The sequence below is a fragment of the Arachis hypogaea genome, chromosome 6, assembly GCF_003086295.3.
Source record: "Arachis hypogaea cultivar Tifrunner chromosome 6, arahy.Tifrunner.gnm2.J5K5, whole genome shotgun sequence".
Taxonomy (NCBI): Eukaryota; Viridiplantae; Streptophyta; class Magnoliopsida; order Fabales; family Fabaceae; genus Arachis; species Arachis hypogaea.
Window position 1 is genome coordinate 23,200,258 of NC_092041.1, and position 71,588 is coordinate 23,271,845.

A 71,588-nucleotide genomic window follows, 5' to 3' on the forward strand; every position below is an offset into this window, starting at 1 on the left:
GCTAGAAGAGATTAGATGTTACATTATGCACATCTTGGCTAGGAACAAGAAGGCACTGGTAGGGTATATGGGCAGGATTACTCCGGTTCAACAGAGTCGATTGGAAGTTGAAAGGAGGTATAGCAATCATTGGAGGCCGTTCCAGCGGGTGATTTAGCTGGTAACATATTTGAGGTTCAATGCTTGCCGATTAAGGTCAGCGTAGACTTGTGCAAGAAAACTTATAGTTGCAGATTTTGGAAATTAAATGGTCTCCCATGTCGACATGCTTGTGCTGCTCTAGCATATCAGAATAGAAGACCCAAGGAATATGTGAACAATTGGCTCACTGTTGGAGCATACAACAAAACATATGAGTTCCTAGTTCAACCTGTTCCTAGCAAGGAGTTTTGGGAAATGCATGGGTATGCAAACATTTTTCCTCCAGCATACAAGAGGCCGAGAGGAAGACCAACAGTGAAGAGAAACAAAAGGAATGATGCACCAGAGCCACAACCAAATCCTCACAGAGTCAAGCGAAAATATGGACCAATAGTTTGCCAATATTGTCTTATTGTATGATTGTTTACAATTAGTGTCATTTTGATACCATGTTATATTTGTATCCTCACTTGTTTCTGGCTTCTTTAGGCCGGACATAATAGTAGAACATGTCAAAAAAAGGACAACATGGCTGCACCCGAAAAAGCAGGACCAGCAGCAGTCCCAGATGCAGCACCGACAGCAGTCCTAGATGCAGCACAAGCAGCACCAGCTGCACCTGTAACAGTGCCATCTATGGTGATTCTGACAATAAAATAGTTATATCTGTTAATGCATAGTTTGTAATAGCGTCATAGTTTTTAATTGTTAATGCAATTATTTCCTCTCTAAGCAGATGATACCAAACCCTGATTCACTTATTCCTCCTCAAGCCAACCAACCTCCAATTCAACTGGCACCTATAAGACCACCACCAATCAGACCTTCAATGAGGAATATTTTCTCCGATAGCAAGAGGCCAACCAAAAGGAAGAATACCAAGAGGCCTCCTCCAACTCTATTCAACAACATGAGACCTCCTTCAATAAGCAACCCCTCAAGTAGGCCTATTGTTAGCCAAGAAACCATGCATGGTGCTAGTGCTCGAACATCTACTAGATTCATGCAATATATTTGGCGTATGTTCTCATCCGAAAAAAGCAATCCTCTAACAATTATGAAATTTGATTTTGTGTTTTATATATAGGTAATTGTTTCAATATCTTTTCAAATTTAGAGAATAAACTATTCTTTCTTATGTATTATTGCATAATAAACCTTTTCACACTAACTATATATTTAATAAAATCAATAAATAATTAAATTCTGACAGATTTTAAAGTAAACTAATAAATTAATCATTAGACTAATTTAATTTGGTTATTTATTTTATTTTATTTTTTTAATAAAAAAGGTCTTTTCTTAAAAACAAAAATGGTGACTCATTCCGAAATGGATGTGGGTAGTTGAAACTTGAAAATCTTGGAGCATGACCCAAGTTCCAATATTCTACCTGTTCAAAAATCAAAATCCATTATTCTAAGAGAAAAAGATAATTAGGTTCCTAATTTTTTGTCCCGCAGACATTTAAGTCTTTAAAGATTGAAAAATACATATACGTCCCTGACCTAATCAAAACCAGGACATTTAGATCCCCCTGTTACATTGAGCTTTTGAGACCTAACAGAGATGTCTGACGTGGAGTCCCATTACGGTGTGCCATGTGGAGGTGCGAAATAGTTAATGGACAAAATAGTCCCCACGCCAAAAATGACACCATTCAAGTCCCCCTCCTACACTCTTCTTTTTGCTTCTCTACATTTCTTTTAAAACCCATGAGACCACAATACAATTACAGAACCCCATAACAAAGATCAAAACTAAAAAGTCACAAAAATATTTTGTTTTTCCCTCCAAAAAGAAAGTCTCAGTTTCTTCCTTGTTGCGTGGTGGTGGAGTCGTCGAAGGAGAAGGTGAAGGGATTGCATTGTTTGGTTGTCATCTACAAAGGTAAACTTCGTTCACCTCGTTAAATCCTTTTCTATAAAAGGATTTTAGTTGGTACAGGGGTTCGGGAATAGATGCATGATGCATATTGTAATGTGAGTTTATTTTGTTGTTGGTGAGGGTTTGATTCACAAACTGCAACCTATCACATGAATGACACTGAAATCTGTGTTAGGACAAAGTTGTTTTGTGTAATTGTTATCTCTGATCATGAGTAAAATTGCATGTGAATAGAACTAATTTCTAAGTTTTATAGAGTAGTGAACCACACATTTGAATAAGTCAGAATGATAAAAATGGTTAGTTTATTTTTTTTAGATGGATGATTACTATGTGGTGCCAATTTTTCATCATGGGGATAATTTTATTAGAAGAGATGGTGGTGATCTTGTTTATGTACATGGTAAGGAAGAGAAGTTTTCGAAGATGGACATTAATTTTATCAACTTCGGAGACTTGATAACCTTGTTCAAGGGCCTAGGATATCAATCATACAAGGCTGTCTACTTTTATTTGCAATTTATATGTCATTATAATCTGAATTTTACATTGATTGTTAAAGGGGTATTCTATATTGTTAAAGATGTACTCTATATTATTCTATTTGCAATTTATATATAATTGTAATTTGAATTTTACATTGATAATTAAAGAAGTACTCTATATTATTCTATTTGCAATTTGTATGTAATTGTTATATGAATTTTACATTGATTATTAAAGGGGTACTCTATATTATTAAAGAAAAACTCTATATTATTCTGCTTGTACACTAATTTGTACACTCCATTTAGGTCTCCTGCCAAAGTTCCATCCATGGCCCCAAAAAGAGATCAGTTGAATCCTTCCAAGTCCAGGACAAAGTAAAAAATCTTCAGGCCGCACTTGACTAAGGTCCACTCCCATCCAACTCTCAGGCTCCACCATCAACACCAAGTGCATCAGCATCGAAGGAGACATTAGCAGTAGCTACTCCTGCTACAATAAAACTGTTGAAGTTCATTCTCAATCCATCATCTAACAATGCAAAGTGAAAAATTATGTCTCTCATTTTGTTTAGGTTTAATGTGTTTTCTTGTAATGGTTTATGACAAACTTGAGAATTTCTTTTTATGGTCCTTATTGTGTGTTGTTTCATTTTGGTCAAAGTAAACTTGTCAGATGATACCATGTAATTTAGCAAACTACATTGTTGGCAAATGTGTTTGTTCTTTTGAAGTTATATATTTTATTCTTTAAATTTGACAACTTTAATTTCAATCCCTGAACAATTGAGAGTATATTTTTAACAGTAATTTTATTGCATTTTCTTCACATACACTACAAAATACAGAGACTATGAATATCTTAAATGGCTTTAATCATTACAGCACATATTAGTAAAAAACACTACTCTCTGTGTTGCCATTTTTTTATTTCAGACACCACTCAATTGCTACACTTTATAACAACACACAAAGCAACTATAACAACATAAATGCACCATCCAATTGGTTTTTTTTCATCTCTAAAGCAACAATCCTCTCCTCCAAACTATTGATTCTATTTTTTAGCTCATGTCTCCTGTGATGCTCTTCAACAATTTCTATATCCTTCTCTCCCAAGGTCCTTGTATCAGAGTTCTTGAGTCTCACAATGTGTTCATCAAACCAGAAAAATGAGCAATGCAGTTCTCTTACCTACACGGTGTACCACAGTTCAAAAATCATATAGTATTTCAGGTGAAGAATTGTGCATAACCAACAAATTTCTTTACTTACCTTATAGAATGGACACCCAAAGAAAACTTTGTCAGAGGTTTTTGTTAGTCTTCGACATGAACATGATTGCATAAACTCCATAAAAGCACTTCGAGGAGATGTCCTCATCTTTCTCATCTCTGGCATGCAATGCAAACGTTCCCGAACTTGTTACGGACAGTTTCTGTCTTCTTCCTCCTTCACTTTTCCTTGAACTCGAGGATACACCATCAGCGGCCATGAACAACTTCATAGACCCCATTTTTGTTCACCTTTTTGTAGGATTAGGGCTATCGAACGGCGTTACTTTTGGTGTGAGGGACTATTTTGTCCCTTAACTATTTCGCACCTCCACATGACACACCGTAACGGCCACGTCAGCAGAATGGAGTTCACATTAGACATCTCCGTTAGGTCTTAAAAGCTCAATGTAACGGAGGGATCTAAATGTCCTGATTTTGAGAAGGTCAGGAACGTATATGTATTTTTCAATCTTCAAAGACTTAAATGTCTACAAGACAAAAAGTTAGAGACTTATTTGTCCTTTTCTCCTATTCTAATTTCTACCACCAAAAAACAAAGTTCCATTAAGCTCAACGGATTCTGCATCACTTCACACCTCTCTATTATCTGTTCGCTGCCACCGCCTGAGCCTCTCCACTTCTAGCTGCCAGCTGCCAATTTAGAGTGCTTCTATTGGGTTTTCTCTCTGCCGACATCTCATGTCTCTGTCGATGCCGCCGCTGCCTGATGCTCGTGTTTCTTCAATCTTCAACTGCTGCTCTGGTGCTGTGAGTCTGCGACAACGCCACTCAGCTTTGGTGCCAGCTCTCTTGCTTCCGCTCTTACCAGTCGCCACTGCTGCATTCACCGTTCTGCTTCTGCTGCTTTTTCGGTGCGAATTTGTGAGTATACTCTATTCTTCTGTGTGAATCTGTGGGCTTGATCTGGTGAAGCTTTAAAGGATGTTGGTAGATTTTGGTAGCTTGCAGTGTTTTATTGTTACTATGTTCTTGCATATTCAGTTAGAAGAAGCTTTAATGTTGTTACCTTTGATGGAGCTGATTCTGTTGTTTTTCTTTTGTTTCTGGACCTGTGAGCATCGTTATTGTTCCTTGTTCTTGCTTGCTATGCTCCCTTGGCCTTTGATCATAACTTTATTTCTAAAAGGGGAAAAATGCGGCTTTATAATTTTTGTGCTAATTCATGTGATGTTCAGCTTGATTGGATTGTTAACATTGCTGAGAAATGCAAAAGGAAGAAGTATGGGATTTCTGCAATACTTTGTGACTTGCCACCCTTTTTTTCCTAAAAGAAAAAAGTTATCTTTTAAATTTCTTGGACCACAAAATTGGTTTTAATTTGATTATGATTCAATTTTATATAATCCAATCCATGCATAGCTCTTTATTGATAATTGCATTGTGTTCTTGCTGCCTCTGCTGTAAGTTGAATTTTGCAAATTGCTATTGTGTTTTGCCTGCTAATTTTTGTTGATGCTCAATTCCTATAAACCTCTACTTGCTCTAAACTATTTTTAGTTGAACTGTCGTTGTTCTTCTGCATCACTTTTTATTTGTTTTCTCTTCCTGTTAAATTCTTACTTTCCTTACAGGCTACTATTGTTGAACCTGAAATGAACTGGGGACCTGTGGAAGATTATTTTGAAGAAGATTATTCTATTATTCGTCACTGCAGATTGCTCTCTTCCAATTAAAAATCTTTGCAAACTCACCCACAATTTCTCTATCCCTCGCTCCTTTATTTCCCCAGTACCTTTTAAACAAAAGTTAATATCTTTTACCTTTATAACCGCATTCACTTCAGTTCAGAGAATCGCAAATTTTTGCAGAAATTTGAACTTTGTTGAGCAGCTTAGTTCAATCAGATGCTACTGCCATAATGGTGGTGGGCATAAGGAATGGACTGAGGAAATTGAGTACTTGGATGAATCGGGTAGTATTCTTTACAAGGGTAAGGGTATAAGGTCCGTGGAGTGATAGAAAGAATTTATGCCGGTCTAGAATTTTTCAATAAAGAGATTACTTCATTGCAAGCATAGTCTAAATCAACAATGGATTCTCCATCAAAGTTTAATTTTGGTTGCCACGAATGCAAATCCAATAAAAATAACCGAGAGTATTACTCCCGAGTCGTTCTCACTAGGAATTAGAATCGAGTGCTCAAGTATTGGTTTTGAGGTTCAAGGGGGTTTGCGAATAAGAGGACAAGAATTTAAAAGACAATAAAATAAAGCAAACAACTAAAGATAACAATAACTAAAGAAGCATTCATGGCAAAGATTGAGAATCAAGGTTTTTATCCTAGTCATTAATCATAATACAACAATTACCAAGTACTAATCATATTTCGTTATCTCCAATATCGGGAGAAAGTTAAATAGACCTAATTAATCTCAATCCATAAGTCCTAATCAACTTACTAATTGAATTAGTAAGAAATTAGCGTCAATAAAAATAATATTAACTAACAACTCTAGATTTGTGGAGCTATTTAATCCTGTTTATATATACTTTCTATGACAAATAGCTCCATAAATTTCTTTCTGCAAAAATGAAAATCGAAAAAGAGAAATATCCTTCATTTTTTTCTTCAATTACGAGACATGATCATAACTTTCTAGGTAATATATAATATATCATCTCATGTTGACTAATAAATTCCATTAATTTACACCATGAATTGTCACTTTACTATTCTTTGGCAAAGTACCAAGTTATTACCATAGCACAAATTCGTATCAATTAGATTTTAACAAGTCCTTATTACATTATTAAATGGCATCATTTAATGAGGAATTTTTTTCAATTTGCATGGCCACCACTGGGTCCATAGTTCTGTTGTTGAGGAAGTTAGAGTACCCTACAGAAGAGTGCTTAGGTTGTCTCCTCGGGTCCTTCAAATCAATGTAATAAAGCCTAAAAATTAAAGAAAGATGATATTATTAACATGTTATTTTTTGCGTGCATATTCTTGTAGAAGAGACTTCACGACATATGCGGATGTGTGTTTGAGAGAATTTGGAGACAGACTGACAGAGTCAAACATTAGACAACAGTGAATGAAGGAAATGCTTTTGTAAAAGGTGGCTATGATATGGGATACTTACCACCTCAACATTGTTCTCCTTCTTCTATATTTAATTGCTCTAAGGGAGCTTCTTCAAATGAACCATACTTAGCAACACATAATATGTTGTTAGCTCATGCATCAGTTGCAAGATTGTATAGGAACAACTACCACGTAAATAACGGTTACTATTATTACTCTCTGTCTATTAAAAGTATAATTATTTATGTGTTTTTTTATTAACTTAAATTTAAAAAAAAAAATCATTTTATGACAATTATATTTATAACTATATGTCTATATTAGATATACACCATAATAATTACCCATACATTTAAGTATTATATAATTAAAATTAATTAAAATTGATAGTGTATTACTTGTAATAAGAATTATTAAAGATAGAATAATTTTAGTAAAATTTTAAAATTAAAACCTATTTTAACCCAAAAAGTGCACGAGGTTAAAAATTTTCAACCCAAATTTGGCAAGAATAAAAAATTTTGGGTCGTGTATATTACAAGGTCGAGTTAAACCTTAATTGTGAATCCGTATCATATCTATTTTGATGATGACATTTATAAATGGTAGATACTCTCATGATAATATCTTCACATGAAAATAGCATTGTAAACTATTAGATGATTTGATATATTTGGCAAAATATATTTGATTAATTAAGCATCTAAAAGTTTATAATGACATTTTCATGTGAACGTTGTCCTTTGTAAATTTGAGTAATTTATTGTAAAACAAGATATGATTCATGTAGGACAAGCAACATCGATTAATTGGGTTTAATCTCCTTACTTTTGGTTTTGTTCCTCTAACAAATACAAGTGAAGATATAATTGCTACTCAGAGGACTGAGCCTTCTATCATGGGTGGTAAGTATGATATTAATTATAATATAATAATTTCTCTTTACAATATAATTCAATTGGGTTGTGTGTGTTTTTTATGGTTGTAGGTTTTTGAATCCCTTTATTTTTTGGGATTACCCTAACACCATGAAAAAGAATGTTGGTTCAAGGCTTCCAGTATTCACGAAAAGTGAATCAAATTTGGTGAAAGGCTCAATTGACTTCCTAGGAATAAATTTGCGTAAATGGTCAAATTAGTCTTTAAAAAATTATTCATTCTTTAAATTGATTTTCGAAAGATTTTTTTTAATCAAATTCGTCCTTTAAAAATTTTTAATTAGTCATGTTAATCATTTTGTCACTTTGTTGATAGTGTCAAAATTTGTTAATGTAACACATGAAGTGACATTCCAACATACATCTAAGAGTCTTATTGACTATTAACATGATTATTTTATGAAATTATATCAAATCAAAATTTAATTGAAGAGAAAACTTGAAGCATTGGAATTTCCTAATTTGGAGTTGACTTGATCTAATTTCATAAATTAATCATGTTAATAGTCAATTAAGACTCCTAGGTGTATGTTGGAGTGTCATTTTACACGTTACATTAGTAAATTTTAACACCATCAACAAACAAAATAATGCAAAGACTAACATGACTAATTTAAAATCTTTAAAGGATGAATTTGACTAAAAAAATCTTTCGAAAACCAATTTATAGAATGAATAATTTTTTAGGGACTAATTTGACCATTTACTTTATGTTTCATTTTATGTTAGGGACAATCCTAGAAGTCTATGTATAAAAGATAGAGATTATGTAGCAGATATGGCTGTGGAACTTATAGGAAGGTTTATACCATATTCTATTTACTTAAGTTATCATCTATTTATTTAATTGAGTAAAAAAAATCTAATTATATATGTTATTTTTGGATGTAGCTTATACCAGAAACGAAACATCTGATGAGGTAATAGTAGCGTTGAAACTTAAATAAATTTTATTTTTTAATATTTTAATTTATGCATGGGTGATGTTTACACTAACTTGTTGGTTGGTACGGTTTAGATTCCAATCATTCCATGGACTTTACAAGGGTTGCTTGACTCATTGAAGAGTATTTATGGAAAATTTCCAATTTACATTACATTCAAGAAAATGGTTTGCTTCTGTTTATCTTGTCTCTCCAACACAATATAAATTTGATAACAAAATACATTGACTTCTTTTGAAATTCAACTGTTACTGTATACACAAAAAATTAGCTAACACATCAATTAGCATAAGATATGTATTGAAATACAAAATACACATTCAAAATGAATTACACATGTATGATTATGATTAAATTTCGATTGATTATTGTGTCAAGTAGATGACATCAACATCTAAAAAGCTTCCAATTCTTTTGTCAAACAAACCAATCATAGAATGAAAGGATATGATCATTATTTTTTGGACTTCACAGGTCAACAAACACGTAGAAATTCATCATTGGAAGACTGGCCGAGGATAAAATACTTAAAAGAATACATTGGAAGTATACTTGATATGCTAAGGTAGTACTTCCATTTTCATCTTTAGCACTTTTCTTTTTTTCTCCATAAAAATTTATTGAACCTTTGCTAATTCAATTTATAATTATATTTTTTTGTGATGTTGAAAGGAATGGACATGACATAAGAGGCTATTTTGTATGGCCGTTCATTGATGTGTTCGAATTATTAAGTGGATATGAATTCACTTATGGCCTTTATTACATTAATTTGAAGGACCCCACTTTGAGGAGACAACCTAAGCTCTCTTTTGTATGGTACTCCCTCAACAGCAATATGGATCCAATGGTGGCCATGCAAATTGAAAAGAATTCCTCATTACATGATGCCATTTAATAATGTAATAAGGACTTGTTAAAATCTAATTGATACGAATTTGTGCTATGGTAATAACTTGGCACTTTGCCAAAGAATAGTAAAGTGACATATTAATCGAATTTATTAGTCAACATGAGATGATATATTATATGTTACCTAGAAAGTTATGATCATGTCTCTTAATTGAAGAAAGAATGAAGGATATGTCTCTCATCCGATTTTCATTTTGCAGAAAGAAACTTATGAAGCTATTTGTCATAGAAAGTATATATAAGCATGACTAAATAGCTCCATGAATCTAGAGTGATGCCTAAATATGTTTGAAAAAGCTTAAAAGAAGTCTTTCTATTGTAGCAAAACTATTCCAGCAGTACAAACAAAGCTCTTCATCTACATTGCATGTGAAGCAGCACCATAACAAACAACATGTTCAGCATGTATAGCAGAAGAGCTATTCATAGTTAGTTTAACACTTCCAAAAAATAGCTCCTCCAGTTAACACCAACAAAATCTGTATCCTGTCCATGTAGTAAATTGCATTGAAGTCCTCAACTCTTTGGAGGACAAACATGTTAGGAACTTGGGTATTATGCAGTGTCCAAAGTCCTACATCGGGTAGTATGAAATGTTTGATGTTGTATTAAGAAGAGTGGTTCTTCCTCTTAACAACTAGCTTTTAAGACGTTATTTTCCACTTTCTCTACGTACTTAATACATGCAATCTTTTTTGTCCTGTCCTATGCAGTCATCATTCGCTTTTGTCCATTTAACTTCAAGCACCACTCATACAGTGGAACTAATTGAAAATTTGAAACCAAATAATCTAATATGCATGTCATGGGAAAAATTTTATTCCAAATTCTTTAATATTACCTACCTAACTGTTCATGGCATTGGCTTTCTAAACACACAGAAGCATTTACACTACTCAGTAACCCTTTGACTTACAATTAAAAATGAAGTACCTGTTACTATCCGATGGCTACGAAGATTGCTTATACTCCCTGCCAGAAATGAGAGGTTTAGGTGGGGATAAAGACCTAATTTCAGGTGCTGAACTGGGAAAAAGTATGTTGAGCCTGTGCATCAGGATATCAGCCCTAGATGGAATTTCATTCAGAAGAAACTGCTGAACTATCGGTTTCTTAAACCACTCCATGACTGAATCTCCTGTGGCCCTAAGAACCACCTTACTGACCTCAAATGGAGACTCTACAGAGCTCAACATCTGCGCAATCACGATCTTTAAAGTGGGCCCTGTCACCAGCTTAATCCGTCTTGGTACAATACCGTAATAGAGCATGCGCTTCCTAAACCTGTGAAGAGTGTGCACTACTGCTATAAGAGCTGCTCCAACAGACAAGTTTCTAACATCAAGGGACCAGGCGATATGCTGATCAAAAACTATAGCCTTTGGGAAAAGCTTGTTCTCATATGCAACCTTCCAAACACATCGAGCTCGGTTTATCTGCCCCATTAGAACTAGGTAATTGAGAAGAACATTCACAAAGTACCTTGCTGCGCCTTCCTCCAATTCATAATCAATACTTTGAAAGAATTCCCTGACAAAAGATAACACCGGTTGTCCCCTCTGCTCTGGGCCACAGAAAAGTCCGCACGTGAAAACATGCGCCTTATGCTTCGTAGCGCTAAGGATAGACATCAAGTGTCTCTCATTCTGCTCTTCCTGACACCTAACTAGATAAGCTAGAATGGACGTGTAGAGTATCAAGTCAACTTTTGCAGCTGAGTTTACATACGTTTCAAGAAGAGGCTTGGCTGATTCATATAATCCATTCTTCATGCACGACTCAAACAACTGCCTGATTATAAAATTATTGGTTCTAATCCCGGATGAGCCCATGAAACGCAGCCACCTCAAAGCAAGATCAACTGAGCCTTCCTTGATATAAACCATCAAAACATCACTAGCTGTGACATCCACTAAATATCCCATGGCCTTCATTTCAAGTAGGATTTTGGCAGCCACATCCACCAGCTTCTTATTAGCAAGTAGAGTCAAAAGAACAGTGTATGTGCTCAGAGGAGGCCTCAAACCAGCATTTGTCATTGAATTGTACAGCCTCATTGCATGATCTATTTGTCCAGACGCAGCATGCATTTCCAATAGACAAGTATATGTAGATGGAGTCGGCAGAAAGCCCGCTTTTTCCATGTCTGAAAATGCAGACAGAGCAATGTCAAGCTTCCCTGATTTCGCATGGGATTCAATGATCAAAGTGTATAACCCAAAGTTAGGCCTGTACCCTGTTTTCTTCATCTCATCCCAAAGCTTAAGAGCAGTTTCTAACTTTCCAGACTTCACATAAGATTCAATTAGAGAAACAAATATAGTAGGTGGTGGCTTGTACCCATAACCTCGCATCTCTGTGTAAGCCTTCATTGCACTGTCTAATCTCCCAGCCTTCCCCATTGAATCAACAAGTGACAAAAAGATGCTTAGGCCTGGCCGGAAACCTCTTCCTTTCATTTCTTGGAAGAGTTTGAAAGCAGCATCCAGACGGCCTGACTTTGCCAAGTTTGGGATCATCAATTCGTAAGTTGAACTATTCAATGAACAACTGGCCTTTTCCATGCTCTCGTACTCAAATGCCTTATAAGGCAAACCTTTACCCAAAAACAAAGTAATAAGGGAATTGTATGTTTCGGTATCAATCTCACCACCGGCCTCCTGTATCTTCTTAAAGCAGCAAAATGAGACCTCCAACTTCTCAGCATTGGCCAAATATTGAATCACCCGATTACATGAAACAGACAAGGAAGCTCCAGTACTGGTAGAATCACCAACCATCTCATCAAACAATGATTGTATTCCATCAAAGTCCCTACGCTGGTTAAGAGAATCAAACAAGATAACATAACACTCATCACTAGATGAATACCAAGGTTGCCGCTTCGCCCACCTAAACAAACTCAAACATGCATCACTATCGCTAGTGATCTTCAAGGATTGAACAATGTGAGTCATGTTAGGCACAAACTGGAGCTTGCCCAATTGTGTCTCCAACTCTGGCCCCCATTTCCACCTCTTCCCAACCTCAACTATTTTCGCCACAGCCGCAGCATTTACAAAGGGCTTCTTGACCTCACCCACCATCACATGATCATCAATCCCAGGCTCCACGGACCTTATACCCTTCCCCTTGTAAAGGATACTACCCGATTCATCCAAGTACTCAATTTCCTCAGTCCATTCCTTATGCCCACCACCATTATGGCAGTAGCATCTGATTGAACTAAGCTGCTCAACAAAGTTCAAATCTCTGCAGAAACCTGCGATTCTCCGAACTGAAGTGAATGCGGTTATAGAGGTAAAATATATTAACTTTTGCTTAAAAGGTACCGGGGAAATAAAGGAGCGAGGGACAGAGAAATTGTGGGTGAGTTTGCAAAAATTTGTAGTGGAAGAGAGCAATCTGCGGTGACGAATCATTGAATAATCTTCTTCAAAATAATCTTCCACAGGTTCCCCAGTTCATTTCAGGTCCAACAATAGTAGCCTGTAAGGAAAGTAAGAATTTAACTGGAAGAGAAAACAAATAAAAAGTGATGCAGAAGAACAACGACAGTGCAACTAAAAATAGTTTAGAGCAAGTACAGGTTAATAGGAATTGAGCATCAACAAAAATTAGCAGCCAAAACACTAACAATTTGCAAAATTCAACTTATAGCAGAGGCAGCAAGAACACCAATGCAATGATCAATAAAGGGCTATGCATGGATTGGATTATATAAAATTGAATCATAAGCAAATTAAAACCAATTTTTGTGGTCCAAGAAATTTAAGAGATAACTTTTTTCTTTTAGGAAAAAAAGGGTAGCAAGTCACAAAGTATTGCAAAATCATATTGTTATGAACCCTTTCATTTATAAAATATATACATCAGAATTACTCTACTCAGATTTTGTTTCTGTTTTCGTAACTAGAACATTGGAATAAGCCAACAGAAGAATCTAAATGAAGTTAGAAGCCCCAGTCCATGAAATCACACCAGATTCGCAAACATAATATTGAGTAAAATTAACAATTCATTATCTAAGGAAGTTCCAAAATGATTTTCAGATTCCAAAATCCCACACTTTTTCCTTTTGCATTTCTCAGCAATGTTAACCATCCAATCAAGCTGAACATCACATGAATTAGCACAAAAATCACAAAGCCGCATTTCCCCCCTATAGATATAAAGTTATGATCAAAAGCAAAGCGAGCATAGCAAGCAAGAACAAGAAACAATAACACTGCTCATAGGTCAAGAAACAAAAGAAAAACAACAGAACCAGCTCCATTGAAGGTAACAGCATTAAAGCTTCTTCTAATTGAATATGCAAGAACACAGATTCACACAGAAGAACAGAGTATACTCACAAATTCGCACCAAAAAAGCAGCAGAAGCAGAACGGCAAACGCAGTGGTGGCGACTGGCAAGAGCGGAAGCAGGAGAGCTGAAACCGAAGCCAAGTGGCGTCGTCGCAGACTCAGCACCAGAGCAGCAGTTGAAGATTGAAGAAACACAAGCTTCAGGCGCGGCGGCGGCGGCGACAGCGACGGAGACAATGAAACGCATAAGAAAAAATAGTTTATTCTCTAATTTTAAAAAAATATTGAAACAATTACCTGTATATAAAACACAAAATCAAATTTCATAATTGTTAGAGGAATGCTTTTTCCGGATGAGAACATACGCCAAACATATATTGGAATAAAAACTATAATTAAAAGAGTTAAAATCAACCAAGTATGGATACTATATGGACAAAACATATGACATGACACTATTTTTTCTTGGATATAATTCATATAAAGACATGATATACACGGTCGAATCAGTTGAATCTGTAAACCAATGAACCAATAACTAAAGTAGTTCGATGATCGATTCGGTTTCTAGAATTTTGGTTTAGGGTGCAATATGTTGCTAACAATAAATAATTAGTTGTAGGTTTATGAATAGATCGACACACAATTTGTAACAAAGAAGCTTTTTGCATCATTATGTATCTGTTGTTTTGGATGGATTCCTAGGCAATTTATAACAAGGTTTTTGGCATCACACATTTATCTTAAAGCAGTTCTGCATTTTCTTAGAAGTAGAGTTTAGGTTTTTTGATAATTTTAACGTTGAAGGTTTTGTCAAAAGTATCCACGTACGTTTAGAATTATTAACAAAAATAACCATGACTGTGTCGTGATTAGACAAATGTAGCCTGTAATTTAACTAAGGTTCTGAAAACCGAACCGGTCATCGAACCGCTCTAGTTACTGGTTCACTGGTTCATAGGTTCAACCGTTTCGACCGTGGTTGAACCGAAAAAACTGTTTTATAATAAAATAATAAATAAAATATCAATAAACATATTAAAACATAATTATATTCTAACATAAACTTTAAAATATCATCCAAATTAAAAGTACTACATAAACTATAATGTTATGATCTTATTCAAATACAAACTCAAAAGTCAAATAACAAAAACAACTAACCAAACATAAAATGCCAACATCCAATTGATCCAAGATTGTCATTCAATGTTATTAGTCATTTGGAATTTTCATGAGATCAGCTTGACTTATTCCATTGGACAACTTTTAGTAAGGTATAAATCCAAGTCAATATATGGAAATGCAAACCAAAAACTGAATGTTTGCAAAACATTTCATTGATCAAATGCTGAAATGCGGTGAGATCAAATAACCACCAGCAAGCATCGCAAAGCAAAAGTGCAAAACAATCATATTCATCTTGGAACCACACAACACAACCCTACCCTAATCAATTAATCAATCAATGCTTCAAAAATTAATCATGCTTCAAGCAATCAACAACAAGGTTTAGAACCAACAATTAATCAATGTTTCAACAATTATTATTACAAAAAATCCAAATAGAAAATTCAGCAACCCAATAACAAAAAATAAAGACAATCTCAATCTCAAGAATCACAATAACACCAGTAATTTAGCAAATTAACAATTTGATAAGAACAAAGCAACCCAATAATCTCAATTTCAACTTTCAAGAATCACATCAATTTAACGAACCAACAAGTACAAAATCCAAATAGAAAATCCAGCAACCCAATAACAAAAAACAAAGACAATTTCAATCTCAAGAATGAAGAATCACAATAACAGCAACAATTTAGCAAATTAACAATGTGAGAAGTGCAAAACAACCCAATAATCTCAATTGCAAGAATCACAACAACTATTTAACGAATTAACAAGTACAAAATCACAGGTTCACAAGAACCCACAGCAAATCACTCCAACCCAATAATCTCATTAAGTCAAAATTATTCGATAATAATTCAACCTAGTAACAAGTTACAACAACAAAATTCACAACTTAACTACAACAACAACAAAGCCTTGTCCCACTAAGTGGGGTCGGCTACATGAATCAAACGACGCCATTGTGCTCTGTCATGTATCATGTCTACAGAGAGACCGTTTACATGTAGATCTCGTTTGACCACCTCATGGATGGTCTTCTTAGGTCTTCCTCTGCCTTTCGCCCTTTGTCCATCTTCCAACTCATCCACCCTCCTGACTGGATGTTCTATCGGTCTTCTTCTCACATGTCCAAACCACCTGAGACGCGATTCAACCATCTTTTCCACAATAGGTGCTACTCCAACTCTCTCCCTTATATCTTCATTCCTTATTTTATCCAATCGCGTATGACCACTCATCCATCTCAACATCTTCATCTCTGCCACACTCAGCTTATGTTCGTGCTCCCCTTTAGCCGCCCAACACTCCGTACCATACAGCATAGCCGGTCTTATAGCGGTGCGATAGAATTTACCTTTAAGTTTTAAAGGCACTTTTTTGTCGCATATAAAACCAGATGCACTCCGCCATTTTGACCAACCTGCTTGGATCCTATGATTTACATCATGTTCAATCTCTCCATTATCCTGTATGATGCACCCAAGATACTTAAAACTTTTAACTTTTCGTAGGGTGTTCTCTCCAATTTTCACCTCTATATTGGAGTTTTCCCTTCTCAGACTGAACTTACATTCCATATATTCCGTCTTGCTACGGCTTATGCGCAGACCATACACTTCTAGAGCTTCTCTCCATAACTCCAACTTCTTATTTAGGTCTTCCCTTGACTCTCCCATAAGGACGATATCATCGGCAAAAAGCATGCACCATGGCACAGGCTCTTGGATGTGCTCTGTGAGTACTTCTAAAACTAATGTGAAAAGGTATGGACTTAAGGATGATCCTTGGTGTAATCGTATACCAATAGGGAATTCCTCTGTCACACCACCTTGAGTCTTCACACTAGTTGTGGCCCCATCATACATGTCTTTAATTGCCCGAATATATGCGATCCTTACTCTCCTCTTTTCTAAAACCTTCCATAAGACCTCCCTTGGTACCCTATCATACGCTTTTTCCAAATCAATAAACACCATGTGTAGATCCCTTTTATTACTACGATACCTCTCCATCATCCTTCTTAATAGGTATATCGCTTCAGTTGTAGATCTGCCTGGCATAAATCCAAATTGGTTCTCTGTTACTTGTGTCTCTTTTCTCAACCTCCGTTCTATCACCCTTTCCCATAACTTCATAGTATGACTCATAAGTTTAATCCCTCTATAATTTCCGCAACTTTGTATATCCCCCTTATTCTTGTAGATAGGTACCAAGGTGCTCTTTCTCCACTCATCAGGCATCTTCTTTGACCTTAAAATCTCATTAAAAAGCTTGGTTAACCAGTTGATGCCTTTTCCTCCAAGACCCTTCCAAACCTCAATCGGGATATTATCAGGTCCTACTGCCCTGCCATTTTTCATCTGCTTTAGAGCCTCTTTTACCTCGAAGTCTCGAATCCTTCGATAGTAGTCAAAGTTTTGATCTTCTTCCCTTGTGCATAATCGACCAAGGCTCGGAAGAGTCTTCTGTCCCTCATTAAATAACTCGTAGAAGTAGCTCTTCCACCTTTCATTAATCTTCTCCTTTTGAGCCAACACCTCTCCATCCTTATCCTTTATGCACTTAACCTGATCCAAATCTCTCGTTCTTCTTTCCCGGCTCTTTGCAATTCTATATATACCTTTTTCTCCTTCTTTCGTGCCCAAAGACTGGTAGAGACCCTCATATGCTCTTGTTCTTGCTTCACTTACAGCCACTTTTGTCTCTTTCTTAGCCGCCTTATATTTTTCCCAGTTATCTGCATTGCGGCATAAAGACCACTCTTTAAAGCATTCTCTTTTTATCTTTATCTTTTCTTGTATACTCGCATTCCACCACCAGGACTCCTTGTCTCTTGGTCCTATTCCTTTAGATTCACCAAAACTTTCTTTTGCTGTTCTTCTAATAACTTCTGTCATCTCCCTCCACATCTCTTCCGCGCTTCCATTCCCATCCCACTTTGCCTCTTCTCCTACCCGTCTTAGGAAGCTTCTTTGTTCCTCACCTTTCATCCGCCACCACCTCGTCCTTGGGTTCTTCGTATGATGTCTTTTCCTCAACTTTTGCTCAACGCGAAAATCCATGACGAGCACCCTATGTTGTGTTGTCAAACTCTCTCCCGGGATAATTTTACAGTTAATGCAAAATTTTCGGTCGACTCTCCTCAACAAGAAGAAGTCGATTTGAGAGCTTGTCATGCCACTCTTATAGGTTATAAGATGTTCGTCTCTCTTTTTAAAACATGTATTTGCGATGAGAAGATCAAAAGTTGAGGAAAAGTCCAAAATAGTTTTACCCTCGGCATTGATCACCCCGAAACCATGGCCTCCGTGAATACTTCCATATCCAGTCACTTCTCTCCCAACATGGCCATTTAAATCTCCTCCTAAGAAAATCTTATCTCCCAAAGGTATGCCTTGAACCAAACTCTCTAGATCCTCCCAAAACCTTATCTTGTGTTGTTCGTCCGAACCCACTTGCGGTGCATAGGCGCTAATCACATGGAAAGCACCTCCCTCCACCACAAGTTTGATAGAGATGATCCGATCTCCCACCCTCTTGACATCAACTACGTCCTTCTTCCACTGCTTATCCACAATTATTCCAACTCCATTCCTATTCTTCACCTTTCCTGTATACCAAAGTTTGAAACCAGAAGAATCCAACTCCCTAGCCTTTGCACCAACCCATTTCGTTTCTTGTAGGCACATAATGTTAATCTTCCTCCTTGTCATGGTGTCCACCACCTCCATGGACTTTCCTGTTAGAGTGCCTATGTTCCATGTCCCAAATCTCAACCTTTTGTCGCTTCGACCTTTACCTTTTCCTTTGTGAACTAGCTTATTTACCCTCGTCCGTTCACGAAAACGCGAGAACCCTTGCTCATTTAACACTACATCCGGGCACCGATGCAGCGGCTCTTGCTTTGACACCGTACTCGAGCCATACGGCGCGTTACTTCCGGGTAACGACCTAGCTTTAGCGCAATAATGTCTTTGATTCATGTCATGGGGGGTTCGGCTATATTTTTACGTTGGTTGCCGAAGACCTAACACAACCCTCCTCCTTTATCCGGGCTTGGGACCGGCTATGTACCGCAAGTGTAACATAGGCGGAGTTAAAATTCACAACTTAACTAACAATAATTATTCATAATTATTCAACAATCATTCAACAAAGTTCCCAGTTCAGTTCACAGTTCACAGAAAAATCAAAATTCTAAATCATAGACATAGCTTACAGTTCACGGTTCACAATTCACATAACTTCACAGTAACAACAAATTATTCAATTATAGTTAAAAAAATTACCTAGAAGCTAAAAACCTTGAACAGAGCATGCAAGAGAATGACACCACGACAAGTTTCACCTTCGAATGGGCTTCGAACGGCCTTCGAACAGGCAGTGGCTGCAGTGGAACAGAGCTGGCGCCGACGGACAGTGACTGCGCGACTGAGGCTTCCACGTTCGCCCGATGGCTGCGCGATGGAGAGGAAGGAAGTTTGCGACGGCTGCTGCGCGATGAAGGGGAAGTGAGGAAGCAGGCGGTGGCTCTTCGAAGCTGGACGTTTCGACGGCGGCGATAGCAGGCGGTGGCTGGACGGAAGTAAGGGAGGACCAGGAGCTGTGGACTGAGTGTGAGAGACAGAGAGAGGCTAGCGCGTTCTGGTTCTGGAGGTTAGGGCTGTGGAGACTGGACTAATGGAGTAGACGAGTAGTGGAGGAGTTAGGGTTCATTGATTCAGAATCAATGAAACGGCGTCGTTTGCTTCCCAATTCAAAAAACCGGCCGGATCACGGTTCGGTTTGACCGACCGGTTCCCAGCCGGTTCGACGATTCAATAGTGGTTTTTGAAATTTGCGGTTTTTGCATTTAACCGATTCATTTTTTGTAACGGTTTACGGTTTAATTGATTCGACCAGCCAGTTTTCAGAACCTTGATTTTAACCCACAACAACACACAAGTAGAAACCTCCAAAAAAGTAATACATTGAATAGGACAGTGTTACTCATAGTTATTAAAATCGGATCGGACCGATCAATTCAATCAAAAAACCAATTAACCAAACCTAATTCTAGTCTGATCCAATATTTGGACCATACAAAGAATCAAACCAAAACAAATCGATCAAACTCAAAGTAAATTAATGAGAACCAATCAAATTTGACCGGTTTAACCGAACCGCTTAAAATCTAAAATTTCAAGAAATGCATGACATGGGGGATCAAACCCCTCTGTATTCAGGAAAAAGAGTTCTTTTCTTGCCACTAAGCTACTAAATACTATGCTTCTTAATATTATATATTCAAATTATAATATATATATATATATATATATATATCATCAAATAGTTTACTTCTATTTATTTTATTTTAATTTTAGTTATAAATTCACTCATTCTTAAATTAATTATATTTTTATTTAACAATGAAAATAAGTTCACTTCTTTTTTTCTTTTTATAATTATATAATATTTATTAATATTATTTTTTAATAAATACTTGTAGTATATAATAGTATAATAGATATAAACTAATTAATAAATTATTAAAATTTGAAAATAATAGTTATTTTAATATAAAAATAAAATAAAAGCATTTATCATATAGTAAAATTAACAAAATACTTATTAGTGAAAATATGTATATTTTAAATTTTAGACTATTTTTTATTTTTTATTTATATAGGACCGAGTCAATCGGTTTAACCAGTGACTCATCAATTAAACCAATGACCCAATGACTCAGTAGTCTGACCGGTTCGATCACCGATTCAGTTCTCACAACTATGGTGTTACCCCAACATTTCATAAATATAAACCAAAACATGATAGTCACAATTTAAAGAGTACATATGCAATCAAGAAACAAAACCTATACCAAAACATGAAATAGGTTGTGCAAAGTTAACAACACCCGAAAGTACAAAATACTCATAAGAAGAAAGTTTATATATCTCTTTCACGACATCAAATCTACATAAACTAGATGGATATGCACAATAGCTATCTAAGTGTTGGAGTAGAGTTGCTACTGCCACTTGAACCCTATCGTTGTTGCCATTTGAAGAAGTTGGTGTAGTTGGTGGTTTGAACCTTGAAAGTGGCTATCTACTTGGGTTAAATGGAGATAGTTGTGAAGGAGGAAGTCTCCTGAAATATTTTTTGGGATACTTTTTTTAGAGGCGTTAGGCCTGACGACAGATGCAGTCGATGACCTAATTGGTGGAGGTATAATTGGAGATGACATTGGTGCTAACTTATCCACAATGACTTATAAAAAATGCCAAGATTTAAGAAGCCATATTTTAAAATGATTAAACTATTTATTGGTTGCTTAGTTGCTAAATTTTTCAAACAAACCTCTTTTGATGCTGTCTCAATGTCTACCTCTTCTAATGTCTCCTCCCAAATCATCTCTTGCTCCATGGCAGCCTCTTCATCTAAAGCATCACCAGGTGCACCATGCTCTGCTGCTGCTGTTGCCTGGCCTTGCAGCTCCTGTCTAGATGTTGTTGCATCAGAACCTATTATGTTTGGAAAAGTTGCATTTCTCATTGATGTGATTAGAATTTATACAGCCCTGTTATTGCACCAGAACACAACAAAATAGGAGATATACATGCGGTCAAAGCTATACAAGCAGTATTTTGGGCCTGAGTGTGTGGGCATGAGACACGATGGATTATTCCCAAATTTTCAACAAATGTAGACACATTCCTATATTCACCTCCCTAATCAGTTTGTAGTTGTTTGATTTTAGTGTCAAATTGTGTTTCGATCATCTTTTTTAATTTCTCAAAGATAGAGAATACGTGTAATTTGGCCGATAAAAAAGTAGATCCATAAGTATTTTGTATGATCATTTAGAAAGAGAACAAAGTATCGATAAACAGAATTAGAGAGAGTAGGAGATGACCAAACATCAGAATAAATTAATTCAAATGGCTTTGCATTAGTAACATGACAAACTTGGAGAGGGATTCTGTAGCTCTTGCCAAATTGACAAGGCTCACAAACATTTAGAATACATTTATTGAAAATAGGAAGCTGAAAATCATGAACTAATTGCTTAAGAAGAGCAAAGTGAGGGTGAGCCAGACGCTTATGCCATCCTTCTAGTGATGTCTTTTCTCTAAGTTAAGCTTAAGGAAACAAAGAGGAAGTGATGGGGAGACGGTATAGCCCATTAACCACGTGACATGTGAGAAGGGTTTGAACTTGTGGGGTCTTAACAATACAACGGTCAGGATGGAATTCAACAAATATGTCATTTTCTTTGGTCAACTGGAAAATGTTAAGTAGATTCTTTGTAATGCGGGACACGACAAGGACATTAGACAGTTTTAAAGAAAATGAGAAGCAGGCAAAATACAAGACCCAAAATACTAATGGAAAGAGACATACCATTCCCTACTATGAGGGAGTCGTTGCCATCATAGTCGGCATGGATGGATAGATTTTGAGCTTGGTTAGTGACGTGGTGACTTGCCCTCGAGTCAAGAAACCAATCCGGATCAACTATGCTGGAGGGAGATGCAAATAGGGCTTCTGATTTCTTGTTGTTGTGGTAGTTGCTGGTGTTGCGAAAGTTGTGGTTAGAGCTGTTGTTGTTGTTGGCCCTTTTGTTGTTGCTACGAGGCTTTCTGTGAGAGGGATACAAGTTGAAGTTGCCACGATTATAGCAGTCCCTTCCAATGTGCCCTGATTTTTCACAAATCTAGCAAAACAATCTCGGAGGAGTGGTGGCAGATTGAGAAAGCTGAGGTTGAGAGTTAGGATTGAGATTCAGAGATGAGAAGGACTGAGCAATATTGGTGGATGGAGAGAGTATAAGAAGAAGGCCAGAGTGGGAATGACCCAGAGTAGTCTCTTCACGCAAAAGGACTGCAATAAATTTGGTGAGAGGGAGAGGAAATTGGAGCAGACCATAGGAGGTTCAAAAATTATTATAGGACGAGTCAAGGCCTTTAAAGATGAAATTCTTCAGGTCCTGTTCTTGAACTATGTAGCCACATTTAGCAATGGAATTAGCTAGCTTTCTCTTTTGTGCAATATAATCAATCATGGTTAATGATCCCTTCTGCAAATCTTGAAGAGAGGTTTTGAGATAATCAGCTCTAACACTTGATTGAGCATCAAATAAATTCTCTAGAGCAATCCAAGTGCTGCGAGAGGTTTCACAGGCGATGACATAAGCAAGAACATTCTCTGAGATGTGTGAATGAAGCCAAAGGAGAACAAGTTTGTCTTGTTTCTTCCATGTAGCATGCGCAGGGTTTGGAACAAGTGTGGGGGAAGGTTTTTCAGTCGTTAGTGCAGGGGTTATGTGGGTGGGAGGGATTCTGTCTTGGTGAATTAATGAGTCAAGATCAAAAGTTTCAAGAGCAAGAAGCATTATTTTGCGCCACAGGTAGTAATTTTCATGGTTGAGTTTAATAGGAAGGGTGGGAAAATTCATTGAGGTAGAATTGTTTGATGCAGAGAGAAGAAGATTATTCAACGTCATGTTATTTGGATCTGTTGGAGGTTAGCCAATAGAGCTCTGATACCATATTAAGTTTGGAAAGGTTGCATTTCTCATTGATGTGATTAGAATTTATACAGCCCTGGTATTGCACCAAAACATAACAAAATAGGAGATATACATGCGGTCAAAGCTATACAAGAGTTATAATTAAGGAACTAAGTAAACTGATATGCAAAAAGATAAAGCTATTTACAAGGAGATAATAATGTGATAATATAGTTAGTTGCTGTAGAGTAGGAGACTGCCGTTAATAGAACCAAATGAGTTGTGGTTGGGACCTTAGGGTATGTAGCATCAGAACCAAAACTATGAAATTCAGTGGTGTTGGAAGCTGCTGGCTTAATTTTGGATGTAGCAAATTCTGCAGAATTTGGCTGCTGAGATGGGTTCAGATCATTACATTCAGGTGGTTAAGAAGGTGTTTGTGAAGGTTGGGAGAAGATATTAGAAGTCTGAAAGATTTTGGTTGTTTGTTTCAAGATTGGCAGCAAGACCAACTAAGCTTGGGCCAGATTTGCTTTGGGCTTTTTAACATGTTGGGTCTGATCCTCTTGCTCAGCATCTTCTACAATCATTGGCTCACTAACTTGGTGTTTAGTGTGTAATTCAATTCTATTCCTATTCTTCACAGCAGCTTCATACATGCCTACAATATCCAAATCAAATCTCATAAGCCTTAACCACCATCCATATCCATCCCAGACTATAGCCAGTAAAAGTCAAAAATCAAAGGGTAACCTATGTCTTTAAACAAGTCGTTGATGAAGAATCCATTAAGTGTATCCATATTCATCCTCTGTACTTCAGCAGTTTAGCCCCCTTACATATGACAACCTCTCATTTGATCTCCTCTGAATTATCCCTCAATGATGAATCACTAAAGGGATATGTGTTGTCGTAGCCATCTCTACAAAAACAACAAAAAAGGCAACACCCCAAAATCAACAATTTTATGGAACTAAAAGCAAAGTAAAAATTTTTAAAATTTTTGACAATCCTAAAAGACAAACTACACTGTTAGCAGTAGAACTTAGTATCATTTCAACTTTAAAACACCTCTTTTTTTGACAAATTGCAATGGTTTGAGATAGTTAGAAAGTTCCATAAGTATTCCCAAACAACACAAAGATCAACAAAGTCCAACCTCTATATTCGTAAAAATTTGAGAATATTATTTGAAAGATTAACAGTTCAAACTCATATCACAACTAAATTCCATCCAAGAAACATAATTATCAATTATGCTAGCTAAACAAATGAAGAGCTGTTCCAACAATACATAATAACAAGTTTGTTCATCAATCTCAGAATGAAACCTAAGATGGGTTTTATCCGAAACCAACAAAAGCTCAGATCTTTGTGAAAATGAAGAAAAACAAATAATTGCAAATCCAAAATATAAAGAGGTGCAGGGATCTAGTGGTTGAAGAAGATGCTTAGGTTCTTCGATTCATCTCCTTTAAATCAGAAGAGAAGAATAAAGAACACATATTTTATCTGCTCCATTAATAACTCAAATTCGTAGGTTTTCGTAATAAGAATATGGATAAACTAAGGTGTTTTCTTCGGTACGTATGAAATACATTTAAAATATAGACAATTAATAATTAGTAATGTGAAATTTATTTTCTATGTTAGCATTTAAATTTTTTTAGAAAAATATATATTATATCACCACTTTTATTAAAACCTATTTTTAATTAAATAAAAAAATTATTTAATTTTATAAAAAAATCTTAAACATCTTTATTTTATTCGATTAGACAATATATCATTTTAAATCAATCAAATTTTAAAATTTAACTAATCTTAATTTTATATTTTTAAATAATTTAAACAAAAAAATAAAAAAATAAAAAATATCCAACTATTCTCTCTCTCTTTATCAGCACAGATCTTCTAAAAAACGCAATGAGAATATGTTGAGTTGTGGATTTCAAGTCACAGCCGTAACGAGTAACGACCGCTTTCTGCGTTGCCAGTCGCAGAAACAACGACAAGATTCCTTTCGTTTTTTCTTTCAAAGAATGGAAGATTTGTGAATTCATGTTTTATTTAAAAAATCCTAATCTTTCCTAATTAAATATGCCATCCTTCTGCCTTTTCTGCTACGGAACCACTCACATAAAGATATTTAAAATGTCTTTTTTTTTAAAATATTTTTTAGTAATTAAAATTTAACATATATAATCGATTAAATCATGTTATTTTTGTCAAAATTAGGTTAGACAAATTGATTTAACCAAAAAAATAGTGAATTAAATCTTGAACTGATCTAAATTAATTATATTTTTTATAAAAAATAACTATAATATCCTTATTATATAGAATGATTAAAATATTCTTATTATATATATTAATTAAAAAATTTTTAAATTCTAACCCTACAATAGAAAAATAAAAGACTAAAATTTAAGATTCTTAAAATTAATATATATAATAGAAGTTTTTTAGTTATTTTCTATAATAGGATATTGTAATTATTTTTTATAAAAAATAATATTAATTTAGACCAATTCAAGATTTAATTCACTATTTTTCGGTCAAATCAATTTGTTTAACTTAATTTTGACAAAAATAATACAATTTAATTGATTATATATGTTAAATTTTAATTATTAAAAAATATTTTTATAAAAAAAATATTTTTAACGTCTTTATCTGAGTAATTTTTTCTGCTGCTCTCCTTCTACCTTTGCCAAGTATAGACACTTGCTACCATCCACAACATGGATGAATGTTAAGGAGATTGTTTACTCCAAAAGTAAGAACCAAGGTTGTCTTCTACAATTTACAACGACACTTCAGAATTGGTCCCATTATTAGTTTGATTTTACTCGTGGTGTTTGGTGTACAAGAGAGAGAATAAGAAGAGGAGAGAAGAATATATTTAAGAGAGTTTTTAAAATCCAGTTAAACAAATACTTTTGATTTCTTTTATTTTTTAGATATGTTTTTATTATATTATTTAAATTATTTAAAAATATAAAATTAGAATTAATTAAATTTTAAAATTTGGTTAATTTATAAGAATACTTTTGTCTAATTGAATAAATAAAAAGGTTTAAGATTTTTTTATAAAATTAAATAAATTTTTTTATTTAATTAAAAAATATTTTAATAAAAATGATGATATAATATATATTTTTTAAAAAAAATTTAAATACTGGTGTGAAAAATAATCAATGACTTTTTCTTCCGGTTCTAAATTGAAAAAATAGAGAACAACTCGAGAAAAAGAGAGCTCATGAGCGTTACATGAGGTTGCAAGGCAAGGAAAAACAGAACAATCAAGGAAGGATTTAGGTACCAATAATCAATGGAGGCTTATGATGAGTTGAGGGAAAACGGTGACTGCTGTTGTAACCGTCTCACAGCGATTGAGTTTGGGCAGTATCTTTCTCTGGCGACTCACAAATGCATGGTTTTGTGGGGTTGGGAAGGGAAAGGGTGAATGAATGGCGCGAACTAAATCCGAATTTTCTTAATTTTTCTATTATACCCCAAGTTGGATATAATTTAAATAAATAAAAAATAAAAATAAAATGCTAGATCAATAGTAAAAACATTAGCCACATTAGAGAGAATGTGTTTTGTTATTTCTGAACTTAAATTCAAAGAAATTTTAATTGAAGTATAAGATATTATTAACCTTATGTAGACAAGAGTCTTAACCTTAGTTGAAAGTTGAAACAATCCCACTTTGGATATTTCCTTGCCCATACTCAAACTTAACCATGGATACGGATCATAAGTCCATCATATAAAGAGGGGCCTACTAGGAGAGGTAATGCGTGGTAGGCAAAGAGAGAAGACGCTTGTGAATGTGATTTGTGAACTCTCAAGTGTGTTAACCACACCTCCTTCGTTTCATTTCCATCACTCACTCCCAATTCCAGTTCAGAACTAAACATGGGAACGGCTTCTGTTATTCAGAATCCCGTTAACTATTACCACTATGCTAACGGCGACACAACGTTAACGTTAAGGTTTAGGGTGAAGGCTTCACTGCCACCTGCTCCACCCTCCAAGTGCTTTCCCTCCCTCTCTCTCGTCGCTTCGTACAACCGCCGCCACCAATTTGCGATTTCTTGCTCCAAACCGCCTGGCCCTCCGGAAGCAGGACGTAAGAGCACCACTCCGCAACCGCGTCATGACGTCACCAACTTAGATACGCCTCCACAACTGCACCACCAAGATTACGCTTCCTCTGTTAGAACCGTTGCCTTTTGGGTGTGTGCGATTCACTGCACTCGTTATTCTATCATTTTATCATCTTCCATTTTCTTTGCGTTTCGTTATCGTTTCCTATTTTGATTCTTTTTTCTTATGTAGGTTTGCACGGCTGTGGCGTTTGGTATTGGTTTGGGTTTTAAGGACGGTATTGGCAAAGCTTCTGAGTTTTTCGCTGGGTAAGCATTCGAATCCAATTTCAAGGGTTTCATTCAGAGCTTGTTTGAAAACCATTTAATACGATAAAAGAATTCTATTTTTTTAAGAAAAAAAATTATTTTTATATAAAACTCAATTCCATAATTTGGAATGATTTTAACATATTAATAAGATAGAATTAAATTTTTTAGTTTAGAATAATTTTTATATAAATTAAATTTTCTTCTTTTACGATTTTATTTTTCACGAAGTTATTTTATTAATTATAAATAGATATTTTTTATATTTGATCTATTAAGTTTTAGGAGTGTGAGAATTGATTTGGAATGTAGGAAAGATAAGAATTGGAATTCTCAAAGAAATTTAAATCATTCATTTTTAGTGGTTTCAAAACAATGAAAAAAAATTCAACTCTTTGATTGAATTCTAATTCTTAGCATTCCAGTTTAATACCATGCAGGAATCTTCAAATGAGTCCAACTCACATATTTATATACTGTAGAGTAATATTTAAGCAATATGTTTAATTTGCAGTTTCATACTTTCATCACGGGATGCAATGATTCAATAGTTGTTGATGTCATTTGCAGCTTTTAACTTAACACCTTAACTTATACGTTAAATTATAGTGTTACAGCCATAGTTACATGGAACACAATACGCTCGGTATGCAGTATGCCATATGTAAAATATTTTATGTGAAAAATATACATGACATTCGAATTTCGATACACAGATGAATTGGTACGTGTTATGTGCAAATTGGTACGTAGTATGCTATCTAATTGGTGAATTCATGTAACTATGCTTATAGCATGGTTCCAATGCCTAAATACAAATAATTTGGTGTTTGGAATGTCGGCATATATTTTTTTTGCATTTATCATCACATTAAGAAAAAGATTGTAACTGTTTAAAGCTTTCTGCCTCGCTTTCACTGTGCTGACTGTGATGATGATCTCTGCCTTCTGTGCACTTTTTCCAGATACATGTTGGAGCAGAGTCTATCTGTTGATAATCTCTTTGTCTTTGTTTTGATATTCAAATACTTTAAAGTGCCAGTTATGTATCAGGTGATGTGAAAACCTACTGGCCATGGTTAAATCATGCTTAAATTGTAGCTTTTGGTGCTAAAATTTTGTAAACATGGTTTCGACAATTGGATGAGGCTGAGTTTAGAAAACTGGACCGTGGTTTTTCATTTGTGATTCCTTATTGAACTTACAGAGCCGTGTACTTTCATATGGTATTGCTGGTGCTGTTTTCTTTCGTCTAACATTAATAGTTCTTGGAACTGCCACCCTTCAGGTTTGTTTCATGATGCATAGATTTCTTTGTATATTTTATGCATGTAATTTTTTGTATCATTATAAGACTTACACCTTTATTGTCTTCTATTGTTGTGTTGTTTTAGAGGTTTGAGGCAGTTAACCTTCTTTTGGCAGCAATATTGATTTACTCATCGTTTAAGGTGAAGATTCATGTTAACGTTTTATTGAAAGTTTATGGCTCTTGGTGCAGAATGTGCAATTTTGTGGCTTTAATCACAACATGTTTCTTATTCTATGAATAGCTATTTGCAAGTGAAGAAGATGAGTCTGACTTATCAAATAACTTTGTGGTGAAGACATGCCAGAAATTTATCCCTGTAACAAGTAATGTTATATAACCTTGATTCTTACTTTCTTGGTGATTTTCTTGCTGATTGCTTGGGTATTTTGTAGTCGCTTTTGGTTCATACTATGCGGAAGAAGGTCACGGAAGAATATAATTGAATGCCTGGGCTCAATCAGTTGAAATCTAAATTATGCTTAAAGGATTCATATTCGAGTTTAAATGGCTGAACCAAAGCTTATGGCAAAGACTTTTAGGAACCTGAAATTACCACCCACCTCCCCTCCCAAAGAAAAAATAAAAACAAAAAAACCGAAAAAAGAAAAAGAAAAAGAGTTGTCTGTCAGTCCATGTAGGAACTAATTTCTCTGGCATATGCAAAGAATAATTGTGATACATTTTCCTGAACTTCTACTGCAAACTCTATATCCTTCAACCACATAAATGTTGTATGATGTGCTTTGGGTATAGCCATATTGTACCCTTTACGTCACTTAGGTTAAGTTCTTAGGTATTTTGTACTGTTCTCCAATATAGGCAGCACTGAAGTGGTTTATTTGGTGAATCCAATGTTCTTTTTCTGATTGGTTGATTGTATAAACAGGAATTACAGCCAAGTAGGTTATGTATGAGTGTTAATGGACAAAATATATTGTCGGCTTATACAGATTTCACCTGGCATGTAATCTTTTGCATTGAGTTTCTTTAACTTGTACTTAGTAATTATATCTGTTATGTCTTGTATAAAATTATTGCAGCATATTATGATGGAAATAAGTTCATAACAAATCAGGATGGGATGTGGAAAGTAAGTTATTGATTAACTTTAGTTTCAAATTTGAATTAATTCCTGATTGCATCTGCTAAATCATTTGTCATCTTTTGACGAGTTAAGCCTCAAAGTGGTTCCTAAAATTATACTCCAGCCTCATAGTAGTCCCTCAAGTTAATAGTTACCTATATTCATCTTTGAAGTTGCACTCCGGGACTCAAGAGTTGTCCTTAAGGCAATTTTCGTCAATGAAACGCCATCGGAAAGCTGATGTAGACAGGTTTCCAACACGCTGGCAAGCCTAAACGACTTTGTATTTGGTTTGGCGCCTAAATTGTGCCGGAGGATGTCGTTTCATTTGTAAGTACATTAACCCTTCCCTAATTCAACATTTTTCTCTTCCTCCCAAAACACAATCAGAGACCTTTTCTTCTCCTTGTTACTCTTTAATGGCGTTGCTCTGAGATATCAAGGGCCCTCCTGCAAATATCATAGATGGCTTCATTGTCCAAAGAGCACAGCAACATCAGTGTGCTCGAGGAGAGAATGACTGGAAAGAACACTATTGTATGGCTGTACAACAGCCGTCCAAACCTGAAATCAGAAATTAGAAAGGGGGGAACAACATTGTTAATTTCAGGCAAAGCAAACCCCAAAGTAGCGATTAGGGAATAGAACACGTGAGGTAAATTCTTGAACAATAAATCTTCAAGTTATACCTGACGGAAAGGGTAGATGGTGCAGCCGAGCTTGGACTTCTTGCCGTAATCGACGGAGAGGCGCTCAAGGAGGAGGGAACCGAGGTCGGAGCCAGTACCGCTACCGGTGTTGAAAACGAGGAAGGCCTGGAGGCTGGTGCAGTTGTTTGCGAGCTTGTGAACGTGATCAAGGCAGAGGTTGACGATCTCCTTGCTGACGGTGTAGTGTCCCTTGGCGAAGTTGTTTGTGGTGTCCTCCTTGCCGGAGATAAGCTGCTCTGGGTGGAAGAGCTGGCGGTAGGGTCGGCTCTGACCCCGTCGATGATGGTTGGCTCCAGATCGACGAAGACAGCATGAGGAATGTGCTTGCCGGATCTTGTCTCGCTGAAGAAAGTGTTGAATGCATCGTGCGCTACTCCAAAGAAAGTGTCACTGGCAGTTACAGAAATCAGATTGAAGAATTGATGAATCGAAAAGTGGAATTGGAATTGAAATTGAAATTGAAACCTAGTTAGTTACCTAGGCATCATCCCATCAGGCTGGATGCCATTGATAGAGGAAGGCTGCATCATCGTCATCATTCTTTCTCCTAGTGAAGAACAGCTAAGAAGAGAAGGTCTGAAGCAAATTTGTTGATTAAGGTTTTTAAAATTGGTCCAGGGACTAAATTGCCATAGAAAAGTTTCGTCCTCCACATCAGCTAGCTGTTATCTTGCCAACGTGTCAGAAACAAGTCCACATCAGCTTTCCGATAACGCTTGTTGACGGAAATTGCTTGAAGGACGACTCTGGTCCCGGAGTGCAACTTTAGGGATAAATATAAGTAATTATTAACTTGAAGGACCACTACAAGGTTCGAATGTAACTTCAATGACTACTTTGAAGCTTACCTCTTTGAGTTGACAGCATAAATGCATTCAAACCTTTTTGGAATTAGCATTTGTTGCTTTCGGGACAAAACTAAACAGACTTTTTGTACTAAATTATTCTCAACTTGATTTCTAACAGGGTCAAACATTTTGGGCAGGCCACACCTTTGCTTCTTACTGTAGCAGTTATTGAGCTCAGTGACATTGCATTTGCAGTAGGTTTTTCGCATCTCTCTGATTTCTGTGGACTTTCCGGTTACTTTGGCAAGAGAATGTTGACTGACTTTTTCTTGTTTATTTTCTTTTTGAAGGTTGACTCAATACCTGCAGTTTTTGGTGTAACACGGGATCCTTTCATAGTTTTTACATCTAATCTTTTTGCGATTTTGGGTTAGTTTTCTTGCTTGTGTTTTCTTGTGAATTGTGATGTACTAATAAATATCGAAATTTGATTTCTTATATATTTTGGAACTGGGATCTGTTTCCCTTCAAGGACTATAATGCATTATATACCTGGTTTTAGAAAGGCTGCTTGTTTCTGTTTGGTTGTGGATTACATCGAGTTCATTTGTATGCTTGCATCTGTTCCTAAGAAGTGGGATTACATATTGTTCCATAAATGAACTCACTTGTTATATTCTTGTATTTGTTTCAGTTAAATCTTTTGCTCTTCTTTACAAGTTTAGCAATAACTAAATAAGAAACATTTCTGAATTTTAGGCTTAAGGTCGCTTTACACGATAATTTCTGAGGGTATGTCCGAGCTCGAGTACTTACAGGTAACTGTTGACTTGCTCTCTTCAGGTACCATGGTTTCTGCATAACTTTCTGCCGTTTATATTGCATCTCATTTGATTTAACTGTGTACAACGTTATTGTTATCCATCCTTTTCATTGACATCCGATTTTGGTCTTCTCAGTCTTCCATTGCTGTCGTTTTGGGATTCATCGGGTGTAAGATGATCTTGGACTACTTTGGTTGGTGCCCTAATCCTTGATGAATTAATTGTCAATTTAATCATTATCCATGGTTCTTATATTTTACATGTTTTACTCCTTGCAGGTATCCATGTCTCAACAGAGGCATCTCTTGGTTTTGTAGCCTCAAGTCTTACCATCGGGGTGATATCGAGTCTGGCAAAGAAATCCGACAAACTTACAAAGTGAATTCAACACAGGTGGGTTGAGCTATACACAATTATCTATTCTATGGCTTAAGCAAATGTCCAAAAGCTAGAGCATAACATTGAAATAGTGGGAAATGCCTCCTGTTTTTCACCATTGGCTGGAATCTGGTTTTGATTTCTGAACTGAGACAAAGGATAGAGCTTTTCCATTCCAAAATCATGTGTCCATGTGAATCATTTTTAATGGTTTCATGCTCCATGATTTACAGTTGTATATTGTTTAATGTTTATATATAAAAGATGGGGAAATAAACCTCCACTAACCTTTCAAATTAAATGAAATCTTTCTTTTTTTTCTTTTCTTTTTGTTTTTTTGAAATTTTGGTGGAAATTTCTTTTACCTATTTCTCTCGGCAATCTATTATTAACAACTTCGTCTCAATTATTTTCACGGTAAAATATGGATCCTCTAGATTTGTAACTTGTCGCAAACAAGAGAAAGAAACAAAAAAACTATTTCACAGATATTTGGGTTCATGAATTATGGTCAACAAACAATCCGAACTTCAAGATACATTGGTCAAAGTTTCATGATTATCTTATCCCATGCAAATCGTTTACTCGTAACCATTCAATATCCTTATGAAAAATTAATTACATTAGAACGATTTTGCAGTTGAATTCATATGTCCTATAGATTTATCTGTTGTTGATTGGAAACTAGAAACAGATATTTGAAAGAAACGTTTATTTAATTACAGTATTAATTTCGGAATTTCGGAATTTGTATATCTTGTGGTAATTGTTTTTTAGGGGGGAATGTAGGAAAATGGTGGAGTAAAAGCGCCATTCTCTTCAATTTGGTAACAAACTAATTTTCATTGACAGTGCCAAGCAACTGTATTTCCTGTTTGTATCCAAATGTAGAAAATGTAAAGTCAAAATTCACAAGTTACACTGTCTGGATAAAGTCGAGTCTAGTTGTCTAAATTCATTTTTATCATATGAATATATGATGTTAGATTTGGCTATACTCTTGCACAGTGTGAAATGACACCGGTATCTCTGGAGATTTTTACGAAATATCAGTTCAACATAACATATATATCTCGAGAAAAAAAAGAAACCCTTATCCTCCCAAAACTTGGAGGTTGACTCAATTTCTGGATCTTACTAATCGTTAGCTTTTCATCTTATTTCCTATGTGAAATAAAGATAAAAAAATAAAAAATAAAAATATATGACAATTACAATTTGAATTTGAAAAGGAAAATTACTTCCTAGGCGGCCAAGAAGGGGGAAAAAATCTCAGTAAATTGCAGCTAGAATTAGGTGGCATGATATGGAATCAACACTTAATATATTTTAATCACTAATGAGTTTTTCTAATCACTCCAAACTTGTCAACATTTGCACCAATTAGGATAATCCTTCGAGCAGTTTAGCATAGCATTTTTTGACATATTATATTCAAAAGATGGCAAGCCCTACTATATGGAAATTTCTGAAAAATAAGTTATCTAAAAGAAAAAGAGCAGGAACTCATTACAATCCCTTTTTCAAGGGGCACTTGCAGTGGTAGGTGTTAACTAATTTTTCTTTTTTAGTTTCTCAGTATCTTTTTGTTTGACAAATTAAAGATTAATCCAATATAATATGAATATGAGCTTTCATTTAAAGACTAGCTTATGAATTGTTGTTTACATAACTGTGATTGAATCCTTTTACATTTGTTTAAGCAGATGATTTAGCTAATTATTTGACTAAGTTAGCTAATTTTTTATCACCTGTTTATAGACAGTTCGAGTAGAGGAAGATCGAGCAGAAGCACAACACAGGGATGGAAGGCCAGGCGCTACGAGGCTCGGCTCCATGCGGCGCAGCAACGTCAAGCGAGGCGAAGCACCGCAAGGGACGGCGACGGCTTGGACGGACAAACGGCATAGAAGACCTCCGAACAAAACAAAGCAGAGCAGACTAGCGCAGAGAAGGAGGTAGATGACGCCAGAGACGGATGACGACGACAGACCGATGCAGGAGACGGTAGTAAACGCGATTCTTAGAAAGCAACTTAGGTTTTTTTCTCTTTGGGATAAAATGCAAAGGGTGTTTTTGGTATTTTAGAAAATTTAATGTTTCTTCAACTAGCTATTCTAACCAAATGACAAGGATATTCGTTTTCTATTAAGAATATTCTGTTAACTTAAACGTTATTCTTACGGTAGAGATTCAATTAAAAAAAAATGTACAGAGATTCAATTAAAAAAAAAGGAATCTAATTAAAAATTTAATAAAATTATAATAACCTGAAGAATAATTAAACCTTGATTAATTACTTAATGACAAAGTATATTTAAAAGCATAACATTTCCTCGGGTGCCAAATGCCTGTTAAAGTGGAAACAAGGCAGCCCTGCCAAGGTATATGGCTGACTGACTAGCTGTCATAACTCATAACAGATATACTTATTTTATGTATAAGTGGAATAAAAAGTATAATCATCTTGAAGTGTTTGTATATAATTTTGAAAAAATTTTAAGTGTACCAAGAATATTGATTTCAATTATTTTAATTATTAATTTTAATTAATATATATTATATATATTTTTTATAATTCAGATCAACGGTTAAAATAACTGAAATACCAGTATTTTTAGTACACTTGAAATTATTTCTATAATTTTTTTGGTTCTGTACAAATTAAATCCGAATTCAAAAATCATTGTAAAACTAAGCTTATATTTTTATGAACAATTGCGATTTGGACTCTATATCACAGGTGTTAGATATTTATTTCATTTTCTGGCAGCAGGTTAAAGTATAAATTTCCCTAATAATAATAATAATAATAATAATAATAATAATAATAATAATAATAATAGATAGCATTAAGCCATTAATTAATATTTTTAACAAGTCGTCGTCAATCGTCATTGCTGGCGCATGAAAAAAGTTATATAAGAACCTATTCCGTTCCACCCACTCCAATGACTCCATCATCATAACCATTTCATAAAATCAGTAGATCCAATGGCAACAGTAGCGTAATTTCATTCTCTTTAATCCTTTTCATGTACTCTTTAATTTGTTATTCTGTGCCTGTTCATCCTGATAGATTGAATTGTTCTTTTTTCTGTACAAGTGTGCAAGAAATTCGACCTCCCACTCTGTCTGCAACCTCAGACCCACCACCTATCTTTGATGGAACTACCAGGTTGTACATCAGTTATTCATGCCCTTTTGCGCAGCGCGTATGGATCACTAGGAACTACAAGGTTTACTTTGCTTTCTGTTCATGATTTCTTCATGCTAACCTCTTTTTATGACTATCATTTTGATGTATTCCTTGATAGCGTAAAATATTTTAAAAGAAAATTTGGTCCATTTTTGAAGCAGGCAATACCTAATTAAATATATTTGTATGACACTAAAATTAAATTCTAAAAGTAATTTAAGTCAACTTGAGTTGGTCATGTATTCAGTTTACTTGTCTTTTTAAATAAATGTCAAAAGGTTAAAATTTCACTTATAACTCATTGTTCAGTAGTAGATCCTTAAACAAAATTTAAATATGTAATTTGAAATTTGAGTATTTATTTTACTCTTTCTTATTTAAACTTCGTCAGGGATTACAAGAAAAGATCAAATTAGTTCCTATTGACCTTCAGAACAAGCCTGCTTGGTATAAAGAGAAGGTCCACCCAGAAGGCAAGGTACGTGGGAAACAATTTACAATATGATAACTGCTCATATTAAAACGTCTCTCTGTAAATATGAAAACTAAAAACCAAAAGATCATTTGACATGTTTGATTTAATTACTTAACATAATACATATCAACATTAAGATTTTTACATGAAAATATATTCTAACAATAATGTAAAATTGACCAAACTATCTGATTAACTGATTGATGCTCCTAATTATATTGTATAGGTGCCATCTCTTGAACATGACGGCAAGATTTTGGTAGAGAGTATTGACTTGATCAAATACATAGATGTCAATTTCGAAGGACCATCTCTATATCCTAATGTAAGAAATCAAATCCCTTCTATTCTGTGACCTGTTTTCTTAAGTTGGAAAATATACTAATAATATAAGACATTATATATTATTTCAGGATCCTACCAAGAAGGAATTTGGTGAGGAGCTAATTAAGTATGTCGATATTTTTACCAAAGAGATGTTTGGATCATTCAAAGGCGACCCTGTAACGCAAACAAGTAATATAAGAACAATATGTGTTTCTGAATTACTAGAATAAGAATGATACACATTTTTATATTATTTTTCATTTGAATTAGGTGCTACATATGACTACCTGGAGAATGCTCTTGGTAAATATGAAGATGGCCCATTTTTCCTTGGTGAATTTAGCTTGGTAAATTGAATCAAACTTGAAAAAAAAATCAAATCAAATCAAATACTACTATTATTGTTCCTTTTTATCTAGCAGCATTATTTTTGGGTAATGCTACACAAAAGAGTGAAGTCTTAGTGAAAAGTAAAGTTTTTTTTAGTAAAAAAAAAAAAGCCATAAAAAAATTTATTATGTACTATGAATCATGTATACATTTTTTATAAATTTAGTAAAACTCTTCACTCTTTATCTAATTCTATACTTCACCAAAATTTATTATTATTTTTATGTACAAATTAATTTGATAAGCTTTGAAATATTTGATGAATGATGTTAATAATGAATCATCAGGTGGACATTGCCTATATCACATTTGTTGAGAGGTTCCAACTTGTGTCATCAGAGATTTACAAGCATGACATCACTGCTGGAAGGCCTAAACTAGCTACATGGATTGAGGTAAATCCAACTGCCCTTTTAATCCGGTTAGAAATTATTATTATTATTATTATTATTATTATTTTTTTTTTTTTTTAGCTAACAGGTCAAACTTTTTTTTTCCTCTTCTTTTTCTTTTTGCAGGAGGTAAACAAGAATAATGCATATAAGCAGACGAAACCTGAAAATCCACAAGAGTTCGTTGACTTTGTCAAGAAGCGTTTCTTGGTACTGTATATGTATATATATAATATAAACTAAAAAATAGTTATACATGGATATGTTTATATATAATCAAATTTCTTTTAAGTTTTGATGGTTTGGTTTCCTTGTTTTTTTCTAAGTTAACTGTAAATATTGCTGTAATGCAGGGGCAGTAGAAAACATGAGATGGCAACAGGTGTTTGAGAACTGAGAGGGGCATGCAATATGAGTAATAATGTTTGTGCACTATCTGAATGTGTAATAATGTTTCTGTAACAGTGTATAATGTATTGTATAAGTGTAAACACTAAACAATATATCGAATCATATGCTATATAAGAATTTAATGTTTCTCCTCAGTTTCAATGTTTCATGCATGGTTTCTAGTTTCATATTCATATTATAAAAAACAAAAATGCATTATTAATTATATATATTGATATTGATAATCAGCAATTCAAGAACGAATATTCCAACAGCAAGGAGCTTCTTTTATCAGAAATTTTTGGGGCGAGTTTTTTGTTTTAACTATTACCGTATTTTTATAAGATAAGATTGAGCTTGTATTTGTCAGAAATATTTTGATAATTAATCTCTTTCTTTTTCTACCCAAGTAATATGTTGGTGGGAATGATGGAAATGAGAGGGGAAAATGAAAAATGATTGACGAATTGGGAGGGATCATACACAGTGTAGTAGTTATTTATTTATTTGTTTTAGTTTTCATGGTATTTCTCGGTATATAAAAAATTAATCCGTTGAAATTTGAATTCCATTTAAAGGCTTAGTATTGACTAATAAATTATTGAATACGCAAGGCACGATTCAAATATCACACTTGCTTAAGCGAATGAATAAGTTGGCTACTCGACCAACTCAAATTGGTTATTATCTCTTTTTTTCTGAATGAATGTAATACTAGTTCTTTTTATAATTTTTTGTTCTAACTTTTTATTCTTCATACAAATTCTGCAGTATTTGTTTCTTGCCGTGAAAGCTACTCCAAAAATCTCTATAAGCTTGAGACATGATAAATAGGATAAGCGTTATTTATGTGAGATAGTGATCTTGGAACCAATTAATTATGGAATTTATACTTACATTCAATGAAAGCACCTACTTTTAAATATGTTCAAATTTAAAGGTGACGTTCTCACATATGTCAAAGATAAAATCATAAACCATGCCACTTGTTTAAAAGAAACACTTTCTCTAATATAGCTCTTTGATCCTTGCTCTATTTTTCTGTTGAGAGTTGTTATGTTGTTCTTGCTACTTGTTTGTTACTCTATTGCTGACTTGTGTTCTTGAGGTCTTGGCTTCCTTCCGTGGTTGCTGCTTGCTGGGTTTTATTTTTATTTTTATTTTTTGTTGTAATGTTATTAACTTATTACTGTGTTAATGACTTAATTAATTCAATAATTCTTACTATATTTTTGTTGTTGCTTGCTAGAATTAGCTTTTATATATATATATATATATATATTAAGTAGGAAAGATTGTATCAAATATTAATCACGATTCACGAAGCATTTACCGATAGAGTTATTCTTCGCATACAAGCGATTAAAGCTTGTAAACCTTACAAGTTCAATTAAAACTAACTCAAAACGCGCTTCGAACTATTTTTCTTCCTCTTTGTCTTCTCCTTCTTCTTTTTTTTTCGTTTTTTGTCTTCTCTTTCTCCTTCTTCTTCTTCTTGCTGCACATTCTTCTTCCTCTTACTCTTCTTCTTCTTCTTTTCTTTTGTTTCTGCACGTTCTTCTTCCTTGTCTTCATCTTTTTCTTCTTCTTCATTTACGTTATTTTCTCTCTGTTTTCTCGTTTTTTTTTCGATTTTTCATGGTGAAATCGTTTTTGAAGAAGAAGAAGCAGCAGAAGATGAGGAGGAGAAAGAGAAAGAGTTCTGAATTATGCATCAGATGTACTTCAACGAATTTTGGGTGTATTTTTTAAATCCTTTGGGTGTAATTTCGTAATCTTTTAGGTGTATTTCTGTAATCTTTTGAGTGTATTCCTATAATCGTTTTGGGTGAATTTCTGTAACTGTTTGGGTGTATTTCTGTAATCATTTGGGTGTATTTCTGTAATCGTTTGGGTATATTTTTGAAGTTCCATTATCTTCAAAAGGATTATAGAAATACACCCAAAGGATTACGAAAATACACCCAAAAGATTTAAGAAATACACCCAAAATTCGTTGCATAATTCAGAACTCTTTCTCTTTCTCCTCATCTTCTGCTGCTTCTTCTTCTTCAAAACGATTTCAAAACTTAATTTCAGAAACCATGAAAATCGAAAAAAAAACGAAGAAGAAGAAGAGGAAGAGGAAGAGGAAGAGGAAGAAGAAGAAGAACCGTTTTGAGTGTAGCGCTTTGAAAACAGGAAAATCGAAAAAAAAAACAAAGAAGAAGAAGAAGAGGAAGAGGAAGAGGAAGAGGAAGAAGAAGAAGAACCGTTCTGAGTGTAGCGCTTTGAAAACAGAAAACGGTTGAATAACGCATTAAAAGGCCCGAATGTGTAGCAATTTGTAAGACTTGTAAGTCAAAAAGACTTGTATGTGTAACACTCCTCTTAGCGATAACAATGCATAACAAATGCGTTTGGGGATAATTAATTTGGCTGATAATCTTCTTGTTTACTGATAGTCAATTGCAAACCTTTTTTAATGTTCCGTGAAAAACATATTTGACTTAGAGATATGTTGTTTTACAAAATAGTGAATAGAAAATTAGAAAATTAATGTTTGTTCATAATTTTGGAGGAAGAGGAATTAATATAATAGAAAAATACTTGACAAAAAAGGTGAAAAGATTAAAAAATATTTTAAAATTTCTTATGATGTAGAATATAATTATATTTTGGGTAGTGGTAGGGAGCCAATGGTCTAAGTGTACAATGGACTAAACCTTTGGTGCATGAATAAAATGAACATCACCCACACTATTCAGAATAACCATCCGAATACCAGGGATAATAAACATCTCATCCTGAAAATTTAAGTTAATTTTGGAATTCACCAATGATCGAACCCTTGACCTTTCGGATCTAGAACTCTAATACCATGTCATGAACCCACTCATCCCAAAAGCGTAACCTGACAGAACAATGTAACACTAATGATCATATCTCTAATACTTCCTAAACCTCCATTGTATACATTATACGCTTAGACCATTGGCTTCCTATACTTTTCCTTATATTTTTTGTATTTATTTATTTATTTACAAAGTTTTAAAATCAGTTTGAACCGGTGAATCGGACCGGTCGAACTGAGAACGGACAAAGAAAGTGATTTGACTAATAGACATAACTGCCGGTTTTAAAAAACTGTTTTCCGACTGTCGAACCGGCCGGTTTTCACATTCTGAGGAAAACGACGCCGTTTCGTTCATGAGAAAAAAGGATAACCCTAATTCAGCGGTCAGCAGTGAGACTCACTACTCAGCATCTCCCTCAGAAGTCGTCCCATCACTCCCATCACTTGCTCCGTCTAGCCCCCCACCCCCCCCCCGTGTCACCGCCGACGTCGCAAGTCGCAACTGCTCGAGGCTGCTATTCCCAGTACGATCGTCTCCGACAGTGCTCGAAGCCGCCGTCCCCACTGCAAGTCGTCTCGCGTCGTTCCTCCGTCGCGCAGCCGCTGTTCCGCCGCGCCGGCTCTGTTCCACCTCATTCCAGCCCTTCTCTGCACCAGTTCCCCCACGCCCCACCCTCCTCTGCTCCAGTTCCGCCGTGCACCACCCTCCTCGGCTCCAGTTCCGTAGCGGTCCGGACGACCTCTTCTCCAGTTCTACCGCGTCCAGTCTTCCGTCTGCTCCCTTACCTCTGTGCTCTAGAAGGTATTTTTACTGTTATTGTTGTTTTAATTGGTATAGGATTGTTAATCTGTGATTTTTTCTTCTTCAATTATTGTTATTATTAATTTGGTTTAGGATTGTTAATGATGTTATTGATTCTGTTATGCTTACTCTTGAATGTTAATGTAGTTCCTGTTTTTCTGAACAATGAAATCGTCAGTTTGGCATTTTTTTCGGGTTTTAAATCACTGCTGTTCGTTTTGAGTTCAAATGAATAGTGTTCAACTGCAAGTTATGAACATTTGCTAATCAATACTAAGTTGAGATTTTGTGCATCTTTCTTGAATTAAAATTGCTGCAGACTCTTGTACATACTTTCATTACATTTTACTTTGTTGAATTACAGTGACAGGAACTCTAAAGGGTTATGATCAGTTGCTTAACCTTGTCCTAGATGAAGCTGTAGAGTTTCTAATAGGTAACTAATAGGTGGATCCTGTTTCTTTATTTATGAATTTAATGATTTATCGTGTATGTATTTCTGAAGCTTTGTCTTTCTTATCATGCTAATGACTTTTGTAATGTAACTTCCGCATTGTTGCATCTTACGATGAAGTTTGGTAGCAGCAAAGAATATGTGCATCTGGTGAACTTTGTTGCCCTTATTTTGAATGAAGTAGTTCAGAGTATGATTTATCATTTGTCTTGTTGTCAAAAAGTTTCTTCATTAAATTTATTATTTCACCACACTAAGCTAGATCAATTTTCTTGTGTCACAAATTTTAAGGATTAAGAAAAGGGATGTTTACTGATTCATGAGAGTGAGGGCTGAATGAGTAATGAGCTATTAACTGGCATGCTTTAGCTTCAATTCTGCTGAAGCTATGATCAAACTCTACGATGTAAATATCTCAAGACGGCCACTTTACCTGAGTGAGAGGTCCATTTAAAATAACCCTAACTATGTGCAGAATTAGCACAGAATTTTTTGGTGCTGAAAGCTGAATAATATAAACATTTGGTTAAAAAATATTTGACATTGTTCTCACTTTAAGTGGGGATTACTTATTTTCATTGAATCCATCTTTTTACATAAGCTTTCTTTCAGATTTATCAAGTCAAACAGCAAAATTAAGATTTCCATACAAATATTGAGTTCACTGTAATTATGTTTACGTATGCTTATTTATATTTTATTATAAAACGGTTATTTCAGTTGAGCCGGTGAAACTAGTGAACCAATGAACCAGTAGCTAGAGCGGTTCGATGACCGGTTTGGTTTTCAAAATCTTGGAATTTAGTATAAAGATACCTTTGTTGGCAAGTGTTGCTAAAAATGATAAATTTTGTTGGTCATGTAGATTGTTCAGCAGGAAATAGTTATCTTTAAGAAGGTGTAGAGGGGAGTAGCTAGTGGGGGAAAGAGATTTTCAATCGCTATGGCCAACGACTCGTTTTTGTTTTCCGGCATTCGTTTCGACAGAAAGAAGTTCGGAAACGACATTGCCAGGTTCGGGAAGAACAAACCCACTGATGACGATACCGCCCTCAAGATTACAGACCCTGTTGAACTCAAAACTGAGAAAACAATGGGGGAACAATTCCAACAGAGACCACCTTCTTCGAAGAAGCGGAAGCGCAAGGGAACCTCTTCCGGTACTCTCTCACTTTTCTTCTTTTGCTTATTCTGCCTCTTTAGCACGCGATTTATTCTATTGAACTCTGTATCTTACACTTTAACTTCGTTTCTGTTCTTGATTAATCAATTACTTGATAAATAAAAGATGCGGTTGAAGGATTCAGTGTATTTAGAAATTCTGCTTCTGCGGCGGATCCTGTGGATAAATCGAATGATGCAGTGAGAGCTGATGATGAGGCCATTCAGCTGAAGAAGGAACACAATAGGCAACTTGAGGTTCTTTTATGTCTCTTCTGCAACTTAATAATTTCGATTGAACTTATAATTTGATTTTAGCTTATATATATTCGCCATGTTTGTTTCAGCGAGATGCTATATTCAGGAAGAAGAATAACATCCATGTGGCTGGGTATAACGTGCCATCCCCGCTTCAAAGTTTTGATGAATTGAAAACTAGGTATGTTATTTAGCCTTTTAATGTTCCGTGTTATAACAAATATTTCATCTTCTAGAACTGTCTATATTTCATTTGATGTTTGTTCTGCTTATCATGTTTACACGATCAACATGATTCAGAATCTGAAATAAAATTGGTTGCAGATACAAATGTCCAAGATATTTATTGCGCAATATCACAGAACTTGGATTCAAAGAACCAACTCCAATCCAGAGGCAGGCTATTCCAGTACTTTTGCAGGTCTGGATTCTGCATTGAGTTGCTTTCAAGTCTTTTGTTCCTTAGAGATTATTACTGTGGTTCGATCAAGATTCGTTTCGTCTTGCTACTGCCCAACTTAGGTGTTAGTGATGTTCTTTTACTGCTATGTTGAATTGAATATTCCTTCAATGATTTGGGTTAGGATCGGGAATGCTTTGCTTGTGCTCCAACTGGCTCTGGAAAAACCTTCGCATTTGTGTGTCCTATGCTTATGAAACTCAAGGTGTTCCTTTTATTGTTCAACTGTATTTGTATTTTCCAACTTCCTCATGTCCATGGTTCCTATAAACTAACTATTTTTACAGGGGCCAGAAACAGGTGCCATTCGCGCTGTTATACTTTGTCATACGCGTGAATTATCTGCTCAAACATACCGAGAGTGCAAAAAGCTTGCCAAGGGAAGAAAGTTTCGTATCAAGTTAATGACTAAACATCTTTCTAGAAATGCTGATTTTTCAAAATTTCCATGTGATATACTTATATCTACGCCACTTCGGTTACGCTTGACTATCCGGAGGAAGAAGGTTGATCTCAGCAGGTGTGTGATGAGAGTATTCTATTCTTGTTGACTAAAATTTGAAGTCCTAGGATTGCTAATGATGACATGCATTTTTGGTTGATAGATATAGCCTAGACGCTTGTCCTGTCGTTTTAACTGAATTGTTTATGTAGTGAGTTTTAAATCTGTTAGAACCTTGTTTTGAGCATTTTAGGAGGAACATTCCTGTCAAAATCGATTTGGAAATATTTTCCTGGGATGGTATGTATGTTAACCTTGAGGAGCACTTTGTTGCTTTTAATGGAAGTGTGGTAACTCAAAAATTAAAGCGCTAGCTTGGTGGTGAAATTAACTAGGATGCAGTCGCAGTTATAATAGAGTTTCTGATATCAATAAGCTACATACCTTGTTTTTGTTTGTGGAGATTATTTGTAGTCCAACATTTTATTACTACTGGTTTCAAATCCTAAACTAGTGGGCACAACTGGTAGTTAGGTGGACTTTTACCATTGTTTATCTGATTTTTTTTTCCCCTTTACACCAGTGAATTAGACACATGACCAGTTGATCAGTCAATTACTCAGTTAACTGGCAAAACAGATATCAAGAATCGAATTCTAAACCTGACTAGTTGTTTATATAAATATTTAAGGGTTTTTCTGTTTCAATGAACTGGTAGACATTCAATGTTTCAATGTCATCCATCTACTGAATTGCTTATAATGTGTTGGTTTTGTTTCCAACTATTCTGGATGTTGCAGAGTTGAGTTTCTTGTATTGGATGAGTCCGATAAGCTGTTTGAGCCTGAACTGTTTAAGCAGATTGATTCTATTATTAAAGCATGTTCAAATCCCTCAATAATACGCTCACTATTCAGTGCCACTTTACCTGATTTTGTTGAGGATCGAGCTCGAGAACTCATGCATGATGCTGTTCGGGTAATTATTGGCAGAAAGTAAGTTCGTTGCAAAAGTTTTACAGGGCATTATATTATTCTAACTTGCCTTGACATTCTTGTTTATAGTTGATACCTAATGCCTTTATGTAAATCAGGAATATGGCTTCTGAAACAATTAAGCAAAAGTTGATTTTTACTGGAAGTGAAGAAGGAAAACTTCTAGCAATTCGTCAAAGCTTTGCAGAGGTATATGAATGCTTTACGTTTCATTTTGATTTTCCAATGCATAAAGAGATTTGTGTCTCACGATTACAGTTAGTTATTGTAATATGTTAATTTAAAAAGAAATCAGAAAGCACTGGCTAATGCAGTTTATAATTGATCTGTATTTTCCAATTGTTAACCTATCTTTTTGATCATCTGATGTTTTTTTTTTTCTCACCATGTGCTTTCATATATTTAATTGAACATTCCTTTTGACTAAAATGTTTATCGCAGTGCTGTAACAGTTACCTTTGGAATTCATCCAAGGTGTAATATTGCAGCATTGCCTATTAGCTCATTCCTTGCAGTATTTCCCTTTTATTTGACTTTCATAACGAACTTTTTTCCCACTGCAATGTCTTGTAGAGTCTAAATCCTCCAGTATTGCTCTTTGTGCAAAGCAAGGAGCGAGCCAAGGAGCTGTATGGTGAACTTGCATTTGACAATATTAGAGTGGATGTCATCCATTCTGATCTGTCTCAAGAACAGGTAATTCACATGAATATAGTCAAATTATGTTGTTCTTGTATTCTTCTGATAGCTCTTCTACTCATCATTAGCATAGTTCCAGCGAAATCTGTTTTTGATGTTCAATTCTGATTTTAGTATGTACTACACTACTACAGAATACATGGTAATTTAGTAGTTTTTCGTTGTTTTAATTTTTTGAAACGTATTCAGAGGGAAAATGCTGTTGATAACTTCAGAGCTGGCAAAACATGGGTTTTGATTGCCACTGATGTAGTTGCTCGGGGCATGGATTTCAAAGGTGTGAACTGTGTGATCAATTATGATTTCCCAGATTCTGCTGCCGCATATATCCACAGGATTGGTACGTGTAGTTACTATACCTGTTTAAATCTTGAAGAAACATTTAGGGTAACTATAGTTTGGATTATTCATTCATTTTCTCCTGGGGCCTTGTTAAATAGAAATTGTTAATTTTTCAATAGGTCGATCTGGCAGAGCAGGGAGGGCAGGAGAAGCAATTACTTTGTACACGGAGGAAGACATTCCATTCTTGCGGAACGTAGCTAATTTAATGGCAGCATCAGGTTGTGAGGTTCCATCATGGCTCATGGACTTACAAAAAAAGAAGTGGAGAAAGCACCGGCCAAAAAGAGATTCAATCTCAACCAAACCAGATATATAATCAGATTACCTTTTTTTAAACAAAAAAATGACGGATATTTAACAGTAGAGGAATTTACAGGAATCTTAGGAGTCATTCCTCGCCTCAAAAAATAGAGAAATTTAAAAACGAGACAAGTGAGAGGGTGGGGCGTAAACATTTTTGTTAATGGAAGTTCAAACCATGATCTTTGTAAACATTACTATTTTTGCCTGCATATCCAAGTGGAGCCATGTGTTATGTTTCTGAAAGGGGATTTGGATTTCTGTCCCTTGCCTTGTGATCTTGGATATATTTTTTTGGGTCCCTTGGATATGTTTTTCTATTTTTTCTCTCTTTTTTTTTTGTCATAAAATTTTGAACAGAAATTAATTTAAAACTAGGTTGAAAAATGGTGTAATCCACTTAAACTGTATCTTAGTGTGTTACACAGAAATGTGGATCTCCGTACTTGAGACCCACAAAACGCAACCTGCTTTTGTCAGTAGAAGAAGAAATTAAAAAAAAAAAGAAACTCGCACCTGCAAAACGCAACCTGGGTTTGTCAGGTGAACAGAAATAAAAGCCACTAGTCGGTTGAAACGTGTCCAGTAAAAATCTGCAGTTTTGACCACTTTTTTTTTGGAAGAGCAAAACACAACCTAACCTGCGTTTTGTCACTTTTTAATGGAAGGGAGAATGGTGTAGAATGCAGTAAGAAATTTATAGGTATTTTATGTATCTGTGGTGTCAAAAGTTAAAATCGAACTGTTCAATTTATAAGAGGTATAAAAATTAGACCGTCTGATTTTTTAGTACACAAATTGAAGAGTTCGATTTGTATTTAAAAAATTAAAAAAATTGGGGTACACAAATCGAATCCTTTATATTGTAGACTTGGAGCATTACAAAATTAGAGATAATTGATAATATGAAGTTTAGGACGGTCAACATTTTTACATTTTTGTTTCTTTGGTATTGTAACTTTTTTTATCTGCTAAGAAAGAAAGCGACTTCAGAGGAAGAGAGTGGGTTTAGGAAAGGGGGCATGTTAGTATAAGGAGCACTGTTATGAGGGACGAAGCATGCGCGACACGTGGCTGGGAGAATGCAAATCGGACGATTCAATTTGTACTCCTTAAATCGAACCGTCCGATTACCTAGCCTTAAATCAGACAGTCCGAGTTCTTTAATTCTGACGTCATATTTGCGTAAAACATCTATGCACTCCATAACGCCGTCTTACACCATTCTCTCTTCTATGTCAAAATTAAAAAGTGCTCAAATCATGTATCTAATATATAATTTTGTTAATATTTTTTTGTTGTTAACTTATTACATGGCAAAGTCTCATTGGATGTTCAAAGTTTCTCTGAGAAGAGACTGCCTTTCTTCGATTCAAGAAAAAGTATTTATATTTTTTTTTCTCCAATGATTGGAACGCTGATTTCTTTGATAAATAGTAAAAGAAAACTCTAGTTTTGTGACCATTGGAGCTGCTCTTGATCACCAAAAATATACCATGATAAAGCACTTGTTTTTCTAACTTGTCGGTCACCATATTTGTTATTGAAGGCACATATGACAAAGAAATCACCCATGGACAATGCAATAATAAAACCAAACTTTCAGGAAACAATTTCATTTACCTGTGTATTCTTGAAAAAGTAATTACTAACTATTTGACATACCTAAACTAAGTCAGTTTTAACAACAATGGATCTAAATTCTTTCTTTCAGTGTAATTGCAATCATAATAAAATAACATCAAACTCTATTCAAAGCGTAATTTTAGTATCATCTGTCTCACATTAAAAAAGTTTCAATGATCATCACTGAAAATTCTATTCAACCGCTATTTCTATACCCACTAACCACAAATGGATGTTCTTGTCTCTAAAACCCTTCATGGTTTAGAGTTTATTAATAATAAATAACTATTTTTTTTTGTGTCATGAAAAGAAACCTGATTCTGGATGTAGCAAAACAAAGGGTGGAACATGTGAATGTAGATCTTAGTTTTGTTTGAAATTTTGATTATTGTTTAAAAGGCTCTATTGAGCCTAATCATCATTCCAAAACTCGAAACAATCCAAACCCACGGACAAAAAACATAATGGTGGCTTCTCAGTTCTCACTTACTTTGTTATTATAATTCTGTCAAACTGTACTTGGAAGGAAGACTAAGACTCAGATACAAAAATTGAGGGATAGAGATAGAGAGATTGAAACTAAATTAAGTATCTGTGTTATATTTAGTATAAAATGTACTAAATTGAGTTATGTCTAAAGATTTAAAATAAATATGAATATTAAGTGGTAAATTTAGAATTTAAAAGATTAAATGAGAGTATTTTTTAAAAAAAATATTATTAAAGTCTAAGTCTCAAATTCCAAAAATATCAATCTCTTCTGTTTTTACTTTTTATAATTAATAAAAAGATTAAAATTTTGTGTCTTGAGATTTAGTTCTAGTCTTTACCCACTAAATACAATACTAAGGTAGCGTTTGGTGGAGAGACAGAGACGAAAAGACTGAGATTGAGAAACAGAGACTAAGAGACATGAATTGAAATAAATCTCAAGTATTCTATTTGGTGTAAAGTGGAAGACAGAAATTAAAACAAAAATGAAACTCTAATTTAATTTGCACAAAAAGTAAAATTGAAATTAATTAATTGAAGTGAAAGTATTTTAGGTATAAAATATTATTAAAGTTTCAGTCTCAATCTCTAAAAATTTCAGTATTTCAAAGACAAAATTTTTAGTACTAGTCTCTGAACTAACAAACACGATACTGAGTCTCAGTTTCTCAATCTTTATCTCAGTACTTCAAAACAAAGGTTACCTAAATTCTCTAGTCTCTCAATCTCAATTCTAGTCTCTAAAAATATATAAACACTACCTAACTAACTGCAAAAGAAAAAATATTCATCATGCTGATAATAATTAGTTCTATAATTCCGTCTTATTCATAAGGAAAAATCATAATTATTTTGACATAAGATTCCAATGTCATTGTTAAATTGATTTTTTTTTTTTGTAAAATTTAGCATCATTTTGGTGGATTGGCCTGGTCAACCCTAAATTAAAAATTAAACCCCAAACCATATACGGCTTAATCACTAATATTAGTTAATTCACATGGTACATATTCTATTGTTAGATGGGTACCACCCCAACTGCTATTTGGTGCAGATAGCAACTCATGCTCTTTAAAAAAAAAAAAAAAACCCTTTTTAATTAATTATTTTTATAATATTATTACTTTTACTTCAAGTGACAACCAAGTGAAGCAATGAAATACCTCCAAACAAAAGCTAAGCATTCAGTTTGGCGGTACCAATCATAACCTCAATAGTTAGCACCAACGTTTTCCTTAATCAAAAATACCATGTTGTTGTGGCCTTCAAGCACCAATGTTTATATTCCATTACATGGCCTAATTATTCCTCTTCATTCACAACAACTCTTTCATTCCATTGTTCCACTCTAAAAGTTTTGAAATAATAATGGGTTCAGTAGTTGAGAGATCAAAGAAGAAAACCCAGCTATGGAAGAAGGCCATGCTCCATTTTTCTCTCTGTTTTGTTATGGGGTTCTTCACAGGCCTAGCTCCAACCGGTAAATCTTCTATGTTCTCTTCAACCAAAGTTGTTACTTCTTCAAATAGAACAGGTTCTTCGATAAATGTCAATACAAGTTGGAGTATTTCTCCAATTTCTTCAGTTAATGTTCCTATGAAGCCAAGAATCTCAAAAACAACAATGTTGAATGTGAGGTCACATTCACAATTGAAGCCTAGAAGGCTCATCATCATTGTAACACCAACAAGCACAAAGCTTCCTTACCAAGCAGTGTTTTTGCGGCGGTTGGCAAATACCATTAGGCTTGTTCCACAACCATTGCTTTGGATCGTCGTTGAAGCAAAAACCGAATCCATGGAACTTCCAGGGATGTTGAGGAAGACTGGGATCATGTATAGGCATGTGGTTTTCAAAGAGAACTTCACTGACTTGGAAGCTGAATTGAATCACCAGAGGAACCTTGCTCTTAAGCACATTGAACACCATAGGCTAAGTGGTATTGTTCATTTTGCTGAGCTTTCCAATGTTTATGATCTCCAATTCTTCCAACAACTTAGAGACATTGAGTATGTCATTCTTTCCCTCCTATTTGCTAATCTTCTTTTATTCATGTACCATCATATTTTGTTTACACAAAAAATTAGTATTAAATCAGTTACTCTTAAAATATAAAATAAATATTGAAAATATGTTGGCTAATTTAGTAACTGATTTTTTATATACATAATATTTTTGATTCACATAATATAAAACGCTTTAATTTTTTAATCAATATAATCATATATATTTATGGGAAGCTCGTGAACTTGGATTAGTGTGTATAGATTAATTATTATATTGTATATTTCCATGTAGTGGGTAGAAGCATTAGAAAAATAAGAAGCAACTGGAAGTTCTTTGGTCCTTTAGGTATACCAAACTAGTTGGGGGATAGTAACAACAATTATTATGCATTATATTTCACATCTCTTAGGTGTGCTATCAATCAAGTTAAGATTTCCATTGTTAATTATTGTGTTAATGGCTAATATTGTAGGGTGTTTGGAACATGGCCAACGGCATTGTTAGCTGCAAACAGAAAGAGAGTGATAATAGAAGGACCTGTGTGTGATTCAAGACAAGTCATTGGTTGGCATCTTAGGAATATGAACAATGAAACCGAGACAGTCACTCCTCCAATTCATATTTCAAGCTTTGCATTCAACAGCTCCATTCTCTGGGATCCTGAAAGATGGGGCCGCACCTCATCTGTTCAAGACACCTCGCAGGTAAATATATATACACATTGATAATTGATTTGATGATTGATTTTTGTGTGTATATAATATTTTTGAATATCATTATGAGAGAACATACGCACATAAAAAATAACATAAGATATTATGTTGATTTATATTAGATTAATTAATTAGTTAAATATAAATTTATTTAAGCCGATACACATTTAATTTAATAATAAATAATATATGAGTCGATGTCATATTGATCAATATGCAAAAGAGTAGATTTTTCTCGCCAATATACAAATGCTATCCCTAAAACATAAAACAAAAAGTTGTTTTAACTATTTAATAATTTTGTTGGGACTTACAAAATTTGGTATCTTCATATATTCTAAATCTAAATGATTTGTGATAAACATGATTATGCCTTAACAACTTGAAATTTGTTACTTAGGTTTAGTTAACGTTTGGCCAACCTCCAACTACTTTAGAAAGAAAAAATCAAGGTGAAAAAGAAGAGTAAGATATTAGGTAATTACAATTTGATTGAGTAGTTCAACTAATCAGAATACTATTAGTATGTAGTGTTTTCTACTTATGAGGCAATCCTTCTTCCTTTTGCTACAAGATACAGGTGCAACCCATTGTCAATATTATCTTAATTAGAAAACACAGCCCAACATACTGACAATATTATCTCAATAAGAAAATTAAAATAGCAAGACATATATGTAGATATCATCACTTTTGCAAAAGAATCTCTACAATGGAATTTTGTTGCTTTTAATTCTTGTACTTATTAGCTTGTCTTTTTGGTTTTCTTAGAATTCAATCAAGTTTGTGAAGCAAGTGGTTCTAGAAGATGAGACAAAACTAAAGGGAATTCCACCAGAGGACTGCTCCAAAATTATGCTATGGCGTTTCAATTTTCGTGCTCGCACCATTTCAAATCACTAATTTCTGTCGATTATATCAGATAGCTCAAGATATATAATAATGAACGTTAAAGCAAAACAAAATTTGTCCAGTAATGGAATCATTCATTTTTTTATCTTTACTTTTACAAAAATTTTTTTGGCATGTTTAATTGTTTAATAATTTTATTGATTCTTATTATTTTCCAAATTCTTGTTAGCTTATAAAAGTGAGAATGTCATCTTCTAAGAAGCAAAAAGCATTTATGCATATATGATTAGTTCAAAAAGTTCCCAAGCTTATAGCAAAATTCTTGGTACTTGTATTTATTTATTTACGTATTTTGTTAATTTCCCGATATATATATATATATATATATTTATTGTGTGTGTAAAATTAAAGAAATAATTTCGATTTCTGTGCCTGTGAAATAAGCTCGTTTATTTAATACTATACGGAAACATAAATACTTAAAACTTTTTTTAGGATCATAAAAAATTTGAATTTTTACACAAAAAATGATATATAACAAATTTTTTATTTATTAAAAAAATAATTATATTTGTCATTGCCAGTAATTTTTGGTTGATCGGGATTTTTTTTATTTTCCAAAACGTCAATGACTAATAATTCTTTTTACTTGTCATTCACTTGACGACAAACTATGATCATGGGATGGTTTACATGTCTAGGTTGGACTTTGAATTTCTGATCTTTTATTTTAAGGGACCATATAATGAACTCTCTCTCACAGTATCTTTAGTTGAGTAGATCAATGATTAATTTGACGTGAATTCAAATTTTATTTAAAAATTTGTTATTAACTAATGAATTATTATATATAAAAATAAAATTTAAATTCTTAACATTTATTTAAGTAAATAAATAAATTAACCAAGATAAATAAACTAAATAGTAATTACTTGGTTTACACGCAATTTTTTTTAGTCCGGTAGATTCAATAGCTTCCAGTCCTAAGAAGCACACACTCACATACACAGCATACTCGCACATGGATTTGGATTCTCTAAATTTTGAATTTTTACTTTAGAAGATAAAGTGTAATCTTTTACTTTTGAATGATTTTTCTCTCATATTTATTCTTGTCTCTACCTATAAAATAAATAGTAAAAGATCACACTTTACTCTTTAAAGTAAAATTCAAATTTTAGAGGATCCAAATCCCTCGCACATATATTTAAAGGTTTTATCTATTAATTAATTACCATCAAGATTAAATCTAAATGCAACATATTAAAAAACAATATATTTAGTTATTCAAACAAAGTCTAGTTATGGTTTAACCCAAGGTTCTGAAAACCGAACCGGTCATCGAATCACTCTAAGCACTGGTTCACTGGTTCATAGGTCAACCGATTTGACCGTGGTTGAACCGTAAAAACCGTTTTATAATAAAATAATAATTAAAATGTAAATAAGCACATGAAAATATAATTATAGTCTAATCTAAACTTTAAAATATCATTCAAATTAAAAGTACTACATAAACCAAATGTTATAATCTCATTCAAATACAAATTCAAAGTTCAAAAGTCCTCAAACAACCAATCAAACCCAACATAGCATCATCAAGTTTTCCCCCTAACACTACAAGTTTGTGATTGATTTTCGTTACTCGCAAGAGGAGGAGAACGTTCATTCGAAGCAGAATTATTTTCAGCATTATTATTCCTAGGTAGGTCTTGATTGATACTTTCTTCCATACCTAAATATTACCAGCAATCCAACCCAATAATCTCAACTCTCAATTTCACAATAAATGAACAAACATCATCCAAAATCCAAAATTAGAGTATACAAAGTTACAAACAAGTAACAACTAAACAAGTACAACATCTCAGGTTCAATAAAATTTTTTGTTTACAAAATTAGAGTTCAGTTCATCAGAGTTCAGTTCATCAGAATCAATGAAATCCCAAAATTATTTCATAACAGTTTCAGAGAGTAGAGACTCAGAGTTCAGTTCATCATAGCACAGTTCATCAGAATCAATAAAATCAGAAAATAAACTCAGAACAGTTTCAGAATCAAAATCAGAGTTCAGTTCATCAGTTCAGTTCATCATAGCACAGTTCATCAGAATCAATGAAATCAAAAAATAAATTTAGAACAATTTCAGAATCAAAATCAGAGTTCAGTTCATCAGTTCAGTTCATCAGAATCAATAAAATCAAAAAATAAATTCAGAACAGTTTCAGAATCAAAATTAGAGTTCAGTTCATCAGTTCAGTTCATCAGTTCAGTTCAGCAGAATCAATGAAATAAAAAAATAATTTCAGAACAGTTTCAGAATCAAAATCAGAGTTCAGTTCATCAGAATCAATGAAATCACAAAATAAACTCATAACAGTTTCAGTTTTCAGAGCACAGTTTCATCAGAATGGGATTGCATCACAAAATCATGTTCATAACCTAATTAAAAATTACCTGGAAATGAGGAAATCTGTTGCTTTCTCTCAGAGCTTGAAGGACAACGCTTCAACGCTTCAACGCTTCAACGCTTCTCTACTGCTTTCTCAGAGGCAGAGTGCGACAGCGGTGACATGCGAAGTGGCTGAGGGCGTGAGTGCGACGGCGGTGAGGGCGTGAGTGCGACGGCGGTGAGGGCGTGAGTGGGATGGCGGTGACTGCGTCGAGGGCCTCCTGCTCCTGGAGTCTGGAGTTGACAACTGGGTGGTGAGTGCAGTGAGGAGAAAGTGGAGGCTGGAGGAACGAGGAGGAAGTGGAGGCTGGAGGAACGAGGAGAAGTGGAGCTGTGGAGGAACGAGGAGGAAGTGTGAAGTGTGACTGTGAACTCGCGAAGGAGAAAGGGAATTAGGGTTGGGTTCCCTCAGCAGCACAAAACGGCGCCGTTTTGATGCAATATTAAAAAACCGGCCGGGTCCCGGTTCGGTTCGACCGACCGGTAACCGGCCGGTTCGTCGGTTCAAGTTCGGTTTTTAAACACTGCGGTTTTTGTTATCACCCGAACCGTAACAGTGACCGGTTCACGGTTCAACCGGTTCGACCGGCCGCTTCGAACCGGTTTTCAGAACATTGGTTTAACCATAATATTTTTTTGGGACTGGGCCCGTGATATGTTAAGGAAATGTCTGGATCAATATTGGGCCATCTCTTGGACCCAAAGGGAAGTTAGTAGTTAATGATATTAAGGCCCAATAGATTAATCAATTGGTACCTGGCTAGCCCGTGAGATGCCGTGCCAATACGCAACCAAAAAGAGAAGAAAATAAAAAAAAAACATAATTTTGATGAGTTGAGATTGTCATCAAATTGACAAATTGTATCTTGTGACTTAAGTAAATATTATTAGTTCTGACACTCATTAAATAAACGCTCATCATATAAAGGGAAGGATATGGTTACAATGTCTATATTATTAATCTATCAAAAGTGCACTAGACAACAGAAAGCAAATATCTGATAGACTCTCTCTCTATTACAATGAACATAGTAATTATAAAATTTCGCAATACTTCAAAATATATAACTTAAATTAAGATTATATTTTATTATTTTTTAATGTGATCATTGTTAGACTCTATTTCCCAGTTTGGGTCAAAAGAAGTGGTCCGCGTAAGAACATCCCTCTTAGAACATATTTGTTGTAATTTGGGTCTAAGCAAATTTTTTTTTCAAACACTGTGAATAACAGATTAAGAAAGTCTAAGTACTAACACTTTTATTAAAATTTAGCCAATATTTAATCAATAAAAGAAATATAAATAATTTTATACTATTAGATAAAAATATTACACTATTAAAAATACTAATAATAAGTAATTAATAACTACAAATCATAATAAAATTTACTGACCCTAACACTTTTTTAAAAATTTTTAACACATGTCTAAATATATTATTTACCTTTAATAGTTGTATTTCTCGTATTGTTATCGGCTTGCTTGAATATCAAAGTCTCATACTATTACATCTTTACCATAGTGAATCTGACAACTTAAAATAAAGATGTTTGTTGAGTGTCATGTCTTAATCCTACAAATTCATATCCTACAACTATAACTAAAACTATATCAGGTAATCCTAATTTCATCTCTGAAACAAGTATATTCTTTATTTTATTTTTTATTTTCAAATTAAAAAATTTATCTAATAATAAAAAAATGTAATTTAAACGAATTTAAACGAATTTAGTTAAACTTAAATCTAATTTTTTAAAATAAATAAATAAATAAATAAATAAAATTGGGTCATTCTATAATATATAGACCCAACCGGGGTATATATATATATATATATATATGGCTATTTTTATGGTATCTATGAATTTTTGTCTAAATGTTGCCTAACTTACTTTTTGTAGTAAGTTTTGATTTTTTAAAAATTATTTATTTTTATATCTTTTAAATAAAATAATAATTTTTAATCTTTTTTAGTAAATAGGCACCACATTATAGGCATCATAGCATTCACCTATATATATATATAGTGTTAATTTGAATTGATACAATATTTAATTGACGTATATAATATTGAATACTATATATAGGAAAACAACGAAATCTTAAAAGTAAATATGAATTCAATACATATTCTTCATATTTGGTCCTACCCTACAACTCGACTCAACAATAACGATTCACATAATTCGGACGAACTAAAATATAGGTCTCTCATTATTTTTGTTATCACCATTAAAGTGATAAGCACTTTAAATATAGGGTAACTTCCATTTTATAAAGGTATAATTATTCATGTTTATCTAAAGTCATTTTTAAAATATAATCATATATTAATATTTTAGATACTAATTTAACTAAAAAGTATAACTTTAAAAAAAAAACTGTAAAAGCATACTCAAAAATGACAAAATAATATATATTATTTTTAGATAAAATATATATTATTTATCTAAAATATTAAGTTACATCCATATCTATAATATTTCTTATTTATGTGTCCAAATTACGTCGTTCATTTGAAAAAAATAAACTATCAAAATATATCTAAAATCTATATTTTTGATAAAAATAATCTTAAAAATATCAATGATAAATAAATTTTTAAAAATTAAAAAATATGAAAAAAATCCAAATATTAACTATATCCTCCAAAACATATAGAGATGGAATTGTAATGTAATTTTTTTATGAGTATAGTGAAAAATAAGAGATATTAATCTTTAAAATTCGGTGACTTTACATCTGGTGAATTTTTTGTGAATGACCTAAAATATTTTTGAAAAATGAAAAAAGTATTGTGATAAGTTCAAAGATGTGGATGTTCATTTATTATATGGGTGGCTGTTTTTTTTTCTATGAAGAAATGAAACTTCCAAACCAAACTCAAATTAAATGAAGTTTGGAATAGTCAATACTTTACCTCTATAAATAGTGAGGTCTAAGAGAGTTGAGATACACACTACACATTAATAAAACAATTCTCTCTCTTTATGTTGCAATACTTCTTTCTCTCTCTTTATATTTTTTTATTTTATATTTGTTACCTCTTATTTATTTATTTATTTATTTTATAACACGTTATCAGCACGAAGCTCTAACGAAATTTTAGGAAGACTCCAAGTAACAAATTTTCATTATGTTGAAACTCTTTCATCTTGAATTCAATGCTATTAATATATCTGGAAATAATTATTTATCATGGATACTAGATGTTAAAATCCATCTTGATTCAATGGATCTTGGATATACCATTAAGGCTGAAAATAATCCCAGAAGGATAAAGTCAAAGCTATGATTTTCCTTCGTCGTCATCTTGAAGTATGATTGAAAAATGAATATCATACATTAAAAGATCCTGCAGATCTGTGGAAAGACCTTGAAGAAAGGTACAATCATGGAAAGATGGTGATACTTCCTCAAGCCCAATATGTTAGAGAAAATTTTTTTGACCTTCCATGTCTCGAATATGCTCCTACAGCAGCAGTATCGAGAAACGGAATTTAAAAATATTCTAAGTTAATTTATTGCTTTCTTGTTGCTGAACGCAACAATGAGTGACTCTTAAGAAATCATGAAGCGCGCCCAGCTGGCACTGCCCCATTTCCTGAAGAAAATGCGGCAAATTATAACCCTAGAAGAGGTAAATGACAAGATTTTAATAACAAAAAAAATTATGGAAAGAAAATGAATTATAATCACAAGAGAGGATCTCACCAGAAGTGAGATAAAGAAAGAAACAATGGGCAAAGTAAATCAATTAAGGATAAATGCTTCCGTTGTGGTGGAAAGGGCCATTGGTCACGTACCTGTCGTACCCCAAGGCACCTAGTTGATCTTTATCAAGCATCCTTGAAAAGGGATGACAAAAGAAAGAAAACAAATTTTGTTTCAAATGATGAAAATTCCACCACTTATTATGATGTATCTAATTTCTTTAAGGATTCTGAAGGAAATTTTGGCTACTTGATTAACGATAGAATAGTTTGATATATGTATGTGTTTGTTAAGTATTCATGTGAATAATTTTACTGTGCATGTACTTCTACTCATTTTATTATTATTATCATTTGTTTTTTGAAGAAAAATGGCAAGGATATATTCTGAAGATATTTGCCTTGCGGATAGTGCAAGTTTGCACACTATTCTTAAAAGTGATATATATTTTACCCATCTTGTATCAAAAGAAGAGTATGTTAATACTATTATTGGCTCGGGCAATGTGATAGAAGGCTCTGGAAGAGCTATAATTTTGTTTCCTGGAGGAACAAAATTTGTAATAAATAATGCACTATTATCTACCAAATCTCTGAGGAACTTGTTGAGTTTCAAAGATATTTGTCGAAATGGATATCATATTGAAACAATGAATGAGGGAAATCATGAGTATTTATGTATCACAACTCATGATTTAAATAAAAAGGTTATATTAGAAAAATTGCCCTCACTTTCATTTGTGTTATATTATACAAAGATTAGTGCATTTGAATCACATGCCATTGTAAACCAGAAGTTTACTAGCCCAAATGAATTCATAACTTGGCATGATAGATTGGGTCATCCGGGAACAACCATGATGAGGAGAATTATTGAAAACTCCCATGGTCATTCACTAAAGAACCAGAAGATTCTTAAATCTGGTGAATTTTGTTGTGCTGCGTGTTTTCAAGGAAAATTAATTTTAAGGTAATCACCAGTAAAGATTGGATTTGAGTCCTCTGAATTCCTAGAAAGGATTCAAGGTGATATATGTGGACCTATTCATCCACCATGTGGATCTTTTAGATATTTTATGGTCCTTATAGACGCATCTTCGAGATGGTCACATGTGTGCTTATTATCTTCTCGCAACCTGGCGGTTGTGAGATTACTGGCTCAAATTATTCGATTAAAAGCACAATTTTCAGAAAATCCAATAAAAGCAATTTGTCTTGATAATGCTGGTGAATTTACTTCCCAAGCATTTGACGCTTATTGTATGGCTAATGGAATAAGTGTTGAACATCCAGTAGCTTATGTTCACACACAAAATGGGTTAGCATAATCACTTATTAAGCGCCTCCAATTAATTGCTAGACCCTTGCTTATGAGAACAAATCTCCCAACTTCGGTTTGGGGGTATGCTATTTTACATGCCACGGCACTTGTTCGTTTGAGGCCAACGAGTTACCATCAGTTCTCTCCTATGCAATTAGCTTTTGGCCAGCAGCCAAATGTCTCCCATTTAAGAATATTTGGGTGTGCGATATATGTTCCCATTGCCCCACCTAATCGCACCAAAATGGGATTCCAAAGAAAATTGGGGATATATGTTGAATATGATTCTCCCTCTATAGTGAGGTATCTTGAGATACAAACGGGAGATGTATTTAAAGCCCGATTTGCGGATTGTCATTTTGATGAATCAAAATTTTTGACATTAGGGGGAGAGAATAAGCTTCCTGAAAAGGAACTTAATTGGAATGCATCATCGTTGATGCATTTAGATCCTCGATCAGGGCAATGTGAACTAGAAGTTCAAAAGATTATACATTTGCAAAGAATAGCAAATGAATTGCCTGATGCATTTTCTGATACAAAGAGAATAGCCAAATCTTATATACCAGCGGAAAATGCCCCAATTCGAATTGATGTCCCAGTAGGACAAATAGCCACTAAAGCAAATACACGCCAGAGGCGTGGCAGGCCTGTCGGTTCCAAAGATAGAAATCCTCGAAAGAGAAAAGAGGTAAATACTATTCCTGTTGAAAAAGACATTGTAAAGACACATGCAGTTGTCCAAAATTCTGATATAACGCCAGAAGACGTTCAGGTACCTGAAAATTGTAAAAATGACGAGATCTCGATAAATTATGTCTTTACAGGAGAGAAATGAGACCAAAATAAGACAATTGTCAATGAAATATTTGCATATAATGTGGCATTGAATATCATGCATGAAAGTAAGGATCTTGAGCCAAAATCAATCGAAGAATGTCGACAAAGGAATGATTGGCCAAAATGGAAAGAAGCCATGAAGGCTGAGTTAGACTCACTTGCAAAACGTGAAATCTTTGGACCTGTAGTCCGTACACCAGAAGATGTAAAACCTATTGGATACCGGTGGGTATTTGTGAGAAAACGAAATGAGAAAAATGAAGTTGTGCGCTATAAAGCCCGACTTGTGGCACAAGGTTTTTCACAAAGGCCCGATATAGATTATGAAGAAATGTATTCCCCTGTAGTGGATGCGATAACATTGCGTTATTTGGTCAGTTTATCTGCATATCATAAACTGCATATGCATTTAACGGATGTGGTAACAACCTATTTATACGGCTCATTAGATCGGGATATCTATATGAAAGTCCCTGAAGGACTAAAGATATCTAAACCATTCAATGAATATTCGCAAGGGTTATACTCAGTCAAATTGCAAAGATCTTTATATGGTCTAAAGCAATCTGGACGAATATGGTATAATCATCTTACTGAGTATCTGGCCAAAAACAGATTCAAGAATGATGATATCTGTCCATGTGTTTTCATAAAGAAAATCGCATCTGGATTCATTATAATTGCTGTGTATGTTGATGATTTAAATATCATTGGGACTCCTGAAGAGATTCCAACAATTATAAAAACTCTGAAAGAAGAGTTTGAGATGAAAGATCTTGGAAGGACTAAATTTTGTCTCGGCCTGCAGATTGAGCATACATAAAATGAGATCTTTATTCATCAAGCAACATACACAGAGAAGATCTTGAAGACATTTTATATGGATAAGTCACATCCATTAAGTAGCCCAATGATAATAAGATCTTTAGATGTGAAAAAGGATCAAGTTCGTCCTAAAGAAGAGAATGAAGATATCCTTGGTCCTGAAGTGCCATATATTAGTGCCATTAGAGCGCTAATGTATCTTGCTAATAATACACGACCTGACATATCATTCACGGTGAATTTACTAGCAAGGTATAGTTCCTCTCCAACCAGAAGACATTGGAGTGGAATCAAGCGAATCTTTCGATATCTTCATGGAACGGTTGATATGGGATTATTTTATCCATATGAATCCAAGTCAGAGTTAGTTGGATATGCTGATGCTGGATACTTGTCTGATCCGCACAAAAGGAGATCTCAAACAGGATACCTGTTCACACATATGGTGGTACAGCTATATCATGGAGGTCCACGAAATAGACAATTGCTGCAACATCCTCTAATCATGATGAAATACTAGCGATACATGAAGTTAGTCGCGAGTGTTTTTGGCTGAGGAGTGTGATCCAATATATTCTGTCATCATGTGGACTGATTGATCAGAAGATAGCTCCAACTGTCCTGTTTGAAGATAATACAGCATGCATTGCTCAACTTAAAGGTGGATACATTAAAGGTGATAGAACAAAGCATATTTCTCCCAAATTGTTCTTCACTCATGATCTTCAGAATCAAGGGACAATTGATATCCATCAGATCCACTCATGTGACAATCTGACAGATTTGTTTACAAAGTTACTCCCAAAATCTTTTTTTGAAAGATTGGTACATCAAATTGGGATGCACCAATTTCGAGATATTAAATGATGTCGGCAAGAGGGGGAGACTGTACTCTTTTCTCCTTGGTCAGGTTTTTTTCCCATTGGGTTTTTCTTGACAATGTTTTTAATGAGGCAGTCTCTATCACTAAAGGGTATTGTACTCTTTTTCCTTTACTAAGGTTTTTTTCCCACTGGATTTTTCTTAGTAAGGTTTTAACGAGGCAATAATCCTAAATGGTCATCCAAGGGGGAGTGTTGTGATAAGTTTAAAGATGTGGATGCCCATTTATTATATGGATGGCTGTTTTTTCCCTATGAAGAAATGAAACTCCCAAGCCAAACTCAAATTAAATGAAGTTTGGAATAATCAATACTTTACCTGTATGAATAGTGAGGTCTAAGAGAGTTGAGATACACACTACACATTAATAAAACAATTCTCCTCTTTATGTTGCAATACTTCTTTCTCTCTCTTTATATTTTTTTATTTTATATTTGTTACCTCTTCTTTATTTATTTATTTATTTATTTTATAACAAAAAGATCTCTGAATCAAATTTCCTTCATTTTTTATATATACTTTTTAGATTGTTATCTAAATGTTTCACACAAAACTCAAATTAAATATATAAATATTTTGCAAAATAATAATGTCGTTTATCCTTTATAGAAAAAGGAATATTTTTATTTTATTTTTTAAAATTTATTTGTCATTCATATTTTTTGAAATTATTTTGTCTGTGACATAAATTTTGGATAACATTTTAGTAATTTATCCAGATAAATACAATAAATATCATCTATTTCTTATTAATATCTGTTGGAATAAATTAATTTCAATTACCCAGATCATCCATATTAAATCACCAAAATATCTCATAATGCGGAAGCGTACCTTTACTCACAAAAGTTAGAAATTAATAGAAGGATTTAGATCTTGTGGTTCTTTCAATCTTCCTCAACCAAAACCTTCTGTATTCTTAGGTGGCTGAACTGCAACTCTTTTGATGGGAAAAGAGCAACAAAAGCGACTTTGGTATATTGGGGACCGAAACCCCGAAGGCACTATTTATATTTGAGCATGACACCCATTAAACCCTCAAACCCAAATAAAATAGTATATAAAATTCAAAAGATAATATATCTAAAATCCAAAAGATATTTATCTAAAGAACAAAAGATAATATCTGATTTTATTCTCATTTAATTCCAAATCAAAAGTAATAATGACTTATTCAATTTAGCATTTATAACAATAAATGAGATCACCATTATATAAGTCATTTAATTTGAAATAGCATAATTTGTGATTATAATTAATATATGTATTGCCCACAAACAAATTAGAAAATTGAAATAATTTCTTAACAATCTCCCACTTGGGTTATACATATATTCTTTTTTGATATAATCACATCTTATAAACTTTATGCGCGCATCTGAATGCTATTTCTCTCATTACTTTAACAATCTGGTCCGTCTCATACACTAGATATGGAACTACCACAGCTTTTATCACATTAATCTCGTGACTGAACCACGACAATCACCATCCTAATATACTTAACGACATAGATCAAATTTGGATGAGTAATATGGAAATTACATGCCAAGTGATATCATGCGTGTCTATTTCCAGCTGGTCCAACTTTAAAACTTTATTGAGATCAAACACAATACAAATATTACAAAATGAACATTTCACATAATATGAAATAAACCATCAACTTAATTCTGCAGAAAAATAATTCAATATCTGTCATAGGACATATAGCATAAAATAAACTCCCACTAAACCAAGGCATCACTCATATTGACACCCATCCGAGAAGAGTGCTCATGAAAGACTTTAGGGATCAATTCGTTGGTTAATGAGTCTGCTAGCATATACTTTGTTCCTATATGTCCTATGGAAATCTGTTTTTGTTAAACTTTCTCCTTGACAACTAAGAACTTGATGTCTGTATGCTTCGATTTTGTCAAGCTCTTATTGTTGTTGGAGTATAGTACTACTGACTTATTGTTACAAAATATCTTTAATGACCATTCAATGTCATCTACTATACGAAGCCCAGTGACAAAGTTTTGCAACCATATGCGATGAAATCGGAATCAGAGTACCCAATGATCTCCAAATTTTCTGATCTCCGATAAGTAAGCATGTAATCCTTTATTCTCTTTAGATAGCACATTATGCGTTTAACAACTATCCAATGATCTATGCTCGGATTGCTCAAGTATCTACCCAACACTCCCACTATAAATGATATATCAGAATGTGTGCAAACTTGAACATGCATTAAGATCCTTAGTGCTGATGCATAAGGTTTATCATTCATTGCTGCCTCTCAATATCATTTTAGGGCATTGCTTGAGACTGAACTTGTCTCTGTTAGTTACGGGTGTGTCCATTGGTCTACAACTTTCTATGCCATATCTACTTAAAATCTTTTCGAGATAGTTCTTTTGTGATAATCTAAGAATACCTTGAGAGCGATCTCTTAGTATCTTGAATCCTAATACAAAAGAGGCATCGCCAAGATCTTTCATTTCGAATTTGTTCGATAGAAATTTCTTAGTTTTATGAAACAAGCCTATATCCTTACTGGCAAGTAGAATGTCATCAACATATAAGACCAAAATATGTATTTACTCCCACTGAACTTGCGGTATACACACTTATCCATGATATTTATCTCAAAACCATATGAGATAATGACTTAAACTTGTGATACCATTGATGAAAAACTTGTTTGAGATCATAGATGGATTCTCTCTCTCTCTCTCTCTCTCTCTCTCTCTCTCTCTCTCTCTCTTTCTCTCTCTCTCTCTCTCTCTCTCTCTCTCTCTCTCTCTCTCTTTTGTTGGATCTCCTTAGTGGTACTTCTTGAGGTTGTTGAGCTTGCTGTATAGATTGGAATTGAGGAGGATTCTCATTATTTTCTTATGCTGTAGCAGTATCATGAGCAACAACGATATTCTCATTATTCTCTTGTACTATAACTGGATCTACAGTAGGACTCTCATTGTGCTCTTGTACTATAACTGTGTCTTGAACAATAATAGGTTCAAAGACCTGATCATTGTCAGTTACAGAATCCTCATCAAAAGCAACATTCCTAATATTTTCTTCCCCCCAAACTCAACATCCTCAAGAAATCTCGCATTTCTCGTTTCAAAAATAGACCTTGATGCAGGATTGTAAAATTTGTACCCCCGTGAACGCTCAGCGTAACCAACAAAGTACCAACTAATTGTCCTTGAGTCCAATTTTCTTTTATGCGGCCTATAAGGTCGCGCCTTAGTTGGACATCCCAAAATATACAAATGCTTTATACTGGGCCTTTTCCTAATCCAAATTTCATAAGGGGTTTTGTTAACTGCTTTGCTTGGCACCCTATTAAGGATGTACACTGTGGTTCTTAAGGCTTCTCCCCATAGTGATTCAGGCAAGGAAGAATGACTAATCATACTTCTCACCATGTCCTTAAGAGTTCGGTTCATTCGCTCTGCAACACCATTGATGCTAGGTTTGCCTGGCATGATGTATTGCGGAACAATACCACACTTCTCTAGAAAAAGAGCAAAAGGCCCAGGACGTTGCTCACTTGAACCATCATATCTTCCGTATTATTCACCACTATGATCAAATTTGACGGCTTTAATTTTCTTTCCATGTTGAAGTTCAACTTCAGTATTGAAAGACTTGAAAACATCCAAAACTTGGGACTTTTCATGAATTAAATATAGATACCTGTAACGAGAGTAATCATCTATGAACGTAATAAAGTACCGTTGTCCATTCCAAGAGACAGTAGGGAATGGGCCACATATATTAGTATGTATCAGTTCTAAGACATCTTTAACTCTCTCGGCACCTAATTTCCTTTCGTTTGTCCTTTTTCCATTTATGCACTCAATGAAGACTTCAAAGTCCGCCAAATTTAGGGGTCCAAGAATTTCATTTGATACGAGCCTCTGAATTCTCTGTTTAGAGATGTGACCTAGGTGTTTGTACCATAATGATGTCGAATTCTCATTTAGTTTTTGTTTTGTACCCGTTTGTAGTATTTCATTATTATAGGAATTTAGGTCAAGCCTATATAGATTATCCACTAAATGATCAGAGCAAATATTATTCGAATTATAAAGGAGACTGACTTTATTGTCTCCAAATGAACAAAAATAACCTGATTTGTCCAAACGAGAAACAGAAACTAAATTTTGTCTAAATGACAGTACATAAAATGTCTCTAATAAATCCAAGTATGATCTACTCGTGGAACATAATCTAAAGGTTCCTATAGCTTCGATTGCAACTATATTGTCGTCTGCCACATAGATGTATCTTTCAGCATCATTTGGCAGTCAGCTCCACAGGCAACCCTGCATAGTAACACTTACATGAGTAGTAGCAGCAGAATCTACCCACCAAGTATCAACAGGTGCATAACTTAAACTAGTCTCAGAACAAACGAAAGTAAGAATTATACCCTTCTTTACACGCCAGGTGGCATATTTGGTACAACCCTTCTTCATGTGTCCCACCTTCTTACAGAAGAAACAAGTTGAAACTTGATCTTATTTCTTAGCCTTTTTTTGCTGAGAAGGCACATCCGTAGTAGTATCACGCTTTCTTTTATACTAAGAAGATGAAGCCATGTGAGCACTTTCAGTCATATCTTGCTGTAGTCTCTCTTCTTCTTGCACACAGTGAGATATAAGCCCATTTAAGGACCAAGTGTTCTTCAGAGTGTTATAACTCACTTTGAATTGCCCAAAGTGTGCAGGAAAGGAAATCAAAATGAAATGCACGAGTAAATCTTCAGACAACTCTAACTTTAGTGCTTTCAATTTTGAAGCAAGATAAGACATTTCCAAAACATACTCCCTTATGTTCCCTTTACCTTTATACCTCATGGAGACAAGTTTGCTCAAAAGACTACTTGCCTCTGCCTTTTTATTCTTAGTAAAGAATTTTTCAACATCCTTTAGGAATTGTTTGGCATCTTTATCCTCAGTAATTGAGCCCCGAAATGCCTCAGGAATTGAGCATTTCGTGATCATAATGCTCATTCGATTGGATCTCTTCCACTTCTCTATTTAACCTCATTGAGATTTTTTCGCAGTGGAAGTGGGTTTCTCCTCTCGAAGAGCTATATCTAGATCCATACAACCGAGGACAATCTCCACGGTATCTTTCCAAACTTTAAAGTTTGAACCATTCAGCATAGGGATACTGCTAATTTGTGCGGAAACTTTGGTAGCTGAAGCCATAGTTTTTGGATTAGAACAAAAAGAACATGCAGTAAACATTCGTTAATTAATGGGAAAAAAATCTATTTTGAGATATCTAGCACAACATTAATTTTCAATCTTTCGATAGAAAAATTAACTGTAAGTGATACTTTCATTGCAGAAATTAAATATTGTCAAAATTCCTGTCACACGTTAAGCCTTTCTTTGGACCGACTTAATGTGCACATGGAAACTTAAACTTCGCAACTTATTTATTACCGCATATATTTTCTATTAATTGGCCAAACAATAATCTTCTTTTGGGCCGATTATTGACCGCATAATTAACAGAAAATAAATAAAAGTGTGCAATTCTTATTATTTGGCCAAACAATAAACTTCTTTTGGATCGATTATTGTTTGCATAAATAATAAGCATTACTTTATTTTTAATATGTATTTACCATCAATATGTGTATGTAATTCGGCCAAATACAAATCTTTCTTTGAGCTGACTAATATTCGCATGAATTACATATTACCATATTCCTAATGTTTTAAATAAATCAATTTTCACAAAAAAGGTTACTTTGACAGCATAATGTTCAATCAATTTATTCCAAAATCAAATCTTTATAAAATATATGGTATACTACTCTAAATTGTTATTAGTTTCTTTATGTAACAATTAAATAATATTTTTTATTATTCAAATATTATTAATATATACATATAATTTGGCCAAATATAAATTTTTGTTAGATCGATTAATATTCGTATAAGTGACATATATATATTAATTTTTATATTTTAAAAGAATAATCAATCAATTTTATACCAAATTAATGGAATACACAATTAGACCCGAGACGATCAAAGATTAGCAATAATTTATTAATATTTAAAAAAATCAATTTATTACTTATAAAAATTTTTTTCTGCTAAACTAAATAAAAAAGCAGACCGTCTCATATAAAATATATACACGTGTCTATGTATAACCAAATAGTATATGTATACCAAAGGCAGCCGAAATAATGATACATTATATATGTGGAACAATATTTAAAGGCATATATACTAACGCACACAGACGCACGTATATGATACATATATATGTATATTGCTACATGCAATATCATAATGTAACAAGGAACGTACATATATATATATATATATATATATATATATATATATATATATATATATATATTAATCCAGTAAAAGAAAAATAAAACTGAATGTTTTTGATGACTAAATTTGTTGAAATAAATTAATTTTAATAACTTAGATCATTCATATTAAATTATCAAAAATATCTCATAATGCAAAAGCGTATTTTCACTCACAAAAGTCAGAATTTGATAGAAGGATTTGGATCTTGTGGTTCTTTCGATCTTTCTCAACTAAAGCCTTCTGTATTCTTAAGTGACTGAACTGCAACTCTTTTGATGGAGAAAGAGCAACAAAAGCGGCTATGGTATATTGGGACCGAAACTCTGAAAGCACTATTTATATTTGAGCATGACACCCATTAAATCCTAAAGCCCAAATAAAATAGTATCTAAAATCTAAAAGATAATATATCTAAAATCCAAAAGATATTTATCTAAAGAACAAAAGATAATATTTGGTTTTATTCTCATTTAAATTCAAATCAAAAGTAATAATGACTTATTCAATTTAGCATTTATAACAATAAATAAGATCACTATTATATAAGTCATTTAATTTGAAATAACATAATTTATGATTATAATTAATATATGTATTACCCACAAACAAATTAGGAAATTAAAATAATTTCCTAACAATATCACTTTACCATATTTATTTACATAATTTTAAATAAATAAATAAAAATAATCATGTAAAATATAGATTTAGATTTTCTAAATTTTAGATTTTATTTTAAAGGGTAAAGTGTAATTTTTAAGTATTTATTTTATAAGTGAGACAAAAAAAATATGAAAAAAATTTCAAAAATAAAAGATCACATTTTACTCTCTAAAATGAAAATTCAAAATTTAAAGAATCTAAATTGGTAAAGTATATCATAACTAGTGATTAGTGATGATTCCAATAATTAATGGGTTAGAGGTATAATGAATGTTAAATTGTTAATGCATGATAGTTAATAGTTTTTGAGAAAATATTGGGAGCCAATAGTTTTAATGTATAATGGGTAAAAAAAAAAAGATATTTTAAAAATTAAAAATTAGATTTTTAATTAATTAATTAATAATTATTTAAATTCAGATTTTAAAATTTAAAAAATTAGGATTAGTAATTAAATTCATTCACACTACATATAGTCCCTATACCCAAAACCTAGCAGAGCCGTCACCCTCTATATGCTACCTACACCCATTCTGCGGCTCATAGTCCCCTTCTTTCCTCGTAGTCGGCGGCAACCATCCGGCGACTAGGTAACCTAAACCTCCTCACTGCCGTCCCCCTCCCGAAGCAGTGCCATTTTTTTTTTGCGGTTAGCGATGTCCTACCCTTTCGGAGCAGCGTTGTGTCGCTTCCTCTGCCATCGAAGTCTCACCGCGAATATAACCCTTTCTTTTTCTTCACGTAACTGTGCCACCGATGCTGCCGCAGGCTCCATTCGATGCTGCCACGGATTTTCGCATACGCCGTCAAAAGCTCAACAACGCCGCTGTTCATAGCAATAAAAGTCTATAGATCTAGAGACAAATAATCACTACCTGTTGATAACAGCATCAACGATGACTTAGATAGGGTTTTGGTCAATAAGCAAGTGAATAATTTCCATGGTGTGTTTGATGATCCTAATAGCCATAAGCTTCTTACTGTTGTTTCTTCTATGCATCATGAGGGAGTTAGTGAGCCTCTCAACGATCGGGAACTGTATGCCTTCTTGAAAATGCTTTGCCGAGTACCTACTGGCGGTGTGGGGAGCGTATGTCGCATGCTTCGACGGCACCACGTGTGTTTGAAGACAACATCAAATCAAACATTCAATTATTTATTTTTTATTTTTATTCATGTCTCTTCATCTGTTCAATTTTTTTTTTTTATTTTTTGTTTCTCTAGTTTTATGGTTACATCAAATCATAAGACTCATGTATCAAAATATTCATTTTTTAATAAAAATTAAATTATTGAATGATTATAGTTATTTCTTCTGTTTATTCATCTTTTTTTTTCTAGTTTAATGGTCAATTTAGGATGGTCATTTTAGTAGGTATGCGGATGGTTATTTTAATTTGTATATAGATGATTATTTTGATTGGATTGAGTTTAGTTATATATAATTAAAATATGTTAGATGTTTAATTTATTAGGTATACAGATGATTATTTTTTTCCATAAATGGATGATTATTTTTACTAAGGGTGAGTGGTGTGTGGCAAACCAAGTAGCGACAGTGAAATGGAATGATTATTGATGAAGGTGGGGTAGCCGTTGATTGAAAAAGAAGAGAATATTGGAGTAAAATGCATTAGTAAATTAGGATTTCAGATGGTTGTTTTTATAAATAACTAATTAGATTTTTTTAAAATTTGAAATTTGAAATTTGATGTGAAATAATTGAATGAGAGTTTACCCATTGTACACATTGTCAAAAGCTAATTTAATAAAAGGTACTAGTAATATATAAATAAATAAATAAATAAATAAATAAATAAATAAAATAT

General features: G+C 33.9%; 5 protein-coding genes, 1 long non-coding RNA gene and 1 pseudogene across 17 annotated transcripts; 5 read left to right on the forward strand and 2 right to left on the reverse strand.

Moving 5' to 3' along the window:
• Positions 1-4,501: 4,501 nt before the first annotated feature.
• LOC114927819 (putative beta-glucosidase 2) lies at positions 4,502-9,816 on the forward strand (annotated as a pseudogene).
• Positions 9,817-10,425: 609 nt separating this feature from the next.
• On the reverse strand, positions 10,426-14,702 carry LOC112696464 (pentatricopeptide repeat-containing protein At1g79490, mitochondrial). Of its 6 annotated transcripts, XM_072196873.1 has the most exons (4): positions 14,238-14,619; positions 13,989-14,138; positions 12,966-13,122; positions 10,426-12,895 (listed from the first exon to the last, which is right to left on the reverse strand). In XM_072196873.1, the coding sequence occupies exon 4, from the start codon at positions 12,717-12,719 to the stop codon at positions 10,584-10,586; it is 2,136 nt and encodes a 711-aa protein (XP_072052974.1). In that variant the 5' UTR covers positions 12,720-12,895; positions 12,966-13,122; positions 13,989-14,138; positions 14,238-14,619; the 3' UTR covers positions 10,426-10,583. The 6 variants fall into 6 exon arrangements, with proteins under 6 accessions (XP_072052974.1, XP_072052972.1, XP_025605036.1 ...); XM_072196871.1 differs by having other exon boundaries at positions 10,426-13,122; positions 13,999-14,138; positions 14,238-14,620; XM_025749251.3 differs by having other exon boundaries at positions 10,426-13,122; positions 14,238-14,620.
• A 12,551-nt stretch (positions 14,703-27,253) lies between these two features.
• On the forward strand, positions 27,254-35,266 carry LOC112696466 (thylakoid membrane protein TERC, chloroplastic). 6 transcript variants are annotated; one of them, XR_011862251.1, is made up of 13 exons: positions 27,254-27,819; positions 27,922-27,998; positions 28,964-29,051; positions 29,206-29,286; positions 29,393-29,449; positions 29,552-29,633; positions 30,351-30,400; positions 32,090-32,146; positions 32,243-32,321; positions 32,652-32,735; positions 32,852-32,909; positions 32,995-33,109; positions 34,856-35,266. XR_011862251.1 is itself a non-coding variant. In XM_025749256.3 (13 exons), the coding sequence occupies exons 1-12, from the start codon at positions 27,499-27,501 to the stop codon at positions 33,096-33,098; spliced, it is 1,113 nt and encodes a 370-aa protein (XP_025605041.1). In that variant the 5' UTR covers positions 27,254-27,498; the 3' UTR covers positions 33,099-33,109; positions 34,856-35,266. The 6 variants fall into 6 exon arrangements, 4 of the variants coding, with proteins under 4 accessions (XP_025605041.1, XP_072052976.1, XP_025605044.1 ...); XR_011862252.1 differs by having other exon boundaries at positions 34,860-35,266; XM_025749256.3 differs by having other exon boundaries at positions 32,652-32,710.
• Positions 35,267-35,908: 642 nt separating this feature from the next.
• LOC112696467 (glutathione S-transferase L3) lies at positions 35,909-38,422 on the forward strand. The gene is made up of 9 exons (XM_025749260.3): positions 35,909-36,102; positions 36,201-36,333; positions 36,685-36,771; positions 36,995-37,093; positions 37,182-37,284; positions 37,366-37,442; positions 37,773-37,880; positions 38,004-38,087; positions 38,231-38,422. The coding sequence occupies exons 1-9, from the start codon at positions 36,089-36,091 to the stop codon at positions 38,237-38,239; spliced, it is 714 nt and encodes a 237-aa protein (XP_025605045.1). The 5' UTR covers positions 35,909-36,088; the 3' UTR covers positions 38,240-38,422.
• A 3,044-nt stretch (positions 38,423-41,466) lies between these two features.
• LOC112696465 (DEAD-box ATP-dependent RNA helicase 57) lies at positions 41,467-47,406 on the forward strand. 2 transcript variants are annotated; one of them, XM_025749254.3, is made up of 13 exons: positions 41,467-41,905; positions 42,270-42,341; positions 43,225-43,519; positions 43,648-43,778; positions 43,868-43,959; positions 44,103-44,199; positions 44,363-44,443; positions 44,526-44,758; positions 45,481-45,675; positions 45,774-45,864; positions 46,249-46,371; positions 46,564-46,714; positions 46,836-47,406. In XM_025749254.3, the coding sequence occupies exons 3-13, from the start codon at positions 43,303-43,305 to the stop codon at positions 47,033-47,035; spliced, it is 1,611 nt and encodes a 536-aa protein (XP_025605039.1). In that variant the 5' UTR covers positions 41,467-41,905; positions 42,270-42,341; positions 43,225-43,302; the 3' UTR covers positions 47,036-47,406. The 2 variants fall into 2 exon arrangements, with proteins under 2 accessions (XP_025605039.1, XP_072052975.1); XM_072196874.1 differs by lacking the exons at positions 41,467-41,905; positions 42,270-42,341 and adding an exon at positions 43,085-43,136.
• Positions 47,407-50,307: 2,901 nt separating this feature from the next.
• On the forward strand, positions 50,308-53,007 carry LOC112696468 (beta-1,4-xylosyltransferase IRX9). Its single transcript, XM_025749261.3, has 3 exons — positions 50,308-51,146; positions 51,617-51,848; positions 52,629-53,007. Exons 1-3 carry the CDS (start codon positions 50,506-50,508, stop codon positions 52,758-52,760), a joined length of 1,005 nt encoding a protein of 334 aa, XP_025605046.1. The 5' UTR covers positions 50,308-50,505; the 3' UTR covers positions 52,761-53,007.
• Positions 53,008-54,173: 1,166 nt separating this feature from the next.
• On the reverse strand, positions 54,174-55,577 carry LOC112696469 (uncharacterized). The gene is made up of 2 exons (XR_003150721.3): positions 55,167-55,577; positions 54,174-54,444 (listed from the first exon to the last, which is right to left on the reverse strand). It is a non-coding gene; the product is annotated as an uncharacterized lncRNA (long non-coding RNA).
• Between the last annotated feature and the right edge of the window lie 16,011 nt (positions 55,578-71,588).

What these genes read in the sequence shown, in the direction of transcription:
- LOC112696464 (XM_025749250.3), bottom strand. Translation starts at nt 13,055, where the DNA reads ATGATTCGTCACCGCAGATTGCTCTCTTCCACTACAAATTTTTGCAAA.
- LOC112696466 (XM_025749256.3), top strand. Translation starts at nt 27,499, where the DNA reads ATGGGAACGGCTTCTGTTATTCAGAATCCCGTTAACTATTACCACTAT. An exon ending in AAGTGCCAGTTATGTATCAG is followed by an intron (nt 29,052 to 29,205) that starts GTGATGTGAAAA and finishes TTGAACTTACAG; the next exon opens with AGCCGTGTACTTTCATATGG. An exon ending in TTGGAACTGCCACCCTTCAG is followed by an intron (nt 29,287 to 29,392) that starts GTTTGTTTCATG and finishes GTGTTGTTTTAG; the next exon opens with AGGTTTGAGGCAGTTAACCT.
- LOC112696467 (XM_025749260.3), top strand. An exon ending in GGATCACTAGGAACTACAAG is followed by an intron (nt 36,334 to 36,684) that starts GTTTACTTTGCT and finishes AAACTTCGTCAG; the next exon opens with GGATTACAAGAAAAGATCAA. An exon ending in AACTAGCTACATGGATTGAG is followed by an intron (nt 37,881 to 38,003) that starts GTAAATCCAACT and finishes TTCTTTTTGCAG; the next exon opens with GAGGTAAACAAGAATAATGC.
- LOC112696465 (XM_025749254.3), top strand. Translation starts at nt 43,303, where the DNA reads ATGGCCAACGACTCGTTTTTGTTTTCCGGCATTCGTTTCGACAGAAAG. An exon ending in CTATTCCAGTACTTTTGCAG is followed by an intron (nt 44,200 to 44,362) that starts GTCTGGATTCTG and finishes GATTTGGGTTAG; the next exon opens with GATCGGGAATGCTTTGCTTG. An exon ending in AAGAAGGTTGATCTCAGCAG is followed by an intron (nt 44,759 to 45,480) that starts GTGTGTGATGAG and finishes TGGATGTTGCAG; the next exon opens with AGTTGAGTTTCTTGTATTGG.
- LOC112696468 (XM_025749261.3), top strand. Translation starts at nt 50,506, where the DNA reads ATGGGTTCAGTAGTTGAGAGATCAAAGAAGAAAACCCAGCTATGGAAG. An exon ending in CAACAACTTAGAGACATTGA is followed by an intron (nt 51,147 to 51,616) that starts GTATGTCATTCT and finishes CTAATATTGTAG; the next exon opens with GGTGTTTGGAACATGGCCAA. An exon ending in CTGTTCAAGACACCTCGCAG is followed by an intron (nt 51,849 to 52,628) that starts GTAAATATATAT and finishes TGGTTTTCTTAG; the next exon opens with AATTCAATCAAGTTTGTGAA.